Genomic DNA, 72,089 nt, shown 5'->3' with positions numbered 1-72,089 from the left:
GCACACACTGCTGCAGGGATTTTGGCCCACTCCTCCATACAGACCTTCTCCAGATCCTTCAGGTTTCGGGGCTGTCGCTGGGCAATACAGACTTTCAGCTCCCTCCAAAGATGTTATATTGGGTTCAGGTCTGGAGACTGGCTAGGCCACTCCAGGACCTTGAGATGCTTCTTACGGAGCCACTCCTTAGTTGCCCTGGCTGTGTGTTTCAGGTCGTTGTCATGTTGGAAGACCCAGCCACGACCCATCTTCAATGCTCTTACTGAGGGAAGGAGGTTGTTGGCCAAGATCTTGCGATACATGGCCCCATCCATCCTCCCCTCAATACGGTGCAGTCGTCCTGTCCCCTTTGCAGAAAAGCATACCCAAAGAATGATGTTTCCACCTCCATGCTTCACGGTTGGGATGGTGTTCTTGGGGTTGTACTCATCCTTCTTCTTCCTCCAAACATGGCGAGTGGAGTTTAGACCAAAAATCTCTATTTTTGTCTCATCAGACCACATGACCTTCTCCCATTCCTCCTCTGGATCATCCAGATGGTCATTGGCAAACTTCAGACGGGCCTGGACATGCGCTGGCTTGAGTAGGGGGACCTTGCGTGCGCTGCAGGATTTTAATCCATGACGGTGTAATGTGTTACTAATGGTTTTCTTTGAGACTGTGGTCCCAGCTCTCTTCAGGTCATTGACCAGGTCCTGCCGTGTAGTTCTGGGCTGATCCCTCACCTTCCTCATGATCATTGATGCCCCACGAGGTGAGATCTTGCATGGAGCCCCAGACCGAGGGTGATTGACCGTCATCTTGAACTTCTTCCATTTTCTAATAATTGCGCCAACAGTTGTTGCCTTCTCACCAAGCTGCTTGCCTATTGTCCTGTAGCCCATCCCAGCCTTGTGCAGGTCTACAATTTTATCCCTGATGTCCTTACACAGCTCTCTGGTCTTGGCCATTGTGGAGAGGTTGTAGTCTGTTTGATTGAGTGTGTGGACAGGTATCTGTTATACAGGTAACAAGTTCAAACAGGTGCAGTTAATACAGGTAATGAGTGGAGAACAGGAGGGCTTCTTAAAGAAAAACTAACAGGTCTGTGAGAGCCGGAATTCTTACTGGTTGGTAGGTGATCAAATACTTATGTCATGCAATAAAATGCAAATTAATTACTTAAAAATCATACAATGTGATTTTCTGGATTTTTAGATTCCGTCTCTCACAGTTGAAGTGTACCTATGATAAAAATTACAGACCTCTACATGCTTTGTAAGTAGGAAAACCTGCAAAATCGGCAGTTTATCAAATACTTGTTCTCCCCACTGTATATAAAAACATGGGGAATTGGAAGTGATGCAGACAATTACATTAATAGAAGATACAATCTATCTGCAATATTAAGCTGATCCACCCCCCACCCCCCCCCAAAAAAAATAAATAAATAAAAAAAGGCCAGAGGAGATATCGTATTAACCCCTCGTTTTACGTATCTCTCCTCAGGCCGGTGGTGACTGGTCCGCTCCAGGAGTCTGAATTGCGGGAGGTCTCTCCGCCCTCTCTGGACATCGAGGGGGCCCCGGCGTACTCCGTCTGTTCCATCCTAGATTCAAGGCGTCGGGTGGGGGGCATGTTTCAGCACCTTGTGGAGTGGGAGGGGTACGGTCCGGAGGAGCGGTGCTGGGTCCAGGTGAAGGATGTCCTCGATCCCTCCCTGTTGCATGATATCCACCGTCGCCATCCGGATCGCCCTGCTCCGCTTCCTCCTGGCTGTCCCCGAGGCCAATGTCGGCGCGCTGCTGGAGCTGCACGTCAAGAAGGGGGGGTACTGTCACAACTTCCTACGAAGCTGCCTCCTCTCCTTGTTCGGGCAGGCTTTGGCGTTCGTCGTCACCGGCCTTCTAACCACTGCCGCTCCTCTTCTCATCATTCCATTTGTTTTGTCTTGTTTTGTACACACACTAAAGTTCATATCCCCTCATCAGTCCCTGTATAAGTATTCCCTCTGCCACCCATGTCTTTGTGTGTGATTGTTTCCATGTGGAGGTGTCGATAGCTCGGTGGAGCATTATGTACTTTATCGCCGGCATATTCACCTGTGTGTTTTGTTTTCCCCAGTGCACTGTTAAGTCGCACTGTAGTTGTTTTACACATTGCTGCGAACCGCTGTATTGGCCGAATAAAACATTATTCTGTGATTTACACCTCCTGCGCCTGACTCTGTCCAAATCACCTGCTACACCCACAAAGCATTCAGTTTCCTTATGGTTAGAGCTAGGGTTAGGGGTTAAAGGACAACTCTGCCACTTTTAACATTTATGTTGTTATTATGAAGTATTTAGTGATGTCCTAAAGTTTTAGTGTAAATTTATGATTTCACTGTTTAGTGATGAGCAAAACCGGAAATTGCTTCTCTGTGATGTTTTCAAGTAGGTTCCCTGAGATGACTAATACAATAAATTATGGACAGTCATTTTCAGCGATCTATATAACCCATCTGTACCTGTCTGATGATATTGGAACTCCCTGCTATATGTTGCTCTGGTTGTCTTTTTCTAATAACATCTGTAAATATCTTACATAGACGCTCAAAAACGTAAAGAATGATGTTTATAGTCAGCTTACTCCAATATTTTTCTGTTGTTCAAGGCTCAAACTCCCATGATTCCATTCGGCAAAACCACTCCCACCATCACCAACCGAAGTTGCAACTCCGGCAGCCATTGTGCCCCTTCCAAAGCCTATATTTTCATGTTGAATAACTTGTAAACTTCATACTTTTTCTTAGTTCCAATAGGCCTCCAGTGTTGTTGGTGGTTGCTTGGACAGTCGCTGAGGCTGTATTTGTCTGTTATCGTTGAAAACACTTTAATTCAGATGCAGCAGATTTAGCTACTTAGCTAGCTACCATTGCTAACTTTAGCACCAAAGATACAGTCTGAGAGACTAGGATTCCGTAATGGTTTGCCTGTAAATTTGATAAATGTTGTGTTCTTCTAACAGGCCTACATGTTGTTTGGATTGTTGTTAAAGTTGCTAAGATGAAACTCAGCTGTTATTGTTGCGAACACTTATTTTGGATGTAGCAGTCGGGCTAACTACACTGAACAAAAATATAAACGCAACATGTAAAGTGTTGGTCCCATGTTTCATTTCTCCTTTGCTAAGATAATCCATCCACCTGACAGGTGTGGCATATCAAGAAGCTGATTAAACAGCATTATCATTACACAGGTGCACCTTGTGCTGGGGACAATAAAAGGCCACTCTAAAATGTGCAGTTTTGTCACACAAAACAATGCCACAGATGTCTCAAGTTCTGAGGGAGCGTGCAATTGGCATGCTGAATGCAGGAATGTACACCAGAGCTGTTGCCAGAGAATTTAATGTTCATTTCTCTGCCATAAGCCACATCCAACGTCGTTGTAGAGAATTAGGCAGTACATCCAACCGGCCTCACAACCACAGACCACGTGTATGGCGTTGTGTGGGCGAGCGATTTGTTGATGTCAACGCTGTGCCCCATGGTGGCGGTGGGGTTATGGTATGGGCAGGCATTAGCTACAAACAACGAACACAATTGCATTTCATCAATGGCAATTTGAATGCACAGAAATACTGTGATGAGGTCCTGAGGCCCATTGTGAGGCCCATTTTCTTAAGGTATCTGTGACCAACAGATGCATATCTGTATTCCCAGTCATGTGAAATCCATAGATTAAGGCCTAATTTCTTTATTTCAATTGACTGATTTCCTCATATGAACTGTAACTCAGTAAAATCTTTGAAATTGTCGTATGTTGCGTTTATATTTGTGTTCAGTATAGATGCAGTAACTGTTAGCGTAGCTAGTTAGCAATTATTTTTGAGTGTATTGCTATTGATTGATGACAATGACATGAACATACTTATGACATGTTGTTTGGACTGTTGTTTAAGACAGTCACTAAGATGAAACTAGGATGTTATTGTTGCAAAGACTATTATTTTGGATGTAACATTAGCAGTCGGGCTAGCTACTCAGCAAAAAAAGAAATGTCCTCTCACTGTCAACTGCATTTATTTTCAGCAAACTTAACATGTGTAAATATTTGTATGAACATAACAAGATTCAACAACTGAGACATAAACTGAACAAGTTCCACAGACATGTGACTAACAGAAATTGAACAATGTGTCCCTGAACAAAGGGGGGATCAAAAGTAACAGTCAGTATCTGGTGTGGCCACCAGCTGCATTAAGCACTGCAGTGCATCTCCACCTCATGGACTGCACCAGATTTGCTTGTTCTTGCTGTGAGATGTTACCCCACTCTTCCACCAAGGCACCTGCAAGTTCCCGGACATTTCTGGGGGTAATGGCCCTAGCCCTCACCCTCCAATCCAACAGGTCACAGACGTGCTCAATGGGATTGAGATCCGGGCTCTTCGCTGGCCATGGCAGAACACTGACATTCTTGTCTTGCAGGAAATCACACACAGAGCGAGCAGTATGGCTGGTGGCATTGTCATGCTGGAGGGTGATGTCAGGATGAGCCTGCAGGAAGGGTACCACATGAGGGAGGAGGATGTCTTCCCTGTAACGCACAGCATTGAGATTGCCTGCAATGACAACAAGCTCAGTCCGATGATGCTGTGACACACCGCCCCACACCATAACGGACCCTCCACCTCCAAATCGATCCCCACTCCAGAGTACAGGCCTCGGTGTAACGCTCATTCCTTCGACGATAAACGCAAATCTGACCATCATGCCTGGTGAGACAAAAACGCGACTCATCCGTGAAGAGCACTTTTTGCCAGTCCTATCTGGTCCAGTGACGTTGTTGCCGGTGATGTCTGGTGAGGACCTGCCTTACAACAGACCTTCAAGCCCTCAGTCCAGCCTCTCTCAGCCTATTGCGGACAGTCTGAGCACTGATGGAGGGATTGTGCGTTCCTGGTGTAACTCGGGCAGTTGTTGTTGCCATCCTGTACCTGTGTGATGTTCGGATGTACCGATCCTGTGCAGGTGTTTTTTAGACGTGGTCTGCCACTGCGAGGACGATCAGCTAACCGTCCTGTCTCCCTGTAGCACTGTCTTAGGCGTCTCACAGTACGGACATTGCAATTTATTGCCCTGGCCACATCTGCAGTCCTCATGCCTCCTTGCAGCATGCCTAAGGCACGTTCACGCAGATGAGCACGGACCCTAGGCATCTTTCTTTTGGTGTTTTTCAGAGTCAGTAGAAAGGCCTCTTTAGTGTCCTAAGTTTTCATAACTGTGACCTTAATTGCCTACCGTCTGTAAGCTGTTAGTGTCTTAACGACCGTTCCACAAGTGCATGTTCATTAATTGTTTATGGTTCATTGAACAAACATGGGAAACAGTGTTTAAACCCTTTACAATGAAGATCTGTGAAGTTATTTGGATTTTTACGAATTATCTTTGAAAGACAGGGTCCTGAAAAAGCAACTGGAGGGGGAATCAATAAACCCATCAACTTCGGGACACACTCATGACTTGAATGATGCGTTTCATGTTGCACTTTTAAATAATAAAACAAGTATGAAATTCAAATGAATAAATCCAACGTCGTTTTACAAAATATAAACGGCAGTAACAGTTAAACATTCAATTTGGGAGGTACAGTATTTAATCTTTTACATGTGTCAAGTATCGACATCAGACATAAACAAATGCATGTGTCATATACTTAGGCACTTCTCTCCGTTCTTTTGTGTGAAATTGCGCAAACTAAAAAATAATGCGGTGCTTCCATTACATTGTTACAGGTGTCAAGCTTATGGGCATGTGGCAGCAGTGTGTAGGAGGGAGGTTCTTAAGTGTGAGAAGTGTGCAGAAGGGCATGAGACAAAGGAATATGTAGTATTAGGGAAAGAAGCGGTATGTGTTCATTGTAGGGGTGCCCATGGGGCTGGGGATCAGAATTGTCCGGTGCAAGAGAGGCAGGTTGAGGTTACCAGGGTTAGAGTAGTGCAGAGGTTGTTGTATGCTGAGGCAGTGAAGAAAGTAGAGGAAGATGGGTCAAGGGGGAGGGATCCTGAGAGGATTCGGGTGAGTAGTAGAGCTGTGCGAGTACAGAGGGATAGGCCAACAAGTGATATATGCTTAAGTAAGATTGGCTTTTTAGCGTTCATAGCAATGGTTATCAACTGTACCACAGGGATGGAACGCAAGTCGCAGAAAATAGAGGTTGTGGTGGCAGCTGCATAGAAGTATTTGGCTGTACGAGATTTGACATCAGAAGAGTTAAGTGGTGGTGTCCCATCCTTCCAGGCCGTTGGCCTGAGGTAGGACTACATAGGTTTAAATAGGGTTTTTAATGAGTGTAGGGTAAGATGGTAGGGTTTATTTATTAAAAAATGTTCCCTTTTCCCTTTTTACACACAAAGTATGAGGGATTTATAGTTGGATTCTAGTTGGTGGCGGTGATGCACCATTTATTGGATGTCAACCGCTGTTAACCCTCATCGAATCATAGAAGATAACGCGGTGCCTATGAAGCCGGCAGTGTTGCAGGCTCAGTCGACCGGAGGGGCTAATTAGCCCTTACACCCTCGATCATTTTCACACCCTCAGCTTTGGGACACTCGTGCAAATGTTGGAGGCACATGTGAAAGTGCAAAAGGAGCGGCGAGGGGATGAGGGTGATATATAATTAGGGTAGTGCATATACAGTATAATTAGAGTGACCACATGTCCCGGATTGTACGAGACAGTCCCGTATTTTGGCCCTTGTTTCGCGTCCCACAACCAAACAATCATGTCCCGCATTTTATCAACAAATTCAAACGCCACTAATAAAACGTTTTTTTAAATATTTGTCCCGTTTTTCAGTCAGACATTCGAACCTGTCTCTTGCAGTCACGTTGCGCTTATGAAAATAAGCCTACTGGTGGTGTTAAACACTTCTCCAATCGAGACGTATGCCAATGTCATAGTCCCATCGTCAACCAATCATATTCCTCAAATCCTTTCGGGATAAATTCCAGCTAAACTTGGAGAGGATGGTTAGGTCTAACTACTTACAAAAAGCGTGCTTCTGATGAAGAGCTACAAAAGTAAGTAAATAGCCATATTAGACTGAAAGATACAATATAAGGTCATTTTGTCAAACTTGTGAGGCTCTCCATGCTCGTTAGTTGCTCATTTCACATATTTGTCTGCTACTTCACTCAATCCCATTTTAAAAGTCTCCCATCTTAACATCCTAACATTCCCTGAGACCAACCAGAAATGTTTCCTTGGACAAATATTACCAGATTTCCATAAAACAGCCACACATGGGATCTCTCGTTTCTGCATCACCAAATTTTGCATGAGGTAAAAGAGTAGCCAGCGCTTCAATTGCTTATTCGGTACAGTGGACTGCAGGGGTGTAGTGCTGCTGGAGCGCACCTGAGCGTCGCTCTGCCACTTCTCACAATGGTGCTCATTTAGTAAAGTTAGATCAGTGGTGGAAAAAGTACTAAATTGTCATACTTGAGTAAAAGTAAAGATACCTTAATAGAAAATGACTCAAGTAAAACTGAAAGTCACACAGTAAAATACTACTTGAGTAAAAGTCTAAAAGCATTTGGTTTTATATATACTTAAGTATCAAAGATCAATGGAATTGCTAAAATGTACTTAAGTATCAAAAGTAAAAGTATAAGTATAAACCATTTCAAATTCCAATTATTAAGCAAACCAGACAGCACATGTTTAAAAAAATTAAATAAAAAATAATTGACAGATAGCCAAGGGCACACTCCAACACTCCGACATAATTTTAAAATTAAGCATTTGTGTTTAGTGAGTCTGCCAGATCAGAGGCAGTAGGGATGACCAGGGATGTTCTCTTGATACAGTAAGTGTGTGAATTTGACCATTTTCCTGTCAAAATGTAACGAGTACTTTTGGGTGACAGGGAAAATGTATGGAGTAAAAAGTACATTATATTCTTTAGGAATGTAGTGAAGTTGGCAAAAAAATATAAAAATTACTTAGGTACTTTACACCACTGAGTTAGATCAAATCTGAATCAATGTCTTGGAAGTTCACGTAATGATTAATTAGTATTCTACATACCATAACCAAATATAATAGCATAGTTTGGTGTAACATGTTACACCAAACACTCCACCTAATTTCTTCTTCTTAGGATTGGTTAGCTGAATATTCAAAAATAATTCTCATGTGGCAAAAACTCAACACGCACCACTAGGCAGAATGTGCTTTGATTGAAACAAAATACAGAAAGGCTGTATACACGGAATAAAAATATAAACACAACATGTAAAGCGTTGGTCCCATGTTTCATGAGCTGAAATAAAAGATCCCAGAAATATTCCATACGCACAAAAAGCTTATTTCTCTAAAAATGTTTGCACAAATTTGTTTACATCCCTGTTAGTGAGCATTTCTCCTTTACCAAGATAATCTATCCACCTGACAGTTGTGGCATATCAAGAAGCTGATTAAACAGCAAGATCATTACACAGGTGCACCTTGTGCTGGGGACAAAGTTATTGTAAAGTGTGGGAATAAGCTTATGCCAGACTTAGCCTACGTTTAACCTCTCCCTCATTCATGACCCGATTCATATAAATCATGTCAAATAATTTTTTATTCATATTAACCCCTCCTACAGAATATGCTTTGGCAAGATTTTGAGTGATTAAATAAATATCAAAATATTCTATAAATAAATATTTTGAGTGGCAAGGACTCCAGTGGTCATGCATAATTCATAGATTCACTAAACATCTATTATTATTATATGTTTAATTATTCCTGGTATATACTACTGGTTGTGATTGCAGACAGAGCTCAGAGAATGGGATGGTGTAATATTCAATTAGTCATATTTTGATAAGGTGCATGCAAGGGGATGTCCACGTCACCCAGAGATATGCCCATGCTGTAGAGATACACCTAGCGGACTGAGACTTCACTGTTTTAGGCATAATACAGCTAGTACTATCTAGATTTGCGCTGACAAACAAATCCATTACATTAGCTACCTAAATGTGAAGTAAACTCAACTGAGGAGTAATAGAAAATGAAGACTTTTAACTTGAAAACGTGCAGGATACCTCTTTCCGGTTTCCCTGACTTCCGTTTTTTTTTATATTGTGTTATGCTTGTTCGGGTAGCACTCCTCACAGGCCGTTTGGTGTACGTTATTTTTGTTGGTGAGATGAAACTGCCAAAACTCTGAAAGGTATTATTGTAAGTCAGAATTGCAACACAAGATTTGTTCAAGCCTAACATTTTAGTCCGTAATCGTAACATGGTGTTTGTATGTTCAAATATGAAATGTCATGTTTTACGCATGGCTTTTCTTACGATCCTAACAATTTACCTATGGATTTTCTTACGATCCTAACCTTTTGGCAGGTATCTGGCTCCATAAACCGGCCACACAACAGCCTACCATGTGTAACCAGGCCAGCCCAGGACCTCCACATCCGGCTTCTTCACCTGCGGGATAGTCTGATGGGGGTGGGGGGGCTGAGGAGTATTTTTGTCTGTAATAAAGCCCTTTTGTGTGGAAAAACCCATTCTGATTGGCTGGGCCTGACTCACTGGCCTGGCTGCCAAGTTGGTGGGCCTATGCCCTTCTGGGCATACCCATGGCTGCACCCCTGCCCAGTCATGTGAAATCCATAGATCAGGGCCTAATGCATTTATTTCAATTGACTGATTTCCTTATATAAACTGTAACTCAGTAAAATCTTTGAAATTGTTGAATGTTTAGTTTATATTTTTGTTCAGTATATTTCAATTGACTGATTTCCATATATGAACTGTAATTCAGTAAAATCGTAGATATTTTTGCATGTTGCGTTTATATTTTTTGTTCAGTGTAGTTTGTTAACAACGTCTGCTCTAATTTGCTCACAAAACAGTAATTCAAGAACATCTAAATGCATATTCCCATGAAAGTAATTGAGATCAAATGATTGGCATGCAGACGCGGTTTGGACATTTCACTGGTAAAACGTGAATAAATATCATTCATAGGTAGACATTGCAATTGGAGGATGCATTTAATACAAATTCTATGATGATATTCAGCAGGCTACATCTGTAGATACAAACTTTGAGAAATTAAGATGTCATTTACATTTGTATTGCTCTCCAGCACCTTAAACAATTGCACTACACCAGAGGAAGCTGGTGGGAGGAGCTATAGGAGGATGGGCTCATTGTAATTGCTGGAATGGAATAAATGGAACAGAGTCAAACATGGTTTCCATATGTTTTTTATTGTTGATTCAGTTCCATTCCAGTCATTACAATGAGCCCGTCCTCCTATAGCTCCTCCCACCAGCCTCCTCTGCACTACACCATGAGCGGGAGGGGGATTTTTGTAGGGGAGGGGACCGTGTTGGGGGGGTGCTGCCAAATGTTTTTATTCGTGTAGGCTACAATGTCCCGCGAATGTCCCGCAAAATCATCCTGTTGTCCCTCATTTGGGTATTTTTAAAGGTGGTCACCCTAATATACTAACAGCATAAAGCATGGTTATAAAGTGGCTGAACTGTCCTTTAAAGATGCACTATGCAGAAATCGCGCCGCCATTTCCTGGTTGCTAAAATTTGTTCGCCTAATTTCAGTTTATGTGACAAAACAAGCAAGTATCGTGCAGAATCATTGCACCATCTAAACCGCTGTGAAATATCTCTTTCATAAAATATTGTATTTTCAGCTGAAGTACAAAACCGAAAGTAAAAGATGCAAAAACTACACTTCAGAACAGGAAGCATAGAAATAGCGCACATAGAGCTAATATAACGATTCTTAGACTTGCCTTCAATGAGAATGACAGAAGAACTATAACTAATATTTTGCCCAAAAAGTTACATATTGCAGCTTTAAGGTTAGGGGAAGGGTTCACTAACATGCAAAGTAGTTGCAAAGTAGTTAAAAAGTAGTTACAAAGTTGCTAATTACAGTGCATTCAGAAAGTATTCACACCCCTTGACTTTTTCCACATTTTCTTGTGTTACAGCCTTAATTTAAAATGTATTAAATTGAGATTTTGTGTCACTGGCTTACACACAATACCACATAATGTCAAAATGGAATTATGTTTTTTGGAATGTTTACAAATGAATTAAAAATAAAAAGTGAAAATGTATTGTGTCAATAAGTATACAACCTCTTTGTTATGGCAAGCCTAAATAAGTTCAGTAGTAAAACATTGCTTAACAAGTCACATAATAAGTTGCTTGGACTCTGTGTGTAATAATAGTGTTTAACATAATTTTTTTATGACTACCTCATCTCTGTATCCCACACATACAATTATCTGTAAGGTCCCTCAGTCGAGCAGTGAATTTCAAACACAGATTCAACCACAAAGACCAGGGAGGTTGCCTCGCAAAGAAGGACACCTATTGGTAGAAGTTAAAAATATACAACGCTAGTCAAAAGTTTGGACACACCTACTCATTCAAGGGTTTTTCTTTATTTTTTACCAGTTGTTACATTGTAGATTAATAGTGAAGACATCAAAAATATGAAATAACACATGAATCATGTAGTAACCAAAAAAGTGTTAAACAAATCAAAAATACATTTTATATATGAGATTCTTCACATAGTCACCCTTTGCCTTGATGACAGATTTGTACGCTCTTGGCATTCTCTCAACCAACTTCATGAGTTAGTTACCTGGAATGCATTTCAATTAACAGGTGTGCCTTCTCAAAAGTTAATTTCTGGAATTTCTTTCCTTCTTAATGCGTTTGAGCCAATCAGTTGTGTTGTGGGTCCCGTGTAGCCAATCAGGTTCCGTGTAGCTCAGTTGGTAGAGCATGGCGTTTGCAACGCCAGGGTTGTGGGTTTGATTCCACGGGGGGCCAGTATGAAAAATGTATGCACTCACTAACTGTAAGTCGCTCTGGATAAGAGCGTCTGCTAAATGACTAAAATGTAAATGTAAAAATGTTGTGACAAGGTAGCGGGGTATACAGAAGATAGCCCTATTTGGTAAAAGACCAAGTCCATATTATGGCAAGAACAGCTCAAATAAGCAAAGAGAAACGACAGTCCATCATTACTTTGAGACATGAAGGTCAGTCAATACAGAACATTTCAAGAACTTTGAAAGCTTCTTCAAGTGCAGTCACAAAAACCATCAAGCGCTATGATGAAACTGGCTCTCAAGAGGACTGCCACAGGAATGGAAGACCCAGAGTTACCTCTGCTGCAGAGCATAAGTTCATTAGAGTTACCAGCCTCAGAAATTGCAGCCCAAATAAATGCTTCACAGACTTCAAGTAACAGACACATCTCAACATCAACTGTTCTGAGGGGACTGTGTGAATCAGGCCTTCATGGTTGAATTGCTGCAAAGAAACCACTACTAAAGGACACCAATAAGAAGAGACCTGCTTGGGCCAAGAAACACGAGCAATGGACATTAGACCGGTGGAAATTTGTCATTTGGTCTGGAGTCCAAATTGGAGATGTTTGGTTCCAACCGCCATGTCTTTGTGAGACGCGGTGTGGGTGAGCGGATGATCTCTGAAATGTGTAGTTCCCACCGTACAGCATGGAGGAGGAGGTGTTATGGTTTGGTGGTTCTTGATGGTGACACTGTCTGTGATTTATTTAGAATTCAAGGCACACTTAACCAGCATGGCTACCACAGCATTCTGCAGCGATATGCCATCCCATCTGGTTTGGGCTTAGTGGGACTATAATTTGTTTTTCAACAGGACAATGACCCAACACACCTCCAGGCTGTGTAAGGGTTATTTTACCAAGGAGAGTGATGGAGTGCTGCATCAGATGACCTGGCCTCCATAATCCTCCGCTATATCCCGACCTCAACCCAATTGAGATGGTTTGGGATGAGTCGGACGGCAGAGTGAAGGAAAAGCAGATTCACCTTTCAGTAGGACAACAGCCTAAAACAAAAGGCCAAATATACACTGGAGTAGCTTACCAATATGACATTGAATGTTCCTGAGTGGCCTAGTTACAGTTTTGACTCAAATCGGCTTGAAAATCTATGGCAAGACTTGATAATGGCTGTCTAGCAGTGATCAACAACCAACTTGACAGAGCTTGAAGAATATTTAAAAGAATAATGGATAAATATTGTACAATCCAGTTGTGCACAGCTCTTACAGACTTACCCAGAAATACTCACAGCTGTAATCGCTGCCAAAGGTGACTAACATGTATTGACTCAGAGGTGTGAAATACTTATTTAAATAAGATATTTCTGTATTTCATTTTCAATAAATTCAAAACAATTTCGAAAAACATGTTTTCTCTTTGTCATTATGGGGTATTGTGTTTAGATGGGTGATATATATTTTTTTTTTATCCATTTTGAATTCAGGTTGTAACACAACAAAATGTTGAATAAGTCAAGGGGTATGAATACTTTCTGAAGGCACTGTAGCTAAAGTGGTCCATATTGTGATTCGAACACACAACCAAATGTTGTGTCTGATTTAGATTAATACCCAGGCCTCTGTTTATTTTTGTAAAACACGCACAGGAAAGTTGAAATGTCTAAAGTTGATTTGTACACAGGACAAATGTGATGAAATGTTATTACAGTAATGTGCTGCATAGTGTGAATCACATGTGGAGGTATGTAGGTAACTTTCATCTAGACATGCAGTGGTTAAAGGACATATGAGGGTGAATGACGCTGGAATTGAAAACGTTGTCAGCCATGGTGACTTGAATAGTGTGAATCATATGAATGAAGGTGTGGGCTAATGTTGGTTTCTTGCCACACAAGTTTCAAGAAAACCGATCTAAGGATAGGAGTAAAGATTTATCAGAGACCTTCCTGTCAGTCTCTGGACCGTGTGTGTGTCCATGTGTGTGTCCGTCTGTACGTACGTGTGTGCGTGAATCACCAGGGGTCTCAGACGGGCCAAAACTCCATGGGAAAGGGGTTCATTAAAACTATGGCTTCCATACGGCACATTGTAAAGCTCCATCTCCAGATGTACTTATGGACATTTTGAAGGACCAGAGACATGGAGTGAGACGGGGGTACTTTAGCTTCAGTGGGCCCCACAGACAGAGCCCTCCCACTGGCCACTGAGTCACCTCAAACAGCCTTTGTCCTTGCTCCATCTTAAACCACATATCTACACTGCTCCCAGTCAGTGAATGGAGCTGTGGGTTTGGATCAGCCATCTGAATCACACCAAAGGAATCTGGGCCTCCGCTGCCTTTGTACTGAGACCAGGCCCCATGGTGTCACGTATGTGTGTGTGCTGAGACCGTGGAGTCCGTACTCTGTGTGTGTGTGTATGCATGCGTGCGTGTTTGTCTGTCTATATATCCGTATCTTTCTGTGTTTAGTTGGATGGCGTGAGGTCTCATAACCCCATAGCTCATACTATACTTACTCTGAAGGGATATTAACACATGAAAAGTAGACAGGCTGCAGGAGGGCCCTCTATTAGATTCCCATTCACGTTCAAACACAAACACACACACTCGGACTCTGCTCACTCTTCACATCCGTCTCTGTAACAAACTCTAGAGACATTCAGCTGAATTATTTTGTCATAAATGTGATTTATGTCCTATTGGGTCACTGGTTGTGCGAATGTAATTAGAGCTACGCACACACACATATACACTCTCAGTTCTGTACAATCAGTTTGGGTCATTTACAAAATTATTCCACTCGTTCAGGAGAATAATGTGTGTTTGGAGTAATGAACTACGGGTCATCTGATAAGGGGAACCATGACTGTGGTAATGTTTCCCTGGGGACAGAGATTGTGGTGACATGCTGGTTACAGGAGCCTGGTATGAAGGGGGGTAAATAACAACAGAACCTGTCAGGAAGGACAGAGTGTAATCTGTGTGAAAGAGTGCAAAAGCCCTGGACACATACACACACATAAACTAAATACGTGTTTGGGAGTAATTTGTCTCATAGTCCCACTTTCTAGTGGTGACACACTAACGAAAGCTGTGAAACCATGTTCAGCTGCCAACACCCCTGTAGGTTTGAAGCAATATAAAAAATATGTTGGAAAAGAGTTGGGAGGTGACCACACTCACACACACGCACACGCACACGCACACGCACACACACACACACACACACACACACACACACACACACACACACACACACACACACACACACACACACACACACACACACACACACACACACACACACACACACTTGTGAGGTGACCTCAGCTAGCTTTACCACCTATTAGCCATTATTAAACAGATCTGGCCAGAGAGTTTAATGTCCATCAGGGCTTTAGATCAGTGTTTTGTCAACCCCCGGTCCGGGTTCCTGCTACGGTTTCTGGGAAGGTGCTAACCGCTTCCTCAGATTCAGTCACTTCTACAAATTAGTTTAATATTAGTTCGTTTTAATATAGGCAATTTTCAATGGGTTTTGTGTCTCTGGTACAATAAAGGTTGAGATTTAGAAACTGCACAAGCACACACACTTACAGACACACAGATGTATATTTGATACCTCCTCATTATAAAGAACCCCTCTGGTAATGAATTCCCTTGTGTGCTTCTACACATCTGGGAACCTTTAGAGCCCATGATAGAGGGAGTGGTCCAGCTAAATGAGTGTGTATGCTTTATTTGTCCTTCATTCCTCTGTCATTCCACACATTTTAGATGACAAATCTCTCCTTTGTCCCTGTGTCACTAAGTCCTAATCATTACAATATGAAAAGTACCTATTACTTTCCTGATTCCATGTTTCCTATACATAAGATATATAAGGCCTCAGTCAGATAAATGCATAATATTTATAGAGTGGAACATTGAGATGAATGATAATAAAAACTTGCTTATCAAACATCTGTATGTCATGTACTGTACCTCTGCCTAGCTGCTCTCTGGTTTCAGCCCCATGGCTTTGAAGAGGCACCATTTTCGTTGGTTGATTTTAACAGTGATTTCATCAAGATTTTCACATGGGCCAAGGAATACAAACATACACATTCTGCTAAGATGAATCCAGGCCAGTTGGTCCTGTTCAGATATACCTGCCGCTTCCTTTTTTTGTAAGATTGTTATTAATTTTTTAGAATACAAAACATACACATACAAACACACACAAACATCAACGACATCCCCCTGCCCAGACCCACCTGCTCACCCCCCCAAACATAGCTCCTCCCACCAGCCTACACTAACTGGTTTCATCAGAAGTATGTCTCAGATCAAAGAGACTCTATAGTACCGCATCAGTTCCCCCACACAGCGTTCCAAGGTCAAGCTTGTTTACTGTAATGTGTTCTTAATGACCAGCGGTTTAGTTAAAGGTCCAGTGCAGTCAAAAATGTGATTTGCTTATGTTTTATACAGTGCCTTCAGAAAGTATTCACACCCCACATTTTGTTGTGTTGCAGCCTGAATTTAAATTGTATTACATTTATATTTTGTGTCACACAATACTCCATAATGTCAAAGGGGAATGATGTTTTTAGAAATGTGTACAAATTAATACAAAATGAAAAGCTGAAATGTTTTGAGTCAATAAGTATTCAACCCCTTTGTTATGTCAAGCCTAAATAACTTCAGGAGTAAAATTTGCTTAACAAGTCAGATAATAAGTTGGACGGACTAACGCTGTGTGCAATAAGCATGACTTAGCCACAAAGGATCATTAGCTTCTTTTAAAGCTGTGGGTTGTTTCACCTCACAAGCGTGTAGGCGTATATGCCTAGTTGGGAAGCCTGTAATTTGGGCAGCGCGCGTGGCAATAGGCCTAGCTGATTAATAAGATGCGGCTGTCAGTGAAAAGCAATTTATCTAAAATATGTGTGAAGATAATGTGTCTTCAGTATAATTTGAATTTCACAAGTAAAAATTAGCTTAACAAGTCACATAAGTTGCATAGACTGACTCTGTGTGCAATAATGTTGTTTAACGTGATTTTTTTATGACTCCCTCATCTCTGTACCCCACACATACAAATATCTGTAAGGTCCCTCAGTCGAGCAGTGAATTCCAAACACCGATTCAACCACAAAGACCAGGGAGGTTTTCCAATGCCTCGCAAAGGAGGACACCTATTGGTAGATGGGTAAACATAAAAAAAGCAGACATTGAATATCCCTTTGAGCATGGTGAAGTTATCAATTACACTTTGGAAGGTGTATCAATACACCCAGTCACTACAAAGATACAGGCGTCCTTCCTAACTCAGACGGAGAAGAACTAAACCGCTCAGGGATTTCACCATGAGGCCAATGGTGATTTTAAACCAGTTACATGGCTGTGATAGGAGAAAACGAGGATGGATCAACAACATTGTAGTTAATCCACAATACTAACCTAAATGACAGAGTAAAAATAAGGAAGCCTGTACAGAATAAAAATATTCTGTACAGCAATAAGGCACTAAAGTAATAGTACACAAAATGTGGCAAAGAAATTAACTTTTTGTCCTGAATACAAAGCATTATGTTTGGGGCAAATCCAACACAACACATCACTGAGTACCACTATTCATATTTTCAAGCATGGTGGTGGCTACATATTGTTATGGGTATGGTTTTATTCTGCAAGGACTAGGACGTTTTTTAGGATAAATAGAAAAGGAACAGAGCTAAGCACAGGCAAAGTCCTAGACGAAAGCGTGGTTCAGTCTGCTTTCCAACAGACACTGGGAGACAAATCCACCTTTCAGCAGGACAATAACCTAAATCGCAAAGCCAGATATACACTGGAGTTACTTACCAAGATGACATTGAATGTTCCTGAGTGGCCTAGTTACAGTTTTGAATTAAATGGCTGTCTAGCAATGATCAACAACCATCTTGACAGAGCTTGAAGAATGTTTGAAAGAATAATGGACAAATATTTTACAATCCAGGTTTGCAAACCTCTTAGAGTTTTACCCAGAATGACTCACAGCTGTAATCGCTGCCAAACGTGATTCTAGCATGTTTTGACTTAGGGGGTTGAATAATTATATAATCAAAATATATATTTTCCATTAATAAAAACAAAGTTAGATTTTTTTGTTCCACTTTGACATTAGAGTATTTTGTGTAGATCGTTGACAAAAAATGACAATTTTAATCCTACTTTATAACACAACAAAATGTGGAAAAGGCCAGGGGGTGTGAATACTTTCTGATTGCACTGTATATACAATAAAAATGGAAATCAGAGTTCAATCTTCGTTTCATCAGACCAGAGAATCTTGTTTCTCATTGTCTGAGAGTCCTTTAGGTGCCTTTTGGGAAACTCCAAGTGGGCTGTCATGTGCCGTTTACTGAGGAGTGGCTTCCGTCAGGCCACTCTACCATAAAGGCCTGATTGGTGGAGTGCTGCAGAGATGGTTGTCCTTCTGGAGGTTTCTCCCATCTCCAAAGAGGAACTCTGGAGCTCTATCAGAGTGACCATCGGGTTCTTGGTCACCTCCCTGACCAAGGCCCTTCTCCCCTGACTGCTCAGTTTGGCCGGGCGGCCAGCTCTAGGATGAGTCATGGTGGTTCCAAACTTCTTCCATTTAAGAATGATGGAGGCCACTGTGTTCTTGGGGACCTTCAATGCTGCAGAAATCCATCTGTCTGCCTACTCTTCATGGCCTATGGAGAAGCAACGAACATGCATATCAAAGAGTATCTCTCCTGTCTCAGTAGCACAAGTTTGAGTTAAGGCAACAGTGTTGGGTTTACATTACGTTTTTCCAGAGCCAGTCCGCATGATGGCTTTTTGGGTTCTTCAGTCTGGAATGCACTTAATGTTCCTTCCCTTTAATTTTGCATGATCTTTTATGTTCTGTTTGCATTATGGACTCTCACATGTTAAATGTACTCTCATACACCAAGATGACATGGCTTCAAAAATAACAATCTTCAGGCAATGACAAAAGATTATCCATCACCCTCACTCTATTGCAAAAAATGGGTTCATGTTAAGGAAAGGGTGTTTTGGCTTCTATAATTTATTTTATTAGAGGCAATTTACGGCTTTCTACGTGTTTTTACGGTTGGGGAATACACTTCGTATTATTTATATTCAATCATAAGATCATCTCATGATTCCTGATTTAATTATGCACACTCACATGTTCACCGTGTTGGTAAAACATTCTTAAACTTAAACATGCCTTATATACATGTCAGTGTTTGGCCCGAAGTCAATAGCATTGCATTGGTGGTTATCATAACAAAGTTCAGTGCATATAACTACAGGTGGTTGGCTGGGTGCATATTGCTTAAGTTGCTTGTTCGATAGTATATATTTCATGTAGGCCCACAGTTGATTAGGCTACTCATATTGTTCAGTGAGCGGTGCGTCTCTAGGGCGGCTGTGTTCACACTGCTACGTTGGCAAGATGGGCAGACAGTTCACACGTGCCAAGATGAAGCTCATCTTGCCTCAAGTGAGGGTACCTGGCAGTACGTCACGAGGGATAGAAGTCATACGTCGCTCAGTTTATGCCACATGGTTAACATTCTCACATAGTATTCATTCTTGCGATGGTAGGTTTACTTTAGCTGGTCTATTTGATAATATCTAAATGGCGCTCTGCTGTAACAACACATCAAATCAAATCAAACACATAGTTTGCTGGCGTAAGGTTCTGCTGTTTTGGGAGATTGGTATAGCTTACTGCGCTCACTGTTGTAGGTTATTTTATATTGAAGCTTTGCTTGGGCAGTGAGATACCCTGAAGGAGCAGAACCTATATCGTCAAGACTTGCATGAAAAGAGCAGGTGTTCATAATGTTTTGTACAATCAGTGTAGGTTAACAATGGTATGAAGGTAACTTAATTTGAGTGTTGACAATAGTGTTTTCCCTCACTTACTTTAAAAGAAAATATGCAAACATAGAAATTAATACTTTTTATTCATGGTTAAAAGATTACATTTAACTAAACAATATACAGTTTAACATTGAAATTATGTTACATCTAGCTCCTTCATAAGAACTTTGTGTGTTTGACGTATAAAAGAGTACATGATTAACCTATGGAAAGATAAAAGTTCAAACTGAAAATGTGATGTATCTCATGCTTAAGATTGTTTATATGAAAAAGTACATTAAAAGTAAAATAAATGTAAAGTAAAAAAGTACAAAAACAACAGTTAACTAATGTGGATCCTATTCTTGTTCTCATTGTAACATTCTAAAGTTATGTATTGTTGCTAACTACATTATTGAGGGAAAATGTACTTGCTACGACCCAGCTATCTTAAAGGTCGACTTTGGACACGAAAAACGGTCCAACTCCGCCCCTTTCTCAATTTTCAAACAGAAATGGGGTGTGCCTCTGGTGGGTCATCGATGTGTCATTCTGGTCATGCGCACCGCGACCGACGTAGCTAGTTTGTTAGATAAACTAGCCTCTGTAGCTAGCCAGTAACTTCTCCAGTATGTGTTGACGTAATTTCACAGGATTCGTTTTTGGATGGAGGCTGTAGAGATCGGTAAGAAATAGCACTTCTGTAGCCAAATATATTTTTCATCAAGTTTTTTAAGCATTAAATGACCTGGTATGATGGTGCATTGATCAATGAATTGTTTAAAGCCGTTATTTTTTAGCATTTCTGCCCAAAGTCGACCTTTTAAGATGCGTGCACTAATTGTAAGTCGTTCTGGATAAGAGTGTCTACTAAATTACTAAAATGTAAATGAATATGCTGGATGTAAAGTGCATCGGTATCCAAAATAACATACAGTATATGACATTAATAGGTAGTCAAGCCACTCTATTACACTAGATCAGGGATGGGCAACTTTGATAGGGGTGGGGGCCACAAAAAATTTGAACTCATCATGAGGGGACACAGTGGCTCGTGGGTCTGCATACCCACATCCGTAGCCCCTCCCCCCATCATTTTTATAACTAATTTCATGCAATTCTACTTATTTCGCCATGGGGCGGAGAGAGATTAGCAGTTTTACAGCTAATTTCCTGCAATTCTACACATTTTGTCATAGCGTGGAGGCAAATGTTTCCAGTTTTTAGTATGATAACTGATGTTCAATGGGCCCCACCCCGATCTGTATTTAGACAATGCTTACTACAACTTTAGACAGCTGGCTGCTAGACTAACTTACCAATAAATACAAATCACTGACATGGGCTAATTCAGTAACTGCTGATGTACAACCACATTTCTAAATTGCACCTTGTGTATGCTATTATTCTAACTTTCAGTAAGTTGAGACCCCGACTGAGTTCCCAAATTAAATTATTGTTCCACAGGCCTACAAAAGGGGGGCTGCCAGTTGCCCATCCCTGCACTAGATCTACTATTACTACTTCTACTATTACTATACTGCTACTAACACTAGCACACTACTATTGCTGATGCGATTATGACTTGTTCTATATTGCATCCTATAACATTGATTTTCATAGTGTGTGGTTTGCTAAATATGATACTTTATAAATTCCATAATGTTTCATAACACATTTACATGGTAGTCTGGCTGATAACAAACAATATTTGGTTAACCCCACTGCATGTATTTAAGATTTTCATACAGTACTGTACTCTGGTCAATGTCAGAATTAAAGGGAAACCTGAACTACAAAGTTATTAGTCATCTGAGTGAACGATCCATTTAAGGTAATCTGGGTGAGCTATCCCTTTAATGTAATATGGAAGTACTGTTCTTTTAATGGTTCCAGAACCGTGAAATAACTACAGACCACTACCCTCTCATTGGTCGCTCAATTAGCAGAGTTCTGACTCCAGATGTTCTAGAATTTTCAGAGAGACCGGAAATGCAACAGCAGCATATCATTCCACATTCTCTCTCATTGACCGTGTTCCCCTAACAGCTAAAACAGCCCACACGCACACATGCATGCACCCACACACAAACACACACACACACACACGCAGTGGCCGGTCATACAGGGTCGCACTTCCAGAGTCACAGTTATCAACAAACTGTTGGCACCAAACAGGCAGCCAACGTACCATGACATCAACATTGTAATTAGAATTCTAACTAGAGAGTAATTATCTTGGAACTTTTAGTGCCAATGTGGCGCTGACTGAAATTCTAAATCTCCAATTAACTTTGCCAAACTGTGTATATCTGTTCAGAGGAATATGTTAGTTAATATAGAGAGAAGTGATTATGCATATTTTTTGTCAAATTTAATTCACAAAAATATATTTATTAACAAGCTATCTAGCTGACTAGCTAACATTAGCCAACTAGCTATACATTTAGATTGCTATATGGGCGTTTGACATTTGTATGAATTGTAATTTGTGTTGTTTAATGTTTTAGGGAATCCTGAGCAAACCAGGCTGTCATCTTGTGAAATCCAGTGGATCTAAATAATCTAACTAGCTAACTAACTAAAGCATTTAGTGCAAATTGAATGTACAATTTTGTAATTTTGCCTTTATAAAAAATATATTTCAAAGTCAGTCACTTGTCATACATTGTTCTTTATTGTAGTAACGTAACATTAACGTTGCCAATTGAAGATATTTGCCAATTCAGGTAACCTAGCAGCAGGGGTTGGAAACGGTTCAGGGAACAGAACTGAAAACTGGAAAATAACCAACATTTTCAAGGAACAGAAATGGAACCTGGAACGAAAGTGATCCATACTGTTCTGAAACAGAACCATTATTTTAAAAGCATGGGAACCAGTTAATAACGTTATTTTACGTTCCAAGCAGTTTTTTCTAGTCCCACAACAAAGCGCCTATGCAAAGCCCTCACTCTGTCACTTATTCCAGTGCCTGCCTGCAGGCCGAAAATCTTTGCCTGTGCGTGTTTAGGTTACCTGCCCCTCCCCGCTCCAAAGCATAGGCTACTGTACTGACGTTACAAGCTTGATTCAGAAGATAGGGAGAGAGATTTTTAAATAGCTAGAAAATAATGGATTAACTTTTTCAATGTTAGTTAAGGATACTATAGACCTAGTTATCATGTTTTATTAACTATATAAATGTAAGACGTGTTTTTAATTCTGGTGCCGCTCTGCACACACAAGCTTGCTAGCTAGCTAGCTAGCTCAAGCTTGTTAGCTAGCTAGCGCAAAGGACATTCAAAGTTCCCTCCATAGAAATCGCTCCTTCTAGGCATAATTCTGTGGAGATTATGATGTCATAACAAGATGCCCAGCGCTTCAAGCCTCCTCCTCAACCCTCTCTCCCCACCTGCAAAATTTCAGTCATATCTTGCACCATAGGCTACACTTGTCTGTCCATCACGCATGTAAACAACTAGCTTACCTGCTCTAGCAGCACTGATTGGGGAATCAATTTAATTATCGAAATTATTATTATTTGACCCTGCTGGTCATCTTTGAACGTTTGAACATCTTGAAGAACAATCTGGCCTTAATGGCCATGTACTCATATAATCTCCACCCGGCACAGCCAGAAGAGGACTGGCCACCCTTCAGATCCTGGTTCCTCACTAGGTTTCTTCCTAGGTTCCTGCCTTTCTAGGGAGTTTTTCCTAGCCACCGTGCTTCTACATCTGCATTGCTTGCTGTTTGGGGTTTTAGGCTGGGTTTCTGTATACTGTAAGCACTGTGACATCTGCTGATGTAAAAAGGGCTTTATAAATACATTTGATTGATTGATTGATTGATTAAATGTTTGTTTTTTTATGATTTCACAGGTTAAAAAAGGAACAGAAAGGAACAATATAAACCGGTATTTTATTTTGGTTCGAACCGGTCCAGAACTTTATTTTGCTGGTCGGAACAGTGGAACGAATCAAAAGAAATGGTGGTCCAGAACGAAGCAATTGGAAAATAAGTTTGGTTCCAACCCCTGCGTAGCGGTAGCTAACTATTTTCTTGCTTATTGTGTAGTGGAGGGTAAAAAGACCTGTATGCTATGGATGTGTAGCTATGTAGCCGATCTGTTTATGGACCCTGAAAACATTTGGTATAAATATTAGTTCAGAACAGTGATTTGAATTGTTGTAGCTACAGTGCCTTCACTGGTAATGACTCTGAAGGAAATGTGACTGTTAAACTTCTTTGGAATGAAAGTCATGCTTCTGTACTACTCCATATTGAGCCACAGCCAGAGGATGGGTACATTACGGGCACATTGTTGTTCTGCTGTTCTCATTTGTTGCTCATATGTTAAGTACATATTTGTTGCATGAGAAATATAAGGAAAGTTATTACTGCAGCCAGTACAGGCATTGTGAAAAACACAAGGTTCATCGTCAATGAATTGCGTGGTGTCCGTTGGCAGTTTCTGATGTGCGCAAGTGATGTAGCGATGTCCCATTCCCAAGTGTTTTTATAGCTCTCCCTACCAATAGTTGCTCCGTTTTTGAGTGCCACTCCCCCACCTAAGGGGGGTTATTGGGATTGAGCCATAGTATGTTCTAGTGGCTCTGCCATGCACGTGTGAACACTCCCATGCCTCTTGGATCTTTCCCAGAATGAACTGTTGAACCTTGTACACTCCCCAAGACAAGCTGATAGAGTTGGATTGTGAGGCTTGAATCCTGTCATGAATCCTCCCTCTCTCACCAGCTCTCCCTTTCCTTCTGCTCCCCATCTCAGCCCCATCCATACCTACTTTAAGCCCAGTCCTAACTCCTAAATGACAGAGAAGCCGGTGGCCAAAACAGCAACAAAAAAATTGCTCTTTACTGATGAAATAGGATAATAAAAAAAGGTATATACATAATTGATCAAAACATACACGCACACAGATATAATTGCACTTCGTGCTAACAGGGGTAGAGTCTATAAGGGGTGCTGGTGGTGATGGTAACATAGGTAACAGAGGTGGTGGTTTTGAAAAGCCGTGGGTTGGATGGTTCCACGATGGACAGGATAAGTGCTGATCAGCATGCGTGCCAGAAGAGTACATGTTACATATTACAAGCTACACGTCTCACGTTACATATCTGTTGGTAGGTCTTCCTGCAGGCTATCTAGTTGGTCTGCTTGGATTTCTTCATCCTGAAACAGAACAAAACAGAGTATGTATATTAGAAAGTTAACATAGCCATCGATTTTTCCCCGTTTCCTCCCTGAGAGTTCAGGTCAACCACTTCACTGTTGCACCACTGTATTTAGATTAATGGCTATTTATTTTAGCTTGAGTATGCCTCCCAGAGTTATACTGAGGAGAACCAGGAAGGTACTGTCTCTCTCTGCCAAACCTCCCCTGTGATAACTACTGCTGCGTTCCACAGCCAAACTCTCCTGTGTGTGTGTGTGTGTGTGTGTGTGTGTGTGTGTGTGTGTGTGTGTGTGTGTTCATGTATTAATTCTCTCTGTATTCTCTCCAGACAGTTGTAGCTGTTAGTAACAGTGGTCCTTTAGACTAATGGTGCAGAACACATTCAACACAATGATGATCCCTCTTAAGTCTCTCTCTCAGGACCCAGTTCAATCTCTCTCTCTGTAGCCAGTTAACTCTATAGAATGACTACAGATTTTCTGGACATATACGTCACTCTGGCTGCTGTACCCGCACCTTAGTAGCTCCTCACACTTGGCCAAGAACACACCCGGCACCAGCAGCATGGGAGAGAAGAGCCTATCTAACCTCTGGTCATTCCTCTTTTCTCTACCCACACAACAGAGAAACAGCTGGAGAGTTAATCCAGTTTTTAGTGATCCGATTCTTCTCGAACGAGGGCATTCTCAAGGATTTGAAAATATCAACTAAGCATAGGACAAGATTCTGTAACATTAGTCAATGTGGCCTAAAGTAAATTGAAATAAATTTGCCAAAATTATATAATTACTCCTGTCTATACAGAAATAAATAAAATAATTCAAAATACATTTATCTAAAATATGTGTGAAGATAGTGTCTTCAGCATATTTTGAAATTCACGAGAAAAAATGTGCTTAACAAGTCACATAATAAGTTGCATGAACTGACTGTGTGCAATAATCTTCTTTAACATGATTTTTGAATGACTACCTCATCTCTGTACCCCACACATACAATTATCTGTAAGGTCCCTCAGTCGAGCAGTGAATTTCAAACACTGATTCAACCACAAAGACCAGGGAGGTTTTCCAATGCCTCGCAAAGAAGGGCACCTATTGGTAGATGGGTGAACATAAAAAAAGCAGACATTGAATATCCCTTTGAGTATGGTGAAGTTATTAATTACACTTTGGGTGGTGTATCAATACCGCCAGTCACTACAAAGTGTCACGTCCTGACTCAGGGGACTCTTATATGTTGAGTCAGGGTGTGGTGTTCTATGTTGTGTTTTCCATGTTTCAGTCTAGGTGTTGTAGTTCTGTGTTTGGCCAGGTGTGATTCCCAATCAGAGACAGCTGTCGCTCGTTGTCTCTGATTGGTGATCATACTTAGGCAGCCTGTTGGCATGCATTAGTTGTGGGATCTTGTTCCATGTGGAGGCTTGTTTAATGTTCAGCCTTAGGACTTCACGTTTCGTTGGTTTGTACGCATTTCACGCTGCGCCTTGGTCTGACCCGTCCTTAAACGAACGTGACAGAAGATCCCACCAAACACGGACCAAGCAGCGTGCCCAGGAGCAAACACCCTGGACACAGGTGGGGAAGATTTGGTCTTGGGAGATATTTGCGGGAAAAGGACCCTGGGCGAAGAAGGAAACCCAGGCAGGAGAGGAGCAACGGCAACACAGAAGCCGGCCGAGGAGGAAGCCCGAGAAGCAGCCCCAATAACATTTTGGGGGGGGCTAAAGGGGTGGTCGGGGAGCGAGAGAGAAGAGCCCCGACCACTGCACCCGGTGGGTTTCCAGATTGAGTCCCTACGACCATGGGAAGAAGAGTGGGAACAGTATTATACTGAGGAGTCGGAGGATGACGACGACGATGAGTTTCTGTTCCCTAACTCGTGGGGGCTCCCGGAGGAGTCCTCACTGGAGGAGAAGTGCCGAGAGAGAGGGATCGGATCTGCAGGGTAAGAGAGGAGGCCACCACATTACGGGGTCTTATAGCTAGAATAGAGCGGGAGAGATCCATTCAAGAGGAGGCACTGCAGGAGGCCCGTAGGGAAAAGGAGGAAGTAGAGGCACGGAGAGAGGAGCTGGTTAGGCAGCATCAGGAGCAGGGGTTAATAAAGGAACCCAGGTATGCGGCGATACGCACTGTGTCACCAGTGCACCTTCCCAGTCCGGTCCGGCCCGTTCCTGCTCCCCGCACCAAGCCAGTGTTGCGTGTCCCCAGTCCGGCCCGGCCCGTTCCTGCTCCCCGCACCAAGCCAGTGGTGCGTGTCCCCAGTCCGGCCCGGCTCGTTCCTGCTCCTCGCACCAGACCTGTGGTGCGTGTCGCCAGCCCGGTACGCCCCGTACCTGCTCCTCGCACCAAGCCAGTGGTGCGTGTCCCCAGTCCGGCCCGGCCCATTCCTGCTCCTCGCACCAAGCCAGTGGTGCGTGTCGCCAGTCCGGCCCGTTCCTGCTCCTCGCACCAAGCCAGTGGTGCGTGTCACCAGTCCGGCCCGGCCCGTTCCTGCTCCTCGCACCAAGCCAGTGGTGCGTGTCGCCAGTCCGGCCAGGCCCGTTCCTGCTCCTCGCACCAAGCCAGTGGTGCGTGTCGCCAGTCCGGCCCGGCCCGTTCCTGCTCCTCGCACCAAGCCAGTGGTGCGTGTTGCCAGTCCGGCCAGGCCCGTTCCTGCTCCTCGCACCAAGCCAGTGGTGCGTGTCGCCAGTCCGCCCGGCCCGTTCCTGCTCCTCGCACCAAGTCAGTGGTGCGTGTTCCTAGTCCGGTCCGGCCCGTGCCTCGCACCAGACCAGTGGTGCGTGTGTCCAGTCCGGCATGGCCCGTGCGCCCATTCCAGCTGCTCCACTCCGGAGCCAGAGAAGTCTGCTCCACCGGTGCGGTGCCTGATCCAGCTCCGGTCAGCTGCTCCACACCGGAGCCAGAGCAGTCCGTTCCGCCGGGGTCAAGTCCAGCTCCGGTCAGCGGCTCCACTCCGGAGCCAGAGCAGTCCTCTCCACCAGTGCCTGGTCCAGCTCCGGTCAGCGGCTCCAGTCCAGACCCAGACGTCAGCCCCTCTCCAGGTTCGGGGTCTCCACACCAGGGTCCAGACAGGGCTTGGAGTATCGTGGGAGGAAGGAGAGGGGAAGCAGCGCGCTGAGGTACAGACCAGACCAGGGGTGCAATAGGGAGGCGGAGAGTATGTGGTCGTCACGCCCGGAGCCAGATCCGGGGGTACTGTCAACTTATATGTTGAGTCAGGGTGTGGTGTTCTATGTTGTGTTTTCTATGTTTAAGTGTTGTAGTTCTGTGTTTGGCCGGGTGTGATTCCCAATCAGAGACAGCTGTCGCTCATTGTCTCTGATTGGGGATCATACTTAGGCAGCCTGTTGGCATGCATTAGTTGTGGGATCTTGTTCCGTGTGGAGGCTTGTTTAGTGTTCAGCCTTAGGACTTCACGTTTCGTTGGTTTGTCGTGTGTTTATCATTTAAATAAACATATACGCATTTCACGCTGCGCCTTGGTCTAACCCGTCCTTAAACGAACGTGACACAAAGACACAGGCGTCCTTCCTAACTCAGTTGCCGGAGAGGAAGGAAACCTTTAAATCAGTTACAGAGTTTAATGGCTGTGATAGGAGAAAACTGAGGATGGATCAACAACATAGTAGTTACTCCACATTACTAACCTAAATGACAGAGTGAAAAGAAGGAAGCCTGTACAGAATAAAAAATATTCCAAAACATGCATCCTGTTTGCAACAAGGCACTAAAGTAAATCTGCAAATAAAATGTGGCAAAGAAATTAACTTTACGTCCTGAATACAAAGCGTTATGTTTGGGAAAAATCCAACACATCACTGAGTAGCACTCTTCATATTTTCAAACATGGTGGTGGCTGCATTATGGGATGGGTATGCTTGTCATCAGCAAGGACTAGGGAGTTTTTTATTTTTTTTTGGGGGGGGGGTAAAAATTAACTAAATAGAGCTAATCACAAGCAAAATCCTAGAGGAAAATCTGGTTCAGTCTGATTTCCAACAGACACTGGGAGACATTTACCTTTCAGCAGGACAATAACCTAAAACACAAAACCAAATATACACTGGAGTTGATTACCAAGATGACATTGAATGTTCCTGAGCGGCCTAGTTAAAGTTTTGACTTAAATCGGCTTGAAAACCTATGGCAAGACTTGAAAATGGCTGTCTAACAATGATCAAAAAACAACTTCACAGAGCTTGAAGAATTTTAAAAATAATAATGTTCAAATATTGTACAATCCAGGTGTGCAAAACTCTTAGAGACTTACCCAAAAAGACTCACAGCTGTAATCGCTGCCGAAGTTGATTCTAACATGTATTGACTCAGAGGTGTGAATACTTATTTAAATGATATATTTCTGTATTTCATTTTCAATAAATTTGAACATATATTTCTAAAAACATGTTTTCACATTGTCATTATTATTTTATTTAATACATTTTGAATTCAGGCTTGTGGAATAAGTCAAGGGGTATGAATACTTTCTGAAGGCCCTGTAAAAAAAAATATGTATACAGTATCAGTCAATTGTTTGGACACACCTACTAATTCCAGGGTTTTTCTTTATTTTTACTATTTTCTACATTGTAGAATAATAGTGAAGATATCAAAACTATGAAATAACACATATGGAATCATGTAGTAACCAAAAAGGTGTTAAAGAAGTCCAAATATATTTTATATTTGAGATTATTCATATAGCCACCCTTTGCCTTGATGACAGCTTTACACACTCCTGGAATTCTCCCAACCAGCTTCACCTGGAATGCTTTTCCAACAGTTTTGAAGGAGTTCCCACATATGCTGAGCACTTGTTGGTTGCTTTTCCTTCACTCTGCCGTCCGACTCATCTCAAACCATCTCAATTGGGTTGAGGTCGGGGGATTGTGGAGGCAAGGTCATCTGATGCAGCACTCCATCACTCTCCTTCTTGGTAAAATAGCCCTTACACTGTCTGGAGGTGTGTTGGGTCATTGTCCTGTTGAAAAACAGATGATAGTCCCACTAAGCCCAAACCAGATGGGATGGCGTATCGCTGCAGAATGCTGTGGTAGCCATGCTGGTTAAGTGTGCCTTGAATTCTAAAAAAATCACAGACAGTGTCACCCTCAAAGCACCCTCACACCATAACACCTCCTCCTCCATGCTTTACGGTGGGAACTACACATGCAGAGATAATCCATACACCCACGACGCGTCTCACAAAGACACGGCGGTTGGAACCAAAAATCTCCAATTTGGACTCCAGACCAAAGTTCACATTTCCACCGGTCGAATGTCCATTGCTCGTGTTTCTTGGCCCAAGCAGGTCTCTTCTTATTATTGGTGTCCGTTAGTAGGGATTTCTTTGCAGCAATTTGACCATGAAGGCCTGATTCACACAGTCCCCTCAGAACAGTTGATGTTGAGATGTGTCTGTGACTTGAACTCTGAAGCATTTATTTGGGCTGCAATTTCTGAGACCGGTAACTCTAATGAACTTATCCTCTGTAGCAGAGGTAACTCTGGGTCTTCCATTCCTGTGGTGGTCCTCATGAGAACCAGTTTCATCATAGTGCTGGTTTTTGCGACTGCACTTCAAGAGACTTTCAAATTTCTTGAAATGTTCCGGATTGACTGACCTTCATGTCTTAAGGTAATGATGGACAGTCGTTTCTCTTTGCTTATTTGAGCTGTTCTTGCCATAATATGGACTTGGTCTTTTACCAAATAGGGCTATCTTCTGTATACTCCCCCCTACCTTGTCACAACACAACTGATTGGCTCCGACTCATTAAGAAGGAAAAGAAATGCCACAAATTAACTTTTAAGAAGGCACACCTGTTAATTGAAATGCATTCCAGGTGACTACCTCATGAAGCTGGTTGAGAGAATGCCTAGAGTGTGCAAAGCTGTCATCAAGGCAAAGGGTGGCTATTTGAAGAATCTCAAATATAAAATATATTTGGATTTGTTTAACACTTTTTTTGGTTACTACATGATTCCATTTGTGTTATTTCATAGTTTTAAATTTTTTATTTTGTACATTTTAGTCATTTAGCAGACGCTCTTACCCAGAGCGACTTACAGTTAGTGAGTGCATACTTTTTCATACTGCCTAGGGTTTTACCAATGTCTTCACTATTATTCTACAATGTAACAAATAGTAACAATAAAGAAAAACCCTTGAATTAGTTGGTGTGTCCAAACCTTTGACTGGTAGTGTATATATTTAATTATTCTTAATTATTTTTAGCCAAAAATATTTTTTATTAATATTACTAACAACAGATTTAACTACTTTTGGCCAAGGAATAGATGGAATAAGTTTAAAATGTTTAATACAATAAAATGTAATAGTATTAATCTACAATGTACAGTAAAACCCTGGGCAACATGGGCCTGGGAGGCTCACAGGGATATTGTTATCCACAGTTCCACCAATTATACATTTTTCAACTCAATACTATTCTACTTTTTTTTTTAAACATAAATGCACTGTAATTTAAGCTTTAAACTGCTAAGTTCTCTCTGCCTCATGGCAAAATGTGTAGAATTGCAGGATATTAGCTTTAAAGCTGCAACAACAAAAATATCTCTGCCCCATTACAAAATGTATAGAATTGCAAGAAATTAGCCCGAGACTTGGTTCGTCCAGCCATGAACTGCAGATGTCATAGCAAAACTTATTGTAGGCTATTTTTATCACAATCAAGTTGTTTTCTGATTATGAGGTGGTCCCTGATGAATTTGCTAACACAAAAGGGGTACCCGGACACAAAAAGTTTGACAGCCTCTGCCCTACATCCAGTAATCTAGAGATGTCCTAGTTAGAGTACAACAAATTGTTATTCTAGCTGTTATACACTGGTCTACCTCTAGACACGTATACTCCCCTCCCCCCTCACAAACAAGCACACACACAGAGACAGAGAGACAGAGACAGAGAGAGAGAGACAGAGACAGAGACAGAGAGGAGAGAGACAGAGAGACAGAGAGACACAGAGACACAGAGAGACAGAGAGACAGAGAGACAGAGAGACAGAGAGACAACAGAGAGACAGAGAGACAGAGAGAGAGAGAGAGAGAGAGAGAGAGAGAGAGAGACAGAGAGACAGAGAGAGAGAGAGAGAGAGAGAGAGAGAGAGAGCCCGTGTCCAAATAACCATACTTGCGTCCTAAATAGTAGGCCATTTGAATATGTGAAAAAGTTAAATATTATGCGACATTTCAAAAATCGAGTATACCGGTACTTTAAATGCCCGGATATCATACTCTTTTTGACTTCGACAACATCTGATCAATTAGATATGGGGATGTGCTAGCAAAATCAACGAATAACGCAAAACAACTATTTACGATGCACCTGACTGTCCATGTTTTTCTGTGCAATAGCCTTTTGATTTGAACGTTTGAAAAGTTTTGGTGTGTGTCCTAGACTATTTTATGTAATTTATATTTTACAGCGCTTTGGTTTCACTAATAAATATGCTGAAATTTAACCAAATGATCTGTTTCTATCTTCAGTCCTTTTTAAATAGGATAGATAGGCTATGGTATAGGTTGAATGTGATAGTCTGCCTATAACCAGCCTGAGTAGGCCTATAACTCCATTCTATTCTATTCAGAGTTTAGAGAAATTAATCAAATTAGGAATGAGCTATTATCAGGCTGGTTAATGCGATGCATGTCTGTTGAATTTGGAAAACTCCACCCGTACTCGGCTCTGCCCCACCTACTCAGCCAGTCAGGAACCGCTACTACATTGTGGCCTTGGCATACTGCATACTTTTTACTAAACGGTATGTGCTAAATAGTATGCGACGATGAGTACATAGTATGAAGTTTAAGTATGTAGTACGCTACTATGGGTATTTGGACATGGCCAGAGACTGACCCTGACACTGTATCTCAAGATGTCCTAGTCAGTGAGAGCACCATAAACCATTCTTCTAGCTGTCATCATACCCCACCGAGACCCCAGTCATGTACTGGCATGTCCCTGTAACTATCCTGTCTATCCATCTAAGTGTTTAGATATCAGGTAGCTATATTCATAACATATAAGAATGTTTGGTATTTGAATGACCGCAAACAGATTGAGATATGCATGAGTAACTTAAACGTCAGTGTTAATTGTGCACTGATGTCAGTTGGAGACTAAAGTTAGAGTTTATTAAGTAAATTTGAATTACGTGGGTGCGTCGGAAGTTAAGAACATGTATTCCCGATGATACAGTCAACCGAGTTCAAAGTAAAGGAAGGCAAAGTCGAGAACACATATACATAACATAGATATCAGGTAGCTATATTTACAACATAGATGGTATGTGAATAACTGCGAACATGCGTGACGAACTTGACCTTTTGCGTAATTCATGCACTGATGTCAGAGCAAAGTTTGTGCTAAGTTTGAATTATGTGGGTGCATCTCAAGTTAGCATTCCTCTCTTAACTCCTACAGAGGAAGAAAACATATACAGTGGGGTCCGAAATGATTGACACCCTTGATAAAGAGCAAAAATGAATGTATAAAATAAATAATTCAAATGCTGAGCTTTATTTACATTTTTTTAAAACATTTTTTGTCATTTAGCAGACACTCTTATCCAGAGCGACTTACAGTTAGTGAGTGCATACATTATTCTTTTTTCATACTGGCCCCCCGTGGGAATCAAACCCACATCCCTGGCGTTGCAAATGCCATGCTCTACCAATTGAGCTACATCCCTGCCGGCCATTCCCTCCCCTACCCTGGACGACGCTGGGCCAATTGTGCGCCGCCCCAAGGGTCTCCCGTTCGCGGCCGGCTACGACAGAGCCTGGATTCGAACCAGGATCTCTAGTGGCACAGCTAGCACTGCGATGCAGTGCCTTAGACCACTGCGCCACTCGGGAGACTTGTATACCATGGCATTGTTCAATATTCATTTCTGATTGGCTTGAAGGGCATTCTAGAGTGTGCATTATTTCCCTATAACGCACGGCATATCAGCACGGTAGAATTCAATGGCTATAGTTCATTCTTACATGTTTTATTTAAGCTGCTTTTGAAAGCAAAAGTAAAAAAATATATATTTTCATAATAGCTAGCTAGGACTGATGGTTTGGTTAGCTGTTTGGTTATCACGGCAACTACTGTAGCTATCTAGTAAACTTGCTAGCTACTTCTGTGGATGTTGAACACATTTCTACCGGCAAATGAACACATTTCTAGATGCAAATGTGTTAAATTATTGCCATGGTATAAAAGGGACAATCAACTCAGGGCTCTATACGATCTCTGGTAAATAATGCAGCTAGTGCGTCGTGGAACACACCTTCCACATCGTTCATTATTTTCCAGAGAACGCATAGCCCCTTGTTGATTATCCCTTACATAGTGCATGCTAAAAAAAAAAGGGAAATAATATTATTTTATACAAATACAATTGCTCAGAGAAAGAGATTTTGTTTAACAAAATTATTGATACCCCTGTTTTCATTATCCAGTACCATATTTTACAGTAGGTACCCAGCAAACCAAAATTGGTTCTGTGAAAGTTCCCAGAACATTCGTTAGGTTACAGCAAATGTTCTCATAACACAAAAACTGTCCAGTTGTGCTGGTGATTATACAATGTTTGTATAAAACATTCGCCTGACGTTGCAAGAACGTTCTTTAAAAGGTTCCCAGAATGTTTCATTAGGTTGTGGGAACAGTCTGGTGGGAACATTGTGGGGACATCACAAACGATATGTTCCCAAAACACAACAACTGTCCATTTTGTGCGGATGATAATGTTTATTTTAGGGTGCAAAAAACACATCTGTGTTCAGGCGATCCTGAATGTGACTAGTCCATCTGATTTAGTTAAATGTAAATGTAAATGTATTACTGTTTTTGTAGAGCAGTCTGTGGCTGAGAGCCCAATCCTAATAATTTCATATTTGCACACAACTCTGACTTTCCCCTGAATCATGTAGTCTAGGCCTACGAATGTCACTGGCAGACGTCCGTGAAAATTGGGAGTTACACACGCATGCATATCAAATCCAGATTCGGCCCTGAGAGTGTACTACTTTACTACTGTATGTCCTGATGAAGGGGAGAATAGGGTGAATGACATTTTCAGGGAGAATGTCATTTCCGTTACTCTCAGATACCATGTTTCTGTGTAGACATGCAGAGAATGCATTTTAGGTTATAGGTTCTCTTAAGGGGTTTCTTACTTGTTGAGGGCGTTCTTCAGGTACTGCTGCAGCCACTTGGTCTCAGGGTTGATACAAACCTCCTTGTGGTTCTTCAGCTTGGCACTAAGAAGAGAGAAAAGAGAGGGGTAAGATTAATTGAGAAAGAAGAGAGGGATGAGACTGACAGTTTTTCCATGTGCTTCTCTCTTAAACCAACCCTTGAGCAACTGAACCGCATTCAGACTTGGAGTTCTGAATGGGGGGGATGTCTCTCTACATTAGCCATGGTTCTCTATATCTATATACAGTAACAGCCTTAGTCAATAAAAGTTAGTGTTACATAAATTGTCTCCATATGTTTACCGGGTAAAGCTATGCTGCTCTGTCATCACTCCGGGTACATTCCATTGTTCTTATGTGTGTTCCCCAACCCCTATCCTCACACACTATTATCATGTTATCACCCATCTGCCCTAGGCTAGAAGATTGAATTACCACTACCTTCTCAGGTTGAAAAAGTGACAACTGTGCATTTGGCTGCTTAGATAAAGTGATCCAGTCAATCTGTCACTCATAAAGCTATCTAGTTAATTGCTCATCCCTAGCCCTGTTTCCCGTGTTAAATAGTTCCCTGGGAGGAGATATGTTTAAGATGTAGCCAGGTTATCTACAGATAAACACATTAGAGAAGTGGAGATTTAAAGGTGTCACAGATTGGATTTACTGGAGACATTTAAGCATTAAGCTGTATTGGTTTTAATGATAGACAGTTCAAGATTGCTATGTGAAGGGATCCATGATCCATCCCCTCTTGCCCTTTGACAGAATAACCTTAACCATGTAGCTATTGGCTATGTCCAGAATAACCTGTGTGGCAATTGGCTTAGTCCAGAATAACCCTAATCTATTTGCAGATGGATCATGGGTTAGATCATATGTCTCTATTTGGGGGGCCAGCGCGTGACGTGTGTAGTACACATGTTATGAACATGTTAGCCAGTCTGTTAGAATGGAGTGCATGTTAGTGCATCGCAGCCGTGCTAAAATCAAAATGAAGCATGCCAGACTTTTGTGTATTATTGCTTAACACACATACCCCACCTCTCTCTCTCCACACACACACACACACAGATCAGGGCTGGCATCCTGTGAGCTGGCATCCTGAGGGTTGCTGATGTTTAATATTGCAGATAGATTGTAGCTTCAATGTAATTGTCTGCATCATTTCCAATCCCCCATATATATTTTTTGTAAATACAAATATTTAAAAATATATATTTTCCTTTATTAATTTCCCCTAACACTACCACCTCTTCCCTAATTAGAGTAAACTAATGGACAATAACACTTAGGCTTCTACTTCCAGCTTATAAACTCAGCAAAAAAAGAAACGTCCCTTTTTCAGGACCCTTTCTTTCAAAGATAATTCGTAAAAATGCAAATAACTTCACAGATCTTCATTGTAAAGGATTTAAACACTGTTTCCCATGTTTGTTCAATGAACCATAAACAATTAATGAACATGCACCTGTGGAACGGTCGTTAAGACACTAACAGCTTACAGACGGTAGGCAATTAAGGTCACAGTTATGAAAACTTAGGACACTAAAGAGGCCTTTCTACTGACTCTGAAAAACACCAAAAGAAAGATGCCCAGGGTCCCTGCTCATCTGCGTGAACGTGCCTTAGGCATGCTGCAAGGAGGCATGAGGACTGCAGATGTGGCCAGGGCAATAAATTGCAATGGCCGTACTGTGAGACGCCTAAGACAGCGCTACAGGGAGACATGATGGACAGCTGATTGTCCTCGCAGTGGCAGACCACGTGTAACAACACCTGCACAGGATCGGTACATCCGAACATCACACAGGTACAGGATGGCAACAACAACTGCCTGAGTTACACCAGGAACGCACAATCCCTCCATCAGTGCTTAGACTGTCCGCAATAGGCTGAGAGAGGCTGGACTGAGGGCTTGTAGGCCTGTTGTAAGGCAGGTCCTCACCAGACATCACCAGCAACAACGTCGCCTATGGGCACAAACCCACCGTCGCTGGACCAGACAGGACTGGCAAAAAGTGCTCTTCACTGACGAGTCGCGGTTTTGTCTCACCAGGGGTGATGGTCGGATTCATGTTTATCGTCGAAGGAATGAGCATTACACCGAGGCCTGTACTCTGGAGCGGGATCGATTTGGAGGTGGAGGGTCCGTCATGGTCTGGGGCGGTGTGTCACAGCATCATCGGACTGAGCTTGTTGTCATTGCAGGCAATCTCAACGCTGTGCGTTACAGGGAAGACATCCTCCTTCCTCATGTGGTACCCTTCCTGCAGGCTCATCCTGACATCACCCTCCAGCATGACAATGCCACCAGCCGTACTGCTCGTTCTGTGTGTGATTTCCTGCAAGACAGGAATGTCAGTGTTCTGCCATGGCCAGCGAAGAGCCCGGATCTCAATCCCATTGAGCACGTCTGGGACCTGTTGGATCGGAGGGTGAGGGCTAGGGCCATTCCCCCCAGAAATGTCTGGGAACTTGCAGGTGCCTTGGTGGAAGAGTGGGGTAACTCACAGCAAGAACTGGCAAATCTGGTGCAGTCCATGAGGAGGAGATGCACTGCAGTACTTAATGCAGCTGGTGGCCACACCAGATACTGACTTACTTTTGATTTTGATCCCCCCTTTGTTCAGGGTCACATTATTCAATTTCTGTTAGTCACATGTCTGTGGAACTTGTTCAGTTTATGTCTCAGTTGTTGAATCTTGCTGTGTTCATACACATATTTACACATGTTAAGTTTGCTGAAAATAAACGCAGTTGAAAGTGAGAGGACGTTTCTTTTTTTGCTGAGTTTACATACTATATACATTTTACATTAGTTATCTTGTTGTTTTTAGTCCCACCCTTCAGCTCCACTCAATGCCTCCCATCTATTTCTGAACACCATCCATTTTTTATTTATTTTTGCCATATATTTTTCAACTGTGCTGTGGTGTTTCACAAAAGTTCTGAACCTTTCTATTCTCATAGCTTCTACAGATTGTAAATGAAAGAAACATTTTTGCAAAAAGTATTTTATATTATTGATTGATTGACTATGACTTTTCAAATCACCCAGCAGTGCTATTTGCAGAATTAGCTCCAGATAAATGTTGCAATTCTTCAGCCATTCCTGAACCTGCGACCAAAAGCAAGTTACATATGGACAGTACCAAAACAAATTATCTAATGATTCTGTCTCTTCACAGCAAAATCTGCAGAGCTGGGATGGTTGTATCCCCCATATATATATATAAATAACATTATATTGGTTGCAATAATTTTGTATAGTAATTTAAATTACAAAAGTCTACGTTTTGAATCTGGCGTTGTTTTGTGTATCAGTTCATAAACCATGTAATCGGTACATCGAAAATCTCGTCCCACTATTTTGCAATCTAAATGGCACAGCTGTCCTTGAAAGAAACTGGTATACTTTTTTATTTATCACAATTTTCTTTAACCAATTATGGTCTTTATTGCTGGGCCGACAGACAAGTTCCTTACTTTTTCCCCCCTTCCAATTGCCTCTACCATTTTTGCGGTAATGCTGCAATTTGTTGGTTGTAATTTTGGGTAGAGCAGATATTTCTATATATTTTTGTTAGCTGAATGTGTGACATAACTCCATCAGTACTATTTATTATACCATTTACAAAAGATCGTACTTAATAATCAAAAAGTAATGTTTTTTTTTTAATCAATTAGTATATTTGAGTTTAACCATAACATTTGTTGTATTATTTTTTCTGTCTTTTCTGGTGGATTAAACTGAAATTGCAACCAACTTTCTATGGCTTGTTTTAAAAATAGTGATATTTCTGAGATTATTTTATTTTCAAATAACCGCAAGTGAGAGGTTGTAATCTGAATAAAGGGAAAAAGGCCGTTCTTCAACATAAAATCCATACAATTTACTTTGGTTAGTGGATATGAAGGAGACTGAAACGAAAACATATGCTTAAAGTACTTTGCTTCCTCTTTCAAAATATAGTTTGGTGAATCATCAGTGACTCTGTCATTTGTAACAATTTTCAGTAAATTTTTTTGGTAGCATTTCTATGTTGAAGATGAAATAAATAAGTCCTTTTTACACACAACTTCATCAAAAATTGTTGAATGATATTATATTCCTTCTCTGTTAACCAGGTAAATACTGATCGTCTTTTCTTATTATCTGCTAAGCCATTCCAATTATAACTGGCTATACTTATTTCACCATTTACCATAATGAGATACAAGTTTCAATTCTATTTATCATAATATATGTTTGTAAACTTACCATAAAAAAAACCATAATGATTGAGTGTCCATATAGCTGTACCATGTTATTTTCACTGCTACTGAGTAAACCTCCAATTGTTCTCCACTATTCCACCCACTAAAACCTCCCCCTATCTCAAATTGGGTTGTCATCCCAGTGACTGGCAGACTACCCCTGTCTCCCAGGATTCTAGGGCCTTTGAGAGATTGCGACCCATCCTTTAAAAAGAGCACACAGTGCCACCCACAGAACAGAAGCAGATCAACCGCCAAAAGCATTTCCAACGCCCTCACCTTAATTATATAGTTATTTTTAAAATATACATACATATACACACACACACACACACACACATATATATATATATATATATATATATATATATATATATATATATATACACACACACACACACAGTATCACAAAAGTGAGTACACCCCTCACATTTTTGTAAATATTTGAGTATATCTTTTCATGTGACAAAACTGAAGAAATGACACTTTGCTACAATGTAAAGTAGTGAGTGTAAAGCTTGTATAACAGTGTAAATTTGCTGTCCCTTCAAAATAACACAACACACAGCCATTAATGTCTAAACCGCTGGCAACAAAAGTGAGTACACCCCTAAGTGAAAATGTCCAAATTGGGCCCAAAGTGTCAATATTTTGTGTGGCCACCATCATTTTCCAGCACTGCCTTAACCCTCTTGGTCATGGAGTTCACCAGAGCTTCACAGGTTGCCACTGGAGTCCTCTTCCACTCCTCCATGACGACATCACGGAGCTGGTGGAAGTTAGAGACCTTGCACTCCTCCACAGATGCTCAATAGGGTTTAGGTCTGGATACATGCTTGGCCAGTCCATCACCTTTACCCTCAGCTTCTTTAGCAAGGCAGTGGTCGTCTTGGAGGTGTGTTTGGGGTCGTTATCATGTTGGAATACTGCCCTGCGGCCCAGTCTCCGAAGGGAGTGGATCATGCTCTGCTTCAATATGTCACAGTAGATGTTGGCATTCATGGTTCCCTCAATGAACAGTAGCTCCCCAGTGCCGGCAGCACTCATGCAGCCCCAGACCATGACACTCCCACCACCATGCTTGACTGTAGGCAAGACACACTTGTCTTTGTACTCCTCACTTGGCTGCCGCCACACACGCTTGACACCATCTGAACCAAATATGTTTATCTTGGTCTCATCAGACCACAGGACATGGTTCCAGTAATCCATGTCCTTAGTCTGCTTGTCTTCAGCAAACTGTTTGTGGGCTTTCTTGTGCATCATCTTTAGAAGAGGCTTCCTTCTGGGACGACAGCCATGCAGACCAATTTGATGCAGTGTGCGGCATATGATCTGAGCACTGACAGGCTGACCCCCCACCCCTTCAACCTCTGCAGCAATGCTGGCAGCACTCATACGTCTATTTCCCAAAGACAACCTCTGGATATGACGCTGAGCACGTGCACTCAACTTCTTTGGTCGACCATGGCGAGGCCTATTCTGAGTGGAACCTGTCCTGTTAAACCGCTGTATGGTCTTGGCCACCGTGCTGCAGCTCACTTTCAGGGTCTTGGCAATCTTCTTATAGCCCAGGCCATCTTTATGTAGAGCAACAATTCTTTTTTTCAGATCCTCAGAGAGTTCTTTGCCATGAGGTGCCATGTTGAACTTCCAGTGACCAGTATGAGGGAGTGTGAGAGCGATGACACCAAATTTAACACACCTGCTCCCCATTCACACCTGAGACCTTGTAACACTAACGAGTCACATGACACCGGGGAGGGAAAATGGCTAATTGGGCCCAATTTTGACATTTTCACTTAGGGCTGTACTCACTTTTGTTGCCAGCGGTTTAGACATTAATGGCTGTGTGTTGAGTTATTTTGAGGGGACAGCAAATTTACACTGTTATACAAGCTGTACACTCACTACTTTACATTGTAGCAAAGTGTCATTTCTTCGGTGTTGTCACATGAAAAGATATACTCAAATATTTACTCACTTTTGTGAGATACTGTATATATATATATATATATATATATATATATATATATATATTTTTAAAATATCTTTCATATCTTAATTTATTTCCACAATTAACTAATAATATGTGTAATAATGTAGGCAGTTCATGCGAAGGATTGTTACCTATAACCAGGATTGCAATTAATATTTTGGCAAACAATTATTGTGATTGCTCGTATATTGTCCCTAACATCATTACCCCATAGCAACAGATGTGGGATACATACACACACACACACTCATACACACTCCCCACCCTTCCCCCACAAACAACCACAAGCTCAGATGTTCAACAGCTGTTCCATCCCCGAGCCCAACTCAAGAAAATACTTGATGTGCGAATGCATATACAGTTGTAGCTGTTTAAGATGGCATGCAAAATTGAGCAAGAATGGGGAGATTTGATTAACCAATGTCAAGTCCTAGCTGATGGAGCTCAGATACACCCCCTTCCCCTGAAAAACAATAATTTGCCCACTCTCTGATTATCCGAGTGTGACCCCCTCCACATGGGTTACTGCAGCTAGTGTTGCCAGCACTGCCATGTTGTCCCCTTGAGCGAGGCACTTAACCACCCACAACAACAGTTACCCGGGCAACCAGTATGGCAGACCCCTGCACCTCTCCAAAAACCTGTATATGTATGTGTGTGTCTTTCGGAGGGGTTGGGTTAGAAGCAGAAGTCAATTTCAGTTGGACCTTGTGTGCAAATGACCAAAAGTGATCTTAATCTTATAATGCTGAGCAGTACCAGACCCTGTGAGTTAGGAATTAGAGAAAAGCCAGTGCGTGAGAACACAGGCCATTTATTTAGAGAAAAACAAAACTGCATCCAATTCCCAACCCCCCTCACTCACACACATTCACTCACTCTTTTTCACAATAATGCTTCCTGTGGATGTGTCTAATTATGTGTGCATGGCGTACAGAATGGACAATGAGATGGGCATCAGCAGTGTGTGTGTGTGTGCCTCCTTTCACTGGCAGTCCACTCCATGAGATTGATGGTGTGAAATGTCCTAACAGAAGGAGAGACCTGTCACCCCTTTCAGAGCCAGATGGTCTTGGGTGTGTGTGTGTGTGCATGAACTTGCAAAATTGTGCGTTTTTGTAGGTCCCCAGGACGTCGTGAAATGGCATCAAATCTGTCCACTAAGGGCAACAACAACAAAAAAATAGTAGCTGGAGATGGGTTGGAACCCGGGTCTATAAAACAGCAGTCAGCTGCTTGGACCACTGGTACATCCATCCATAAGGACTTTGCAAGGCCAGTTTTAATTAATGGCAAAACTAAATAATGGAGTTGTTTTTCTGAACTTAAACAATCAGAATAAATGCCTGAATTTAATTAACCCTATCCCAGATCTTAACCCTAACCAATCGGAATTAATGCCTGAATTTAATTAACCCTATCCCAAACCTTAACCCTAACCAAATGGAATTAATGTCTGACTGTTAACCAATCGGAATTAATGCCTTTCTGTTTTACTTAAAGCTGCAATATGTAACTTTTTGGGCGACCCGACCAATTTCACATAGAAATGTGAGTTATAGATCTGTTATTGTCATTGAAAGCAAGTCTACGAAATGGTAGATCTGTTCTATGTGCATGATTTCTATGCTGCCCATTCTTAATTTTATTTTTTGCATCTTTTACTTTCGGTTTTGTACACCCACTTCAAACAGCTGAAAATACAATATTTTTGGTTATGGAAAATATATTTCACAGCTGTTTAGATGGTACAATGATTCTCTACACAATGACTGCTTATTTTGTCACATAAACTGAAATGAGGCGAACTATTAGAATTTTAGCAACCAGGAAATGGCTGAGCGATTCCTGCATATTGCATCTTTAACCAAGTCAGAATCAATGCCTAAATCAAGGCATTGGTCTCAATGGGACTCCCCTGTTAAAATCAAAAATTAAAGAAGTCAAAACCGGCCACTAGGGGCAACGGTGAGCGCTAGTACCATGAAGTAGGCTTGGCTTTTGCTAGGGTGTTGTGGATGTGGATGGCAGATGGGCGGATGCTGAATTCAAAGGTCCTGTGTTCAATCCCAGTGATAGGCACTGCGGAGTCAACAAACACTTCATATTTTGACGTTTGGAGCCACTGCGAAATTTGACGTTTGGAGAAACGTCTAATTTTGCAGTGAGACTGTGAAAGCTTGTTGGTGTGTGATCTTGTCCGTACATGTGTGTGCTGGGGAGGTACTCACATCACTTGGAAGGGGCAGTTGGGTGTGTGTAGGAACTTCAGTTCTCGGATGTTGCGCTGGGGGACGGTGTTAACTGTAGAACGACACCAACACCTCTCCACCAGACTGATGGGCTTAGCTGAAGAGGAGGTAGAACAGAGAACATTAATATAATATACAGTAACATTAATATAATATCCTTCAACTCTACACATTTTCCCACAGGGAGTAGATAAAATGTTACAGTTGGGGCTGTTGGTCAGGGCCCCTGGGCACATTCCCTGCGTGCTCGGTCGGTATTCGGCCATGATTACTACAAGTTTAGATAACTGGCTAGACTAACTTACCAATCAAAAAATTGTTAGCTGACATGGCTAATTGAGTGACTGTCAGTGACTGATATAACAAGAGAAGAACTGCTGATGCACAACCAAATTTCTAACTTGCACCTTGTGTATTCTACTATTCTAACTCTCAACAGTAAGTTCAGAACCTGACTGAGTTCCTAAAATATACTTTTTTTGTCAGGGGGCCCCTAGCAGCCGGGGGCCCTAAGCGACCGCTTATGTCACTTATGCCTGGAGCCAGCCCTGAGAAACATCTAGAGTAAGAGATAAGTGGAGAATATGAATACACCCCCTCATTGTCTCAGAAACCAGGAGAGAACCCAAGGCCTAGTCAAATAATACTTTCAGAGATGAGCAAGGCAATATGAGCACCCCCACTGTCAAGTGGAACATGGAGAATGTTAATATTATCCTACTAAACCCCTCACTTTCTTACTTTCTCTCTCACACACGTATATTATGCAGTGAGTGTGTTTGTTTAGTAAGCTTTGTATTTTCTTTAAGTTGGTGATGCGGTGGATGATTGAAATCATTCAACAGAATGTCCCAATATCAGACCGACAGTAGGCTACTGTTCTGTAGTTAATCATACCATTTTCTTGACAAGGACATTTAGATTAGTGATTAGAAAAAGTCAATAATTTACTGAACAACAAATAAACATATTGTGATAAATAGGCTTTAATAGCCCGCTATTTGTAGAAAAATTATTAAGTTAAAAGGTAATTTAATGAGAGTAGGTCTAGTCCTAATTCAATTTCATACCACATTAAGCTCAGTGTTTAGGGCATTCACTGCTCTAGAATGTAGTGTTAAACGGGGCAATTCAAGAGGGATACTATGAAAGTAATGTCAAAATGTTGTTTTCTTTGCCCTATGCCATTACAAATCACATAGAATGAATCGTTAGATTGTTCTCTACAATATTATAACCTTAATATACTTGTACTTGACAGTTGTTGATGAAATAAGAACGTTAATTTGCTTTATACCATAGCATTGTTGAATACTCATTTATGATTGGCTTGAAGTCCATTCTAGAGCATGCATTATTTCCCTGTAATGCACAGTACATCAGCATGGTAGAATTCAATGGCTGTAGTTAATTCTTACATGGTTTGTTTGAGCTGCTTTTGAAAGCAAAAGTCGAATTAAAAGCATTATTTGCATTGTTGAATTCGATTTTCATAATAGCAAACTAGGACTGATGGTTTGGTTAGCTAAACTAGCAAGTCTGTTTGTTTGGTTACCACGGCAACTACTGTAGCTATGTACTAAACTTGCTAGCTACTTCAGTGGATGTTCAACACATTTCTACTGGCAAATGAACACATTTCTACTGGTAAGTGTGTTTAATTATAGCCATTGTATAAAAGGGATAATCAACTCGGGGCTCTATCGTTCATTATTTTCCATAGAACGCATAGTCCCTCGTTGATTATCCCTTGCGTGACCAATGTTAGTTTAGACCGTGCCGCTCTATGTTGTATCTCTTCTATATTTGGGGTTGGGAGGTGGTACCATTTGGAGGTATTTCCGCAGGTTGGCCCAATCAAAATTAACTTGATAACCTCATACTTTTCATCTCCAGATCCTTGTCTTTCATTGGCTATATTGGCAATCAATCGACGTCGAGAGGGGCCGTTTCTATGGCGATTTAAAAGGAAAGACTCAGACATACACAATGAAAACAGGAACAGATCGTCTTTGCGGAGGGTGGATATTGAAATTCAGTCTGTTAGCTTTCTAATAAATATATATATTTAGTCCCCATTTTGTTTTGTATTCCGCAGATTTCATTTAGAAAAAGGCCCTGTTTTCACTCACGAACCTGCAGCCAATAGCTTGTCAGTTGACGTTCGAAGTTAGCGGCGTTCTGCTGTGGAGCAGCGCCACAGAGTTCTATATTTATTATTTATTTACGTTTTTCTTCCTCCAATATGATAATGAGGGGGTATCAATCAAACGTCTGTGGGCGGTATCTAACACAGCATTGGTTGATCAAAGTCATGGCGCGTTGCCTCGATCGCTTTTGACTGCTTTTGCACCACCTATGGGCTATACATGCGCTCTAGCCAACCACAATAGTAGAATTTGTGGTTTGCCTTCAAAATGAAATGTCCCGCATTGACACTGACGCAAATATATACAAATAGTGGAATCATGCTACATTTGGACTAGATAATGCTTAACAAGTTTGGAGTGTTGTTATATAAATTAAACAAAATAGAATAATTAGTTAATTTGACCAAAAACATTTAATCTGTTGAAATCGCACTGTTGATGCATTAGACTTCAGAATTGCATTGAGGGCATATTGCATGCATTGTACAACCTTGCCAATGGATATTGGGTCCATTAAATATTCACAACTGTGAGAAGTTTACACAAATATTAGCATCGTAGTGCTTATTGCAAGACTTTAACTGTGGGAAATCACCTCACTATTCAGCCTATTTATTGTGCGTATTGAACATTTATATTGCAATGTACAGCTTTACCTATGGATCTTGGGTCCATGAAATGGGGTGTCTGTGAAGTGAACTGTGAAGTGTTTACACAAATATTAATGTCATAGCTCTTATTGCAGGACTTTGACACCACTATGAAATGAGCCACATTAGCTCACCAGTCAACCTACTGCGTATTGAACATTCATATTACAAAGTACAGCCTTACCTATGGATCTTGGGTCCATGAAATGGGGTATCAGCCTACTCAGTGACACCCAGAGAACACAACTGTGAAGAGTTTACAAATATTACATTGTAGCTCATATTCCAGGACTTTGACTGTGGGAAATTACCTCACCAGTCAGTCTGTTGTGCAAATTGGACATTCATATTGCAATGTACAGCTTTACCTATGGATCTTGGGTCCATTAAATGGGGTATCAGCCTACTCAGTTACGCCACGTTTTCTCAAAACATTCTGGAACAGACTTTGAAATATACTTTTGCTTAGTTCGGTGGGTGTGCTGGGGTGTGGCTTGAAACAATGAGTGACGTATTTAAAGGGCAGCAGTGCATTTTGAACCCACAACCCAACCCCTCCCTGTTTTTCAACTGTTCATTCAGTACAGCACTGTTTCGAACGTTCTATTATGTTTTTATGTGCTGAACGCAGCCCTGACCAACTTGATCAATTCAGTGATTGCCTAAATTCAACACACCTGGTCTTCCAGGTCGGTTAAATAAAAAACATGAAGTGCCTGCGGCACTCCAGGACCAGGGTTGCCTACCCAGTGCCCTAGAGGTATTAGTTAGTCAATGCTTATGAACTGAATATTGTATGTGAATTTACACATATCAATAACCAGGTTTTTCCCCAACTTTTTATGCAAGTAAAGTGCATGTCGGATAACAAATGTCATGACATTTTTCTGTAAACTTTCCAAATGTCAACAAAACAAAATATGCTAGACAAGGTGGGATCTTTCTTTTTGTCTGTAAAATGAATTATGAGAGAAACGCTTTTATGCGCAAATATTGATATAACCATCATATCAAAGTAAACTTGGAGTCACGCGGTGACATGTGGTCCTCCAACTATGACTCGTCAGGAAAGCGTGCAGTTTATTAGGCTACAGATTAAGTAAATTATGATGAACTTCACAGGGTCGTGAAAGTGCAAGGTGATGAGCTTGATGTTCCTTTCAAATAGATATCGAGGGTCTTATTCTGGTGACATGATCATCAATGCTTGACTGCCCTTTGACAAATAAAAATAATCTTGCTATTTTTTCCATTATAACCTCATAAATACATGCGCTCTAGCAAACAGCACACATGCCAATACCAGTGGTCACACTCGCTATATAACGCAACATTTTTTGTGAGAAAACCATCAGTAGAGTTGAAAATGCGATGGAAACTCATTTAACTAGTATTTTTTATTCGGTACATGGTAATTTAACCGCAAAATGTATTTTTATGTGCACTATGTCATCATGCACAGCTTTTTATCTGCAACAAGTCAATTTGATGGAAACACATCTCTGGTGGGAAAATGGCATATTGTTTTTATGCAGATTTTAGAATATTTTGATGAAAATGTGTAGCCAATTGGATGGAAACTTAGCTAATGACACTAACAAAAGTGTTGAATTGTTCAGCAACATGTGCAGTAAATGCTAACATGACTTTGCTGATGAAAGGTACATACTGCATTTATTGTCATCTCCCGATCAGGCCACTGCATGCTGTGACATGGGCCTGGATTGTGACAAATCTGCCTGACTGAAGACTGTGGCCTCAATGTTACCGGAAGCAAGTACCTTACCAGGGAATACAGAATCATTCCTCTCTATGTCTCGCAGCCATTCTGTCAACATGTATTATATGTAACCACTCAAATTCATATGAACTGCTACGGACGCAATCACTGACTTCTATTCACTTTGTCTACTTGTCCCATTCTTCAATCTTGTCTGGGATATATATATTTTAGTTGACACACCTGTGTGATGTATCTGATATACAGTGCATTCAGAAAGTATTCAGACCCCTCGACTTTTTCCACCTTTTGTTACGTTACAGCCTTATTCTAAAATGAATTAAATATAATTTTTCCCTCATCAATCTACACACAATACCCCATAATGGTGTAACCGGTGTGAAATGGCTAGCTAGTTAGCGGTGCTGGCTAGTAGCGTTTCAATTGGTGACATCACTCGCTCTGAGACCTTGAAGTAGTTGTTTCCCTTGCTCTGCAAGGGCCACAGCTTTTGTGGAGTGACGGGTAAAAGTGCTTCGAGGGTGACTGTTGTCAATGTGTGCAGAGGGTTCCTGGTTCAAGCCCAGGTAGGGGCGAGGAGAGGGACGGAAGCAGAACTGTTACAATGGCAAAGCGAAAACAAGTTTAGCATTTTTGCTAATGTATTAAATATAAAAGAACTGAAATACCTTATTTACATATGAATTCAGACCCTTTGCTATGAGACTCGAAATTGAGCTCAGGTGCATCCTGTTTCCATTGATCATCCTTGAGATGTTTCTACAACTTGATTGGAGTCCACCTGTGGTAAATTCAATTGATTGGACATGATTTGGAAAGGCACACACCTGTCTATATAAGGTCCCACAGTTGACAGTGCATGTCATAGCAAAAACCAAGCCATGAGGTCGAAGGAATTGTCCGTAAAGCTCCAAGACAGGATTGTGTCGAAGCATAGATCTAGGGTACAAAAAATGTCTGCAGCATTGAAGGTCCCCAAGAACACAGTGGCATCCATCATTCTTAAATGGAAGAAGTTTGGAACCACCAATCAGGCTTTTACGGTAGAGCAGCCAGACGGAAGCCACTCCTCAGTAAAAGGCACGACAGCCTGCTTGGAGTTTGCCAAAAGGCACCTAAAGGACTCAGACCAAAAGATTCTCTGGTCTGATGAAACCAAGATTGAACTCTTTGGCCTTAATGCCAAGCGTCACGTCTGGAGGAAACCTTGCACCATCCCTACGGTGAAGCATGGTGGCAGCATCATGCTGTTGGGATGTTTTTCAGCGGCAGGGACTGGGAGACTAGTCAGGAACGAGGGAAAGATAAACGAAGCAAAGTACAGAGAGATCCTTGATGAAAACCTGCTCCAGAGTGCTCAGGACCTCAGACTGGGGCAAAGGTTCATCTTCCAACAGGACAACGGCCCTAAGCACACAGCCAAGACAACGCAGGAGTCTCTGAATGTCCTTGCGTGGCCCAGCCAGAGCCCAGACTTGAACCCGATCAACATTTCTGGAGACCTGAAAATAGCTGTGCAGCGACGCTCCCCATCCAACCTGACAGAGCTTGAGAGGATCTGCAGAGAAGAATGGGAGAAACTCCCCAAATACAGGTGTTCCAAGCTTGTAGTGTCATACCCAAGAAGACACTAGGCTGTAATCACTGCCAAAGGCACTTCAACAAAGTACTGAGTAAAGGGTCTGAATACTTATGTAAATGTGATACGTTTTTTATACATTTGCAAAGATTTCTAAAAACCTGTTTAGATTGATTAAATTTGTTTCTCATCACTTTTAGAATAAGGCTGTAACAAAATGTGGAAAAAGTCAAGGGGTCTGAATACTTTCCAAATGCACTGGGGGAAAAAAGTATTTAGTCAGCCACCAATTGTGCAAGTTCTCCCACTTAAAAAGATGAGAGAGGCCTGTAATTTTCATCATAGGTACACGTCAACTATGACAGATGAATTGAGGGGAAAAAATCCAGAAAATCACATTGTAGGATTTTTTATGAATTTATTTGCAAATTATGGTGGAAAATAAGTATTTGGTCACCTACAAACAAGCAAGATTTCTGGGTCTCAAAGACCTGTAAATTCTTCTTTAAGAGGCTCCTCTGTCCTCCACTCGTTACCTGTATTAATGGCACCTGTTTGAACTTGTTATCAGTATAAAAGACACCTGTCCACAACCTCAAACAGTCACACTCCAAACTCCACTATGGCCAAGACCAAAGAGCTGTCAAAGGACACCAGAAACAAAATTGTAGACCTGCACCAGGCTGGGAAGACTGAATCTGCAATAGGTAAGCAGCTTGGTTTGAAGAAATCAACTGTGGGAGCAATAATTAGGAAATGGAAGACATACAAGACCACTGATAATCTCCCTCGATCTGGGGCTCCACGCAAGATCTCACCCCGTGGGGTCAAAATGATCACAAGAACGGTGAGCAAAAATCCCAGAACCACATGGGGGGACCTAGTGAATGACCTGCAGAGAGCTGGGACCAAAGTAACAAAGCCTACCATCAGTAACACACTACGCCGCCAGGGACTCAAATCCTGCAGTGCCAGACGTGTCCCCCTGCTTAAGCCAGTACATGTCCAGGCCCGTCTGAAGTTTGCTAGAGTGCATTTGGATGATCCAGAAGAGGATTGGGAGAATGTCATATGGTCAGATGAAACCAGAAAACTTTTTGGTAAAAACTCAACTCGTCCTGTTTGGAGGACAAAGAATGCTGAGTTGCATCCAAAGAACACCATACCTACTGTGAAGCATGGGGGTGGAAACATCATGCTTTGGGGCTGTTTTTCTGCAAAGGGACCAGGACGACTGGTCCGTGTAAAGGAAAGAATGAATGGGGCCATGTATCTTGAGATTTTGAGTGAAAACCTCCTTCCATCAGCAAGGGCATTGAAGATGAAACGTGGCTGGGTCTTTCAGCATGACAATGATCCCAAACACACCGCCCGGGCAACGAAGGAGTGGCTTTGTAAGAAGCATTTCAAGGTCCTGGAGTGGCCTAGCCAGTCTCCAGATCTCAACCCCATAGAAACTATTTGGAGGGAGTTGAAAGTCCGTGTTTTCCAGTGACAGCCCCAAAACATCACTGCTCTAGAGGAGATCTGCATGGAGGAATGGGCCAAAATACCAGCAACAGTGTGTGAAAACCTTGTGAAGACTTACAGAAAACGTTTGACCTGTGTCATTGCCAACAAAGGGTATATAACAAAGTATTGAGAAACTTTTGTTATTGACCAAATACTTATTTTCCACCATAATTTGCTAATAAATTCATAAAAAATCCTACAATGTGATTTTCTGGATTATTTTTTCTCATTTTGTCTGTCATAGTTGACGTGTACCTATGATGAAAATTACAGGCCTCTCATCTTTTTAAGTGGGAGAACTTGCACAATTGGTGGCTGACTAAATACTTTTTTCCCCCACTGTACATGAATAAAAATGTATACACCCAGGACTTGCATTTGCTTTACTTTTTGAATCACAAGCTCCAAGTGTTGTCTTTAAGTTACAACAGAAGTTAGTGAAAGGTAGTGTGAAGACTCAACGCGACAAACATGCTATGAAAAAGTAGTTTTGTAATCTAACAACAAATGTTTATACAAAACTTTATTGTATTTGGTCATCGCCAAAATGTATCCTTTGAAAGCCTTGATACTGTAGTTGCATCCTTCCACAGGGAACTGTCTGCAGATAGCTGACAACAGGGTGGTAGTTCTTTTGACGTGCTGCTCTAAAGTTCCATAGCCCAGCAGACTCACCTGGGAATAGGGGGATGGACACATGTTAGTTTTGATAAATGTCTGGGAGACTTTTATAGGGAGGAGAGAGCAAGAGTTTTGGCGTGAGTACAGTAAATCCAATCCAACCAGTGGCCCTTGATGATATGCTATGTTGTCACACAGGCAGAACTGCCATAGTGAAGTAGGTTTACATAGTGCATCAAGTATACTAATATGAGTGTAGCTTACTTCTCTGTGCTCTGGAGAGATCGCAGTTAGTTGGTCAGAAGGCTCTGGAGGTCCTTGGACCATTCTGTCTCTGTAGCACCTGTAGAGACAGACGGATAGAGGTAGTGAGTGCTAGAAAGAGAGCGAGCCCTCACCCCGATCTTCCACTGGCCCAGGGCCTCCTCCCTAGTATCATGCAATGTAAAGGAAAACAATATCATGACTCACTGACACAGAGTGCTCCATGTTCCTGCTGGTAGCAAGCCTCAATCTAGATGCAGAGGAATGTCCTGCCGGTATGTTTGCATCTATCTCCACCAGGCTCCAAGAAATCAGATGACAACCCTGCCTAGATTAACAAAATAAAATGTTATCTGTATTTAGGATTAATTTATCAGTTTGCCTACTTCACATTAATGTCTCTAAATGACAACAATAGATCTGATTAAAAGTATACATGCCATTTTGTGATAACAGCTCTGACAAATTACATGGCATACATGTGAATTTATACCTAGCTAAGATATTATTTATATTATTGCACAACGTCTTATCTCACTAACAATTCTATGGCGAACAGCAAATTCCACTATTGTGGCTAGCATCACATAGGAGATGTATTCCATCATCACAACATGCTCCTCCTTATTTGACTGTAGTTAGCTAGCTGCTAGCTTAGATGCCTGTCATTGTAGACACCGAATTTTGCAGCCAAACTGCTTCAAAGATGGATGATTTCAGGAAATAGCCAATGCTAACTAAATGACAACCCTATTAATGAAGTATCCACTCTATTGCTTAATAAGCTATCTAGCTAATGTGAGCTAGCCAACACGCATTGCTTCTGACACATGCCACGATACTGCTTGCTTTACATCTGACAGATATTTAGCTACTGTAGCTAGCTAGATAATAATGGTTTATGATACTTTTAGTTCATTATCTAGCTAACTGTAAAACTGAGAGTCTGGCTGTAAAACGCAGCTAGCTAGCCACCTCGACTTTATCAGTTGTAGCTAGCTTGATACTCACTCAGTAACGTTAGCTTACCATGCTTTTCTGGCCAACTGGATATTCCTCTCGCCCATCACGGCCTACTCCTTCTTGCCTACTCCCATCTCCTCTTCCTCTTCTTCTTCTTCCTCTTCTGTGGTTTTTATGGCAGACTACAACCCAAAAATGTGTTTTGCCACCACCACATGGACGGGTTGAAAAACCAAAACAAGGTAAAAAGAAAATCCATACGTGATAGGGAAACTGACTTAATCCACCTAAATAAAAAGAGTACAAAACAAAAAACAAAACAAAGCTCCCACTTCTTCCTTCTTTCAAATCTCCATATCTCCCTTCTCAGGTTCTAGGGACTGAGAGGGTGGTATGGCTTGTGACAATATTCCATGTAACTCCTCCGCCGAGAAATCTATCAGTCCCAGGAACCGCTCCACCGCATCCACAATGATATCTATCTTCCTGGACCTTCACCTTGACAGTGCCATTAATCACCATAGCTATAAAGGCCACAAAATCCACCTTCTTAACCTTTAAAATGTCAGAGTCCTGCTGGTGAAAGGCAACATCTGCAGCCTGCAGTGAAGGCCTATCCACCACCATGGACTCTTCAGGAGCACCATTTGAACCCTTAACCTTTTTATCAGCTGTTGCATATGTGGTACTCTGTAGCTCAATTGGTAGAGCATGGTGCTTGTAATGCCAGGGTAGTGGGTTCGATCCCTGGGACCACCCATATGTAAAAATGTATGCACACATGACTGTAAGTCACTTTGGATAAAAGCGTCTGCTAAATGGCATATTATATTATTATTATGAAATGCTCTGGACAGCCCTGACTTTGGCCACCTCATTCTCTTTCACCCTTGTCGGCAATCGAAAGATGTAGCTTCATGGTTCCCACCAAAATTGCAACATGTCACATTTTCCTCACTTTTAAAACACATTATATGATATTTTCCACAACTTGAACATCTCGGCTTCTCCCTTCTGCAAACACTTGAAACATGACCAAAAGCTTTACAATGATCACACTGCATTGGGATAAATGTTCTGACTGTGTAGTTTATATAACTCAACTGCACTTGAGTAGGTAGAGACTCCATATCAAAAAACAAAAGAACGGATAGACTTCACTTTTTCACCATTCACCACACGATTCATCCGACGTGCATCAATCACTCCAGGAATATTTGTAATCTCTTCAAAATCGGGGTGCTAATGTGAATCATGGCCTTTAAACTTTGAACACCATTCTGTAATACTGAACGCAGACCAGGCAAATGCAATCGAGCAACGTGCTGTGGCATTGATCAACCAATGGTGTGTTAGATACCATCCACATACATTTGCTTGACACCCCCTCATTATCATATTGTAGGAAGAAATACAGAAATAAATACCCCTTTCAAAGGCACTTAAATATTTTGTCTTCCCAATTTCCCCTCTGAATGGCACATACACTCAACCCATATCTCAATTGTCTCAAGGCTTAAAAATCCTTATTTAACCTGTCTCCTCCCCTTCATCTACACTGATTGAAGTGGATTTAACAGGTGACATCTGGATTCACCTGGTCAGTCTATGTCATGGAAAGAGCAGGTGTTCTTAATGTTTTGTATTCTTAGTGTATATGGTAGAGACATGGGGTTTGGACTATTGTTTTTCTGACGCAATTATCTATTGAATGAACATATTTGTATAAACCTTGAATTAATTAATTATTTTATGGGTGAACACCCTACAGTGTTCAGATATTTTTTGAAAAGGGTTTAGTAGCCTATAGCCTGTCCCAAAATCTAACAAATATTTTGCGTGAAATTCTGCAAAAAGTAGGCCTATTGCAGCATTTCGTGCATTTTGGTTGTTCGAGATGTGTCTGCTCGTTTCATTTGTTGCTTTGCCATGAATGAGATCTCGCAAAAATGCACAATATGCTGCAATACTTTTTGCAGGATTTCACACGCAATTTGGGGCGGCAGGTAGCTTAGTGGGTAAGAGCGTTCTGCCAGTAACCGAAAGGTCGCTGGTTCTAATCCCCGTGCCGACTAGGTGAAAAATCTGCCGATGTGCCCTTAAGCAAGGCACTTAACCCTAATTGCTCCTGTAAATCGCTCTGGATAAGAGCGTCTGCTAAATGACTAAAATGTAAATGAAATAGGTGTGAGATTACGTTGCCTGTCCAGATACAATTTCAGGTTCTTTGCATAGTTGCAGCCTGTTTAAGAGACGCAACGAATTTTATAAAGCAGCTCCAGGGAAAGATAGCCCAACGCAATTAAATAATGTTTTATGTAGTTCTGCTATTGCGTAATTTAAAAAACGTTTCAAGTTTCAGTTTCAAACCTCTTCATCGACTAATTCTACCTATAGCCCCGGTGCTTAACGGTCATCAGGTGAGGTGATAACAACTTGGATTAACCCTCTCCGTCCACTAAAGAAGTACCCTGAGTTCATTGTAATGACGAGACACCTGAACCAGCCGTATTACCAAGAGAAAGAGGCCGCAGTAGAGAGCCATCTACCCCGCTGAGTGATGTCGCCAGCATCGCTATCGCACTGGCTTTGTGTTGGAGGCTAATTTGAGGGTAATTAAATGGTAACAAAAGGGAGGACAAATACACACATTAATCAGCGATCCGACTGAGGTCTGCTGCGCTACAGACAGCCTATATGCACACACTGCTGGAGTTGTAGTGTCCTGGTGGGGTTGCTTTACGCACGGCGGGTAGGCTATACATGCGCTACGCCACTTGTTATTGCTGCTCATGGGGAATAGAACTGGAAATATATGATATTTCAAGGATAAATTCAAAGGGCCATTCATCGAACAGTTTAGTTGAAAATACAATTATTTGCATAGGCTATAGAAAAGTGAACATAGGAACTAGCCTTTGAATAATCAAATAAAGCACGTTGGTTGTTGTTGACCGCACTCTTTCAATGATTCAAAACAGACTTAATAAATTCCTTAAAATAGTTTACACTATATTTAATTGCACCGCGATCAGACTATTTTTTAGGCTGCGGCCACTACAAATACAATAGCCTACATTATTTGAATTATGAGTGACTAATTTAACTGATAGTGGCATAAACAGTAGAATGACAAAAATCAGCAGGTGCATCTCACTAGAACAACCTCTTAACATGCAGCGCCTCGGGCACACACATGACCACCCCATAGAATAGCATAGAAACATATCCACACAATCACACTAATGCTTTATTTGAATAACGAATAACAGATATAATAGCCACCGTAGCCTACCTTGTGAGAAAGGAGCGTATGTCGCCACAGCGAGCACAGCCATAACCGCCAAGAGTTTCAAATCCATGATTAACGATACCGGTCCGGTAATTTGTTCAATGTAGAGTCCAGAGCGCACTGTGACAGTGTGAGAGTGTGTCGGAGAGTGTTGAAGTTATGCACGGAGCATTCAGGGCACGCTGCAGAGGAGGAAAGGGATGCACGGAGCATTCAGGGCACGCTGCAGAGGAGGAAAGGGAAAGTGGGAGTGTCTGAGGATGAACAAATTACAACCCCCCCCCCCCAACCCCCCCATACACATTCTCAAAAAGTAGGAGTGTGTGTGTGAATTTTATTTATGACCCCCTGGCAAGGCGAGTTTCCTCTATCAGAGAGGAAACTGAATCAAAGTGGTACGAAAATCGGTGCAAACTTCCCCTGCTTTACCTCAGGCTGGTGGCATAATGACACATTTTGTATCTTTGCCTTTGGGGAATGGAATTCACAGTGTTTAGTGGGACAGTGCATTTGTTACGGTATGATACAGAGAAGAAAACACTTTACTCATAAATTAGCTATGCATTCTGCTCTCTCTTTTACAGTATGTGGTCTTTATGCTGCATTCAGAGAAATGGCAGGATACATTTCACACATGTTTATATTTAGTTATGGTGTGTTAACTTTTCCCAGAAGCCTGCATCACTCAAATTAACTAACAGCCAAAACATGTACATTACATTAGAGTAAAAACACCAAGCAACAGACTTACTGTATATTACAACACGTGTGCCAATGAATATAGGAGATACAGTAACCACAGGAAGAACATATGGTCCTGTTAGAAAGAGGTTAGAAAGGAAATATCTGGGCTATTCTCAATTTAAGTGAATCTCTAAACAATTGTCTTTAGCTCGGGCCGGAACTTTCCAGTTTGGGTTGGGGGGAGAATGTGTGTCCAGTGTTGTGTTTGGAGGGGGTTATTAGTGAGTTTAACAGGATGCAGATGTGAAGTCCACTTCCAGACATTTGGCTTTAGCCCACCAGAGCAAATGTGTGTGTGTGTGTGTGTGCATGTGCGTGCGTGCACATGTTGTGTGTTTGAGTTCCTTGAACACCATAACTGTCAGTGGTACCATAGAGACAACAGTATGTGTGTGTATAATGTGTGTGAGAGAGTGTGTGTGATTCTAGAGGTTTGTGGCCAGTGAAATTAATTGAACCAGGGAGGCCAATGAGCGCTGTTTACACTGAGATCTGAATACAGAGGGAGGAATATCACACAGACACATGTTGACTTATCTCACACAGATGGATACTGAGCGAGAGAGAGAAAGAGAGAGAGTGAGAGTGTGTGTGTTTAATGTGGGTTGTCTGTGAGTTTTTGGTGGAGAAGAAAAGGAAAGAGCTGAGCAAGAGGGACTGTGATGTGTGTGAAAGCCGAGTGGGTGCAGTGTGTGTGTGTGAGAGTTGTAAAGTGTGCAATGACACATAAAAAATGCTGTGTGTGCAGTTATTGTGATGTGTGTGCGATGTCTTTGTGCCTTGACCGCTTTTTGCTTTTCATGTTTGACTGCTGATGAAACAGTCATTGAAGGAGCAATAGAAAGCTTCTAACTACACCTGAACACTTCTGTGATGTGTCAGATAGGGGCCAGCCATTATCTGTATTGAGTCCATGGGCTGTTGTTGTGTCTCTTTGGAGTGATGGTGGTGTTTTATCATATAATGACTAGTGTCTTTAAGTGACCTAACAGCCCTCTCTGAATCAACAAGCTCTTACAATCTCACTGCAGAGTTAGACGTTTTTGCACTTTTCTCCAAACGTCAAATTTCAAAGTGTTTTTGACACCCTGGGTTGCTCCTCCTACCCTTGCGATTGAACACGTGACCTTCGGATCCGGAGTCATGGGATTATGTTACGCCCATCAACCAGAAAAAGAAAAGGAGAGCTGCACACTCTAGGAGCCCATCCACCACCCCCGTTCACCAAGCCAAGCCTACTTGATGCTGATAGCACTCACTGTTGCCCCTAGTGGCCAGTTTCAAGGCATTTCATGGACATCCTCAGGAGATGGACATTGGCTGCTCTGAATATATGAACATGTCTTGTCATTCTAAGCAAACACACACAATCTAAGCTAACACATGCCACTCAACTAAATGCAGCTGGTTCTGAACTCAAAAACATATACACATTCATTAAATTATGAAGAGAAAACATGAAAACATGAAAACATCTTTCAACCTCTAGTTTCATCCTAAAGATAAATGGACTTCTGTCTAAACATATTTGGTATAGGTTACATAATCATCTTTGGCACTGTTTCCTAACTCAATTGTTAAAGAGCATTCTTTCTGTGCTGTAACTAGTTTGAGGTAAAAACTTTCACAAAACAAAACATTCAGTACTCTACCCAATGCCAGGAAACCACACCGGCATTGCCTAATGTGACATCAGTGTCTCTCTCTCACACACAAACACACAAAAACACACACACACACACACACACACACACACACACACACACACACACACACACACACACACACACACACACACACACACACTAATGTGAGACCAGTGCCCGAAGGTTCCTCTGAATGTGCATGTCATCAGATTGTGCTGTGTCCTGTTCACATTGTGGGAATGTTGGCAAATAATGCATTCACACACAGAGGTTGGCACAATATGTTTAGAGCAGTCGGTGCCGTGTCTCTGATAGTTAGCCAGGTTCACCAGAAGATTACATACAACAGGTTTTTCAAAACAGAAGAATAGAGGGATAAAAAGATGAGGGGAGAAGAGAGAAAAGAGAGAGTGATGAAACTTGAACAGTTTAAAGTTCCAATGCAGCCGTTTTTATCTCAATATTAAATAATTTATGTGTAACAATTAAGTACCTTACTGTGATTGTTTTAAATTAAAATGGTCAAAAAGAAACAAAAATAGCTTCTTACCATAGAGCAATTTCACAAGCAAGAATTTTGCTAGGACTGGCTGGGAGTGGTTTGAGTGGGCAGGGGAAAACCAGCTGTTATTGGTAGAGCGGTTTGGAACTCTCTATCTTATTGGTCTATAAACTAATTTACCGCCTGGTGATGTCACCAGGCAAGCCAAAACTCCATCCCACCATAACAGACTGATATTTCAAACAGCTCTTATACTAAAAGATCACAATTCTGTAGTATTATTCCAACCTCATAGTGTGGAAATTCATTTAAAACACAGGATAACCTAGTTTTTGACTGCATTGGACGGTTAAAGTAACATTCCAGTGTTTCCATATTGTTAAAAAGCAGCTTTTTTATATTTGAATGGTGTGGGCGTACCCCAACAACAGAATGGTGTGGGCACATACCAGTCATTAAAAATATTAATGACAAGTGAAACAGCTGACTGGCTAGGTCAGCCAATGAGCCAACGTGACAAACGTTATATGAGGAAATAGCAAGCATTTTTTAAACAGTCTGTTTGAGATACAAGTTTGAAGTGTTTTTTCTCTAATTTACAAGTCAACAACATTATTTGTGTATGAGTTAACAGAATATGAACTTTTAAAAGTGAGATATTCACTGGACAGTCACTTTAAGCTCATAATTCCACTCAAACTCATGGACAGGATATATATTTTTATTACTAGTGAGGATAGGTGTTTACATGAGGCATGTGTGTGTGCGTGTGTGTGTGCGTGCGTGTGTGTGCGTATTTGCATGTGTGTGCCACACTTTGTACTTAACTCTGAGCAGATGAGTAATGTTACAGGTTGGTGTTTATCTGCACCCTGTCTTACTGTCTAGAGATCGGGGTGTGTCTGACGGTGTGTCTGTGTGTCTCTCGGTCGGTATGTGTGATCTGTGGTATTTCTCACTCCAGGGGTCCAACTCTTCCTCTTAGTGTGAGTCATTAGTTAAAGTGCTTTCAAATTACAAGACAGCCAAATCTCTTTTGAGTGGGTGTGTGGGTGTATGGGTGTGCGTACGTATGTGTGTGTGTGTGTGTGTGTGTGTGTGTGTGTGTAAATCGGAGGGAAGTAAATCTCTGAATGTTTGACAGCGGGGCAGAGGCACAGCGTCTGTCATGTCTTTGGAGAAAACTGTAACAAACGACTTAGTGGAAACACTCACACACAGATATACTACCCTCTGTTAGCGTTTACTACTGCCGACCAATCTGTAAATCTACAGACAAATGACACAATGGAAAACCAAAGCCTCAAACACACACACATCAAACAAACATTTGGATTCCTCTTATTTCATTTCAGAAATGACTGCTTCCCTAAATATTTGAAACATCCACCGAGGTGAATCTTACCACACTCCATATCACATCAAAACATGAAGAATTTCCTGACAAATAAAGAGAGAATGATGCATTCCTAAACATTGCAAACCATTCCTTATCTTATCATTCCTTTTGGTATTTTCTTCATTAAAGGGCCCATGTATTATATTATATTAAAGGTATTATAATGGCGCCGGAGGAGATGGCTGCCGTGATATTTGTAACTTATTTTGTACATAATGTTTCTGCCACTGTCTCTTATGACCAAAAATAGCTTCTGGATATCAGAACAGTGATTCCTCACCTCGTACTGGACGAAGATTTTTTCTTTAATGAGTCGGACGCGAAGGATTTACTTCAGACACCGGACAAGGCCCAAATCCCCGTCATTTGCATGAAGAAGAGACGGAGATATTGTCACGACTTCCTCCAAAGCTGCCTCCTCTCCTTGTTCGGGCAGGCTTCAGCGTTCGTCGTCAACGGCCTTCTAGCCACTGCCGCATCACCTCTCATCATTCCATTTGTTTTGTCTTGTCTATTACACACACCTAGTTCATATCCCCTCATTAGTACGTGTTGTGACGTCACGAGAGGCTACACAGCTTTCAGCGGGATTGCTCAAGTAGTGCAAGGAGACCAGGTTCAACCAAAACAAGGATTTTATTAAAGGTCTTGGGAAACTAACGAAAGTATAACACAATACTGTTCTCTGGTGGCTCTTAAGGGTTAACAGTTCAGGGATGTCTCTTCCACATCCAAAATCATAACTCTCCCTCGCTCAAATAACTTTTCCCCAGTCTTACTGTCTTCCACGTTGCAGCTAGTGGCCAACCCAGCAAAACGTCCTTCCAAATGTCCCACACGTATTTCCACAGGTGCATATATCCAAAGGTGAGTATTTCCCAAAGGTAAGTATCTCCAATCCTTATATTCCTCATGGAAGTGGACGTGCAGCACTCTTGTCCTCCAGAGAGCCCAGGTTGGAGACTGTGTCTCTTCCCTTCCCCCACCTTCAGCTCATCAGCTCCTGATTTGTTTCAGCTGCGTGGGAAGATTGGCCATAGAGGGTTGGAGTTCCCGACCATACCAGCAGATGGAGCCATAGCTGTCTGGGTTTGCAGCCATCTCAGGGGGATGTAACGTCCCTCCAGGACACAGCCTCTCGTGACATCACATATCCCCCTCCTCGGGACCGACGTCCTCGTCGGGGTAAAGGCAGCGAAGAAGGCATCACGCCGGGAGAGGGCGTCCGCATTGCCGTGGTGCTTGCCAGACTGCTCTCTCTTCAACTCCTCCAACTCTAGGACCAGGGACTCAGCCTCCTGTTGTCTCTCCTTGAGTTTCTTACTGAACGCATCCGCCTTGGTTTTAGCAGAGTTTAGCTTCTGTTGAGCAGCTTTCAGTTCCTTCTCTCTCTCTGCCTCCGCATTCTTCATCTTGTTCTCCAACACCTTGTACTTCTCCTCTGCCTTCTTCTGGACCTCCTTACTACTGCGCAGGGTCTCCTCACACTCCTCGATGGTCCTGCGCAGCCTCTCCAGCTCCTCCTGTTGCTTATGGAAGGAGCTCTGTTGGAGTTTAGCCTGGAGGATATCTAACTCTTCTGTCTTCATGTCTAACTGTTGCTTTAACAAACGATACCTCTCAGCGGTCCCCTTCAGACCAGACAGTTCTTTGTCCAGATTCTGTAGCTCCGTCTCTGTGTCGGTCTGGGCACCTGCCCTCCCCTATCAGAGCCCGGGGCGGGAGTGAGTAATTCGGAGGATTGCACCGGAGCCTTCCCAGGATGAGTCTTGCCTCTCCGTTTCCGAGGTACTCGGGTTATCCTCTCCTGAGACTCTCTCCAGAGTGGGTAAAAGGCTGGGCAGTCTCGTCCAATTAGGACAGGAACGGGGAGGGAATCAACCACCCCGCCGTCGTGTGTATGGTTCCCCGTGTGCTGGTCATTGTAAGTTCAGTAATGGGGTATTCTCTGGTGTCCCCATGGACACAGGAAACTGGGAGGACTTTTCCCGGGGTCAGACACGTTGGGCCCACCAAATCCTTACGCACCAGGGTGGCCCGGCTACCAGAATCCAGTAAGGCCTCCACATCATGGTGATTCACCGTTACCGGGCAGGTGGGGGGTCGATCTGGGCCGCCATCTCGACTCCCAAGAGCGAGGCAAAACGGTGTGTGGGTGCTGAGCTGGAGGACTCCGCAGTGGGCATAGGTTCATCGGCTGGTTTCCCACACTGCCAGGAGATATGTCCCATCTCCCCACACCGGTAACACTGTCGAGTTTCCCCCCTCCTGGTGTACTCTTCTTGGACCCGCCTGGTTTCTGGCTCCCCCTGGAGCCGGGATAAGTCCTGACGTGGCTGGGTTCGAGACCTTGGGGGTCCTTTGGACGGGTTCTTCCCATTTGTGGTGGGGCCGCACTCCTGGGGTCTTTTCGGGAAGCATTCAGCATCTCCGCTGTGGCCTGGTACTTTTCCACAGCTTCCACGGTCAGATCAGCCGTGGTCAAGGCCTGTTGACTGATGAACCGTTTTTGCCTCATAAGGCAGTGCGCGTAGGTAACGATCCACCACAACGGCCTCCACCACCGCCGCTGCTGTATTCCTCTGCGGATCCAGCCATTTCCTTGCGATTCGGACAAGTTCATGCATCTGCGCCCGAGGAGGTTGGTCTGGTTGGAAGGTCCAGCTGTGAAAGCGCTGGGCCATACCAAACTTTGTGAGTCCATATCTGCTGAGGATCTCAGACTTCAGGGCATCATAGTCAGTAACCTGGTCAGGGCCCAGGTCCCGGACAGCATTCAGCGATTCCCCGGTTAGAAAGGGGGCTAACAGACCAACCCACTGTTGCTTGGGCCAGGCTTCCCTAGTGGCCGTGGCCTCAAATGCATGCAGGTATGCCTCAATGTCATCGGTAGCTCCCATCTTAGATATAAAGTCACTTGCCTTTATTGGGCGGGCATTTTGGACAACCCTCTGTCTCTGCAACTGCAATTCCTCTGCCTTCAGAAGGTTGGCTTTCTTTTGCTCCTCCAAGAGAGCCACGTTTGCTTGCATCTGGGCTTGCTGGCCAGCAACAAGGGCTTTCAATATGTCCTCCATTTCAGTCGGCGGGGAGCCTACGGCCAACTTGGAAAACTGGGTGATCAAACCTTCGGTATCCTCCTCTGACATGCACTATTAACGCTTGAGCGTGCCCGTATTCTCCACCAGCTGTGACGTCACGAGAGGCTACACAGCTTTCAGCGGGATTGCTCAAGTAGTGCAAGGAGACCAGGTTCAACCAAAACAAGGATTTTATTAAAGGTCTTGGGAAACTAACGAAAGTATAACACAATACTGTTCTCTGGTGGCTCTTAAGGGTTAACAGTTCAGGGATGTCTCTTCCACATCCAAAATCATAACTCTCCCTCGCTCAAATAACTTTTCCCCAGTCTTACGGTCTTCCACGTTGCAGCTAGTGGCCAACCCAGCAAAACGTCCTTCCAAATGTCCCACACGTATTTCCACAGGTGCATATATCCAAAGGTGAGTATTTCCCAAAGGTAAGTATCTCCAAATCCTTATATTCCTCATGGAAGTGGACGTGCAGCACTCTTGTCCTCCAGAGAGCCCAGGTTGGAGACTGTGTCTCTTCCCTTCCCCCACCTTCAGCTCATCAGCTCCTGATTTGTTTCAGCTGCGTGGGAAGATTGGCCATAGAGGGTTGGAGTTCCCGACCATACCAGCAGATGGAGCCATAGCTGTCTGGGTTTGCAGCCATCTCAGGGGGATGTAACGTCCCTCCAGGACACAGCCTCTCGTGACATCACAGTGTATAAGTGTTCCCTCTGCCCCCTTGTCTTTGTGGGTGATTGTTTAATGTGAGGAGAGAGTATCTCGGTTGAGCTACGTGTATTTTGTATTGCCGGGGTATATTTTCACTGTGTGCCTGTTTTGTTCCAGTGCGCCTGTTTTGCACACTGGACTGTTTGACACTATCCTGCGTAACTCTGTATTCCGGAATAAACTCTGTATTCTGTGATTTACCCTCCTGCGCCTGACTCCTTCAAATCACCCATCACAGAATCACCCACCAACTATGGAGTCAGCGGGAGAGGAGCTCATGCCTGGAGTCGTGGCATGGGTCCAGGAGCATTCGACGATGCCAGCCAGCTTGGGAGAAGCGATGGATCGGGTTCTCCAGGTTGTCCAATGCCTGGAGAGGAGAGGACCCGATCTGTCGAGACCAGCTGGGTGACCGGATCCAGCCACCCACACCCCAGCACCCAGAGGGATCCATATCTCCCGACCTAGGGATTTCGACAGGACAGCTGCTCTCTGCCAAGGATTCCTCCTCCAACTGGAGCTCTATTATTCCAGCATCAGACCGGCCCCATCGGAGCGGGAGAAGGTGTCCGCCTTCGTCTCCTGCCTCTCGGGGAAAAACCTGGAGTGGGCCAACTCTGTCTGGAATGAAGGAGGAGCCGCGTTGGACAACTACGGGGAGTTCGCTCGCCTCTTTCGGGCTGTCTTCGATCACCTGCCCGAGGGTCGAGAGGCGGGCGAGCGGCTGGTCCACCTGAGGCAGGGGACGAGGACCGCGCAGGACTTCACCCTGGAGTTCCGGACTCTAGCAGCTGGGTCCGGGTGGAACGAGTGGGCCCTCATCGGGCGGGGATTGCGCGATAAACCTCCGGGTAGATGCTGTGCCTCCCAGGAGTCATGTGTATCCCCTGTCACAGGCTGAAACGGAGGCTATGGAAACATATGTCACCGAGACACTGCGCAAGGGGTTTATACGTCCTTCCACTTCGCCCGCCTCCTAAAGTTTATTTTTTGTGAAGAATAAAGACGGCGGTCTGCGCCCTTGCATTGATTATCGTTCACTGAACAAGGAGACGATACAATTTAGTTATCCTCTCCCCCTCATTCCTTCGGAGATTGAGGCAATGCATGGGGCGCGCTTCTTTACCAAATTAGATCTCCGGAGTGCGTACAACCTGGTGTGTGTCCGAGAGGTGGACGAGTGGAAGACAGCATTCAGCACAACCACGAGGCATTATGAATACCTGGTGATGCCTTACGGTGTGATGAATGCTCCATCCGTCTTCCAGTCCTTTCTGAACAAGGTGTTTCGGGACATGCTTGGTCGCGGTGTAGTGGTCTACATTGATGAAATGCTGGTGTATTCTGCTACGCACGCCGAGCATGTGTCCCTGGTTCGCAAAGTGCTGGCCCGACTGTTGGAAAATGACCTTAATGCCAAGGCAGAAAAGTGTCTGTTCTTCCAACAGTCCGTCTCTTTCCTCAGATACCGCATTACCCCCTCAGGTGTGGAGATGGAGAGAGATCGCATTTCAGCCGTGCGTAATTGGCAGACTTCAACCACGTTAAAAGAGGTGCAGCACTGTATTTGCTTTGCCAATTACTATCGGAGGTTTATCCGGGGCTTTGGCAAGGTCGCAGCTCCCATCACATCTCTGTTGAAGGGTGGGCCGCCCCGGCTCCGCTGGTCTGCTGAGGCTGACAGGGCCTTCAGTAATCTGAGGGGTCTGTTCACCTCAGCCCCGGTACTGGCCCACCCAAATCCATCACTACCATTCGTGGTGGAGGTGGATGCGTCCGAGGTAGGGAAAGGCGCTGTCCTATCTCAACGCACGGGCACGCCACCCAAGCTCCGCCCCTGTGCCTTCTTCTCCAAGAAGCTCAGCCCGGCGGAGCAGAACTACGACATTGGTGATCGGGAGCTGTTGGCTGTTGTCCGAGCCCTGACCGTGTGGAGGCACTGGCTCGTCTGGACGGACCACCGTAACCTGGAGTACATCCGGGCAGCGAGGATGCTGATCCCTCGCCAGGCCAGGTGGGCCCTATTCTTCACCCGGTTTAATTTCACTCTATCATACATCCAGGGTATGAAGAATGTGAAGGCAGACGCACTGTCACGGCTGTAAAACACAGAGGAGAGGCCCAGAGACAGCACCCCCATACTCCCGGCCCCTGCATTGTGGCACCGGTAGTATGGGCGATGGACGCGGATATAGAGCAGGCATTACGCACAGAGCCATCTCCACCTCAGTGTCCAGCTGGGCTGCTGTACGTGCCTGCTCTTGTCCGTGACTGTTTGATCTACTGGGCACACACGTCCCCCTCTTCTGGTCACCCAGTGCGCTGCCTGACCGGAAAAGTGCTGGTGGCCTACCTTGACTAAGGACGTGAGGGTGTATGTCTCATCCTGCTCGGTGTGCACCCAGAGTAAGGCACCTAGGCACCTCCCAGCGGGTAAGTTACAGCCTTTACCAGTTCCACAACGGCCATGGTCTCACCTAAGTATTGATTTCATTACTGATCTTCCCCTTTCTCAAGGTAACACCACCATCCTGGTCGTTGTGGACCGCTTTTCCAAGGCCTGCCGCCTCCTTCCTCTGCCCGGTCTCCCCACAGCCCTGCAGACAGCAGAGGCCCTGTTTACACACGTCTTCCGGCACTACAGGGTACCAGAGAATATAGCGTCTGACCGGGGTACCCAGTTCACATCCAAGGTCTGGAAGGCGTTCATGGAACATCTGGGGGTCTCAGTCAGCCTGACCTCTGGCTTCCACCCTGAGTCTAATGGGCAGGTGGAACGGGTAAATCAGGATGTGGGTAGGTTCCTGCGGTCCTACTGCTAGGACCAGCCGGGGGAATGGTCGGTGTTCTTGCCATGGGCCGAATATGCCCAGAACTCTCTCCGTCACTCCTCCACTAACCTAACACCATTCCAATGTATTTTAGGTTACCAACCGGTTCTGGCACCGTGGCACCAGAGCCAGACCGAGGCTCCTGCGGTGGATGACTGGTTTCCGTGTGCGGAGGAGACGTGGAACGCTGCTCACGTCCACCTCCAACGCGCCGTGAGTCGTCAGAAGGCCAACTCTTACCGCCACCGCAGTGAGGTCTTTGCACCGAGTTATCGGGTCTGGCTTTCGACCCAGAATCTGCCCCTTCGCCTGCCCTGCTGGAAGCTGAGCCCGCGGTTTGTGGGGCCGTTCAAAGTCCTGAGGAGGATCAACGAGATTACTTATAGGTTATTACTTCCCCATGATTATCGAATGAACCCCTCGTTTTCACGTGTCTCTCCTCAGGCCAGTAGTGGCTGGTCCGCTCCAGGAGTCTGAGGTGCGGGAGGTCCCTCCGCCTCCTCTGGACATCGAGGGGGCCCCGGCGTACTCCGTCCATTCCATCCTGGATTCGAGGCATCGGGTGGGGGGCCTTCAGTACCTTGTGGAGTGGGAGGGGTACGGTCCGGAGGAACGGTGCTTGATCCCTCCCTGTTGCGGGATTTCAACCGTCACCATCTGGCTCACCCTGCTCCGCGTCCTCCTGGCCATCCCCGAGGCCGGTGTCTTGTAAGAATCCGACGGCAAGTGGGTTACCCGCCTCTACCATCAGTCCTATTAGCCAACGTGCAATCATTCGATAATAAACTGGATGAGTTCCGATCAATACTATCCTACCAATGGGACATTAAAAACTGTAATATCTTACGTTTAACTGAGTCGTGGCTGAACGACGACATGGATAACATAAAACTGGCTGGGTTTTCCGTGCATTGGCAAGATAGAACAGCTGCCTCCGGTAAGACAAGGGGTGGCGGTCTGTGTCTATTTGTCAATAACAGCTGGTGCACAAAATCTAATATTAATGAAGTCTCAAGGTTTTGCTCACCTGAGGTAGAGTATCTCATGATAAGCTGTAGACCACACTATTTACCAAGAGAGTTTTCATCTATATTTTTCATAGCTGTCTATTTACCACCACAAACCGATGCTGGTACTAAGACCGTGCTCAACGAGCTGTATAAGGCCATAAGCAAACAAGAAAATGCTCATCCAGAGGCGGCACTCCTAGTGGCCGGGGACTTTAATGCAGGGAAACTTACATCCGTTTTACCTAATTTCTACCAGCATGTTACATGTGCAACCAGAGGGGAAAAAATTCTAGACCACCTTTACTCCACACAGAGACGCGTACAATGCTCTCCCTCGCCCTCCATTTGGCAAATCTGACCATAACTATATCCTCCTGATTCCTGCTTACAAGCAAAAACTAAAGCAGGAAGTACCAGTGACTCGCTCAATACGGAAGTGGACAGATGACGCAGATGCCAGCTACAGGACTGTTTTGCTAGCACAGACTAGAATATGTTCCGGGATTCTTCCGATATAATTGAGGAGTACACAACATCAGTCACTGGATTCATCAATAAGTGCATCGATGACATCGACCGCACAGTGACCGTACATACATACCCCAACGAGAAGACATGGATTACAGGCAACATAAAGGGTAGAGCTGCTGCTTTCAAGGAGCGTGACTCTAACCTGGACGCTTATAAGAAATCCCGCTATGCCCTCCGACGAACCATCAAACAGGCAAAGCGTCAATACAGGACTAAGATTGAATCCTAGTACACCGGCTCCGATGCTCGTTGGATGTGGCAGGGCTTGCAAACTATTACGGACTATAAAGGGAAGCACAGCCGTGAGCTTCCCAGTGCACGAGCCTACCAGACAAGCTAAATTACTTCTATGCGCGCTTCGAGGTAAGCAACACGGAAGCATGCATGAGAGCACCAGCTGTTCCGGACGTCTGTGAGATCACGCCCTCTGTAGCCGATGTGATTAAGACCTTTAAACAGGTCAACATTCACAAGGCCACATGGCCTCTATTGCACTCCACACTACCCTTTCCCACCTGGACAAAAGGAGCACCTACGTGAGAATGCTGGTCATTGACTACAGCTCAGCATTCAACACCAAAGTGCCCCCAAAGTTCATCACTAAGCTAAGGACCCTGGGACTAAACACCTCCCTCTGCAGCTGGATCCTGGACTTCCTGACGGGCTGCCCCCAGGTGGTAAGGGTAGGTAATAACAGATCTGCCATGCTGATCCTCAACATAGGGGCCCCTCAGGGGTGCGTACTCAGTCCCCTCCTGTACTCCCTGTTCACCCATGACTGCATGGCCAAGCACGACTCTAACACCATCATTAAGTTTGCCAACGACACAACAGTGGTAGGCCTGATCACCGACAACGATGAGATAACCTATAGGGAGGAGGTCAGAGACCTGGCAGTGTGGTGCCAGGATAACAACCTCTCCGTCAACGTGATCAACACAAAGGAGATGATCGTGGACTACAGGAAAAGGAGGGCCGAGCACGCCCCCATTCTCATCGACTGGGCTGTAGTGGATTAGGTTGAGAGCTTCAAGTTCCTTGGTGTCCACATCACCAACGAACTGTCATGGTCCAAACACACCAAGACAGTCGTAAAGAGGGTACGACAATGCCTATTCCCCCTCAGGAGACTGAAAAGCTCTACAGCTGCACCATCGTGAGCATCCTGACTGGTTGTATCACCGCCTGGTATGGCAACTGCTCGGCCTCCGACCGCAAGGGACTACAGAGGGTAATGCATATGGCCCAGTACATCACTGGGCCAAGCTTCCTGCCATCCAGGACCTCTATACCAGGTGGTGTCAGAGGAAGGCCCTACAAATTGCCAAACTCCAGCCACCTAGTCATAGACTAGTCTCTATGCTACCGCACGGCAAGCGGTACCGGAGCGCCAAGTCTAGCTCCAAAAGGCTTCTTAACAGCTTCTACCACAAGACATAAGACTCCTGAACAGCTAACCAAATGGCTACCAGAACTATTTGCATTTCCCCTCACCCCCATTTTTACGCTGCTGCTACTCTGTTAATTATCTATGCATAGTCACTTTACCTCTACCTACATGTACATATTTCCTCAATTACCTCGACTAACCTGTGCCCCCGCACATTGACTCTGTACCGGTACCCCCTGTATATAGCCTCATTACTGTTATTTTATTGTTGCTCTTTAATTATTTGTTATCTTTCTATTTTCTCATTATTTTTTCATTTTTATTTTTATTTATTTATTGTTTACTTCAGTTTATTTAGTAAATACTTTCTTAACACTTATTTTTTTCTTAAAACTGCATTGTTGGTTAAGGGCTTGTAAGTAAGCATTTCACTGTTAGGTCTACACCTGTTGTATTCGGCGCATGTGACAAATAAAATGTGATTTGGTTTGATTTGATGTGATTCAGATGGCTGAGGTATGGATGACTGAACGCGTTATAGCAGGGAGGCTAGTTTATGTAGAGCAGCCCTGTGTTAGGGAGCACTCAGGCGACAGGCCCAGTGGGGGCTCTACAGGGCTTCATAGTGGCTCTGCTGTCTTGAGGGCCTGCTAGTTGTGTCTTTGTCTCTTTTTCTCTCTGCCTCCTCTGGAGAGTCAAGTTCCCTAACCTTACAGACCAATACACACACCACCATATGGACCACCACTACAGTGGTCAGAGGCATTGTTTAGGGTAAATAAGGGTTGCAGTGGTTTGACAGGCCCCTGGTGTTATGGTGTTTAGTGTGGCATGGGAACACAACCCTGTGTCTATCACCTGTTGCTCTGATGTTACTATAGAAGAAACCCACAGTTAATCTGGTCAGTCATGACATTTACATTTTAGTCATTTAGCAGACGCTCTTATCCAGAGCGACTTACAGTTAGTGAGTGCATACATTCTTTTTTATTTTTCATACTGGCCCCCCCATGGGAATCGAACCCACAACCCTGGCGTTGCAAACGCCATGCTCTACCAACTGAGCTACATCCCTGCCGGCCATTCCCTCCCCTACCCTGGACGACGCTGGGCCAATTGTGCGCCGCCCCATGGGTCTCCCGGTCGCGGCCGGCTACAACAGAGCCTGGATTTGAACCAGGATCTATAGTGGCACAGCTAGCACTGCAATGCAGTGCCTTAGAACACTGCGCCACTCGGGAGGCATAGACGTGTTAGTTAAACTGATTTACAGTTTTTTCTCAAGCCCTGTTGAAAGTTCATATCTTAACCATGTTGCAAATATTGAAATGTGGATACTTCCATTGTCAGTTGTTGTTAAAGCTACTCTGGCTTTTGGCTAAATGCTTCTCTGTCTCTCGTTGTGTTGTTTATACATGTTTGGCGTAGATCTGGTAGAGATAGATTTAGACTTCCAGTAAAGGCCTGGGAGTCTGGCAGAGAGATACAGTAGGGTTGTTCTCAGGAAGACTGATGTGTCTGAGAGTTTTATTCATCATAATTCTTTGCATCTGGAGGAATGGAGAGGTTTAAGGCAAACTTTATAGTGACCATCCAATAATGTTGGAATTTACAGAAGTAGGAACATTACACACAAACAAACACACACACTCACATTATACCGCTCAAGCATGAATAAACAACAAACTCCTTTTCTGACTGAGAAGTTTATTTTGTCACTGAAACCTAAAACCTCAACACAAACAGTGAGCCTCAGGCTTGACTTCCAACCACAACTGTTATCCCTAACAAAGGTCTTGCACACCACCGTCCCTCTCGTCTCTAAACATTTT

At 43.1% G+C, this 72,089-nt stretch overlaps 1 protein-coding gene and 1 long non-coding RNA gene across 2 annotated transcripts; both read right to left on the bottom strand.

Moving 5' to 3' along the window:
• Positions 1-23,606: 23,606 nt before the first annotated feature.
• Positions 23,607-56,618, bottom strand: LOC121568369 (stromal cell-derived factor 1). The gene is made up of 4 exons (XM_041878918.2): positions 56,405-56,618; positions 43,609-43,726; positions 35,101-35,184; positions 23,607-24,897 (listed from the first exon to the last, which is right to left on the bottom strand). The coding sequence occupies exons 1-4, from the start codon at positions 56,469-56,471 to the stop codon at positions 24,870-24,872; spliced, it is 297 nt and encodes a 98-aa protein (XP_041734852.1). The 5' UTR covers positions 56,472-56,618; the 3' UTR covers positions 23,607-24,869.
• LOC121568378 lies at positions 51,810-53,243 on the bottom strand. Its single transcript, XR_006001241.1, has 4 exons — positions 53,176-53,243; positions 52,354-52,474; positions 52,147-52,225; positions 51,810-51,936 (listed from the first exon to the last, which is right to left on the bottom strand). It is a non-coding gene; the product is annotated as an uncharacterized LOC121568378 (long non-coding RNA).
• Positions 56,619-72,089: the final 15,471 nt, after the last annotated feature.

This window comes from Coregonus clupeaformis, chromosome 1 (assembly GCF_020615455.1).
Source record: "Coregonus clupeaformis isolate EN_2021a chromosome 1, ASM2061545v1, whole genome shotgun sequence".
NCBI lineage: Eukaryota > Metazoa > Chordata > Actinopteri > Salmoniformes > Salmonidae > Coregonus > Coregonus clupeaformis.
Note: the sequence above shows the minus strand (reverse complement) of the source record. Positions and strands in the feature narration are given on the sequence as shown.

Bases quoted from the DNA above. Each gene is read 5' to 3' on its own strand.
- LOC121568369 (XM_041878918.2), bottom strand. From the start codon at position 56,471: ATGGATTTGAAACTCTTGGCGGTTATGGCTGTGCTCGCTGTGGCGACA. The intron at 43,727-56,404 runs GTAGGCTACGGT...CCTCCTCTTCAG, and splicing joins ATACGCTCCTTTCTCACAAG to CTAAGCCCATCAGTCTGGTG. The intron at 24,898-35,100 runs GTAAGAAACCCC...GTTCTGTTTCAG, and splicing joins CTGAAGAACGCCCTCAACAA to GATGAAGAAATCCAAGCAGA.